We start from the raw sequence: 72089 nt of genomic DNA on the forward strand, positions 1-72089 counted from the left end.
GGGCTCTGTCATGAGGCAGAGAAAGGAGGAACTGAGGGAAAGAGCTTTTATTATAGTTTCCATGGGAAGGAATGAATGAAGCAGGATAAGCAATCTTAGTATTAACTGGCTTGAGTAATTTCGTTAGGCTCTGGAGCACTGGGGCAGTCCCTAGTTGTTCTGACCCTGGCATGGGGTGATGAAGGCAGGTGGATTCTGGCCAGAGAGGGAAAGCCTGATACAGGGGGTGATTGGGGTCTGGGCTCTGGGTTGGTTGGTTTGTATTTTGAAAATTGCATCCTCAGGGAAATTATTTATTATATCTAAGAATTGGCTTTCCCTGGAAAGGTCAGTTCCTCCAAGCTAAGCAAAACCCCACAATGTCAAAGTATCAGAATACAGTTGTACCTTGACACACGAGTTTAATTTGTTTCATGGTTGAGCTTGTGACTCAATTTGCTGGTGTGTTAAATCGAATTTCCCCATTTAAATGAATGGGAATGCAATTAATCCATTCTAGCCCCCAAAAACCACACAAATTTTTTGTTTTATATGCTTTTAAATAAGAAAATGTACTTTATAAATAACACACACACACACACACACACACACACACATATATATATATACATACATAATAAGAGACAATGTAAAGAAATAAACTGGTTTATGAAATGTATTTACCTTCAAGGTCAGGCGAAGATGCTGGTGGAGGGGGAGGAGACATTAGCATAACAATGGACCTTCCCAAGCAGGAAAATAATTAGCAATTTCACAGACAGCTGCCCAGTGCCATTTTTTTAACAATAAAAGTAAGCAAACTCAAAAAACACAAATTTTACAAACTCATTTGCCCAACATCCACCCCTTTTGCTTGCTCACTTTGTAATTCATACCACAGGCATTCCTGTGCAAGGAATTAGGCACATCACACAAACTATAGCAACAACATAAGTCATACAATTTCAACCAGACCTGCTCCCCCCTCCATCAGGATCTCTCATACGGTCCAAAAGCCACATGTCCATCCAACAAGGGAGCTGGTGCCCCCTCTGGTAACAGTCCAAGAGTCAGTCCACTCACATGGGGCCTCAGGCCTGCTCCCTCATCCCTGTCATCCTGGCAGCTTTTACGACTCTGCCCCAAGGGGGAGCACATGACAACATTGGCCAACATTTCCACCTCTGCTCCAGAGATCATGCTGCCATCTACCCCTATGTTCCATAATCACAGCAAACCTACCAGGGGTTTAGAAGGCACTCTTTGATGCTGGGCTTTTACCTTCTGGAGTCTTTGGATGACAACTTCAGCTCCAGTCTCCTCATCCTCAGAAAAGGAGCTGGAAACGCCTGCTCCCGCAGACTTAGAGCCACTCCGCCAGCATGGCTCCAGCTCAGACTCCTGCAGCTGCTGGCTCTCCACAACTTCCAGAACAAACTGCAACTCACAAACCTGTAATTCCTTCTCCAGAGACTGCTCTATTTGCAGGTGCAACTCGTGAACCTGGTTGGCCTCCTTCTCGAGCACTTGCTCCAGTTCCAGGATCTGCATCTCTTTCTCCCATGGCCATTCCAACTCCTTCTAATCCTCGGTTTGCAAGCCTCAGGCAGCCTATTGTACAGAGTTCTCAGTTTCCTCTTACAAGGCTGTAAAAATCAGCCTGCCCATGGTCCCCAAAAGGACAGCTGTTGGTCAAATAGGTTTATAAATATGATATATAGGTTTGCTCGCTTATAGTTTGCATTGGGTGTGGGGGACAGGCTGTAAGCAGGCAGGGTCTTTATAGCCTAAGGCTTAGTTTTAAGACTAAGCCTTTCCCACCCTAAGTGACTTTGTATCAGAGACTTCCTTGTTTGTATATTGGATTAAAGGTTTTGATTTCTAAAAAGGAGACAGAAAAAGGCCACACTGAGGAAAGGAGAAGCAGCCAAGATGGCAGAGTGCTGAAGGAGAAGCCAATTTGTGCAGAGTTTGTGCAGAGAGAAGGAGATGGGAAACAGAGGTGAATAAGGGTGGTGAAGTTAGAAACCTTTGATTCTAGGAAACTCTGATAAGTCAGAGGCTTCGGGAGCCCTGAATGGAAAAGGAAGTGTTTTCCCACTGTGTGTATTTCTTGCCCGCCAGGTGCAAGCTAGGATTAAAGCTAATGGCTTACCAGTTCTTGGCTCTGTTGTTTCACTACCATCTGTCTGAATCAAATACAAACCTACACGGGCCAGGCAGCTGTGTTGGTGGCCATGGCTACTGGCTTTACAACAGCTATGGGGAACCATAACAACAGCCAGTCCTCTACCCCACCCCTCAACGGTGGTGGTGGCTCTATGCCAATTAGATCTGAATCCTGCCACAAACTATGCCAAATGTATGGCCAGTGTGTATAGTCATGGCCATTGTGGCTACACACATGCAGGTTCCCATTAGATTCAGGCAGACGGTAAAGAAACAGTGGAGCCAAAAAATGGTGGGCCATTCCTTTATTCAAGACTTGTACCAGCCAATCAGAAAATACAACCAGGGCTCCCAAAGCCACTTACATATTCTCCGGTTCCACAATCAGGATAATCTTCTCTAGTTCTTCCTAGAATCTAAGGCCCCACCAGTCTTAGTCACCTCTGGTTCCCCATCTGCACACCTTCCCCCTTCTCTCTGCACAAACTGGCTTCTCCTTCAGCACCCTGCCATCTTGGCTTCCCTTTCTCTCCCTGCCACCTTGGCTTCCCTCTCTTTCCCTGCCACCTTGGCTTCCCTCTCTTTCCCTGCCACCTTGGCTTCCCTCTCTTTCCCTGCCACCTTGGCTTCCCTCTCTCTCCCTGCCACCTTGGCTTCCCTCTCTTTCCCTGCCACCTTGGCTTCCCTCTCTTTCCCTGCCACCTTGGCTTCCCTCTCTCTCCCTGCCACCTTGGCTTCCCTCTCTCTCCCTGCCACCTTGGCTTCCCTCTCTTTCCCTGCCACCTTGGCTTCTCTCTCTTTCCCTGCCACCTTGGCTTCCCTCTCTTTCCCTGCCACCTTGGCTTCTCTCTCTTTCCCTGCCATCTTGGCTTCCCTCTCTCTCCCTGCCACCTTGGCTTCCCTCTCTTTCCCTGCCACCTTGCCTTCTCTCTCTTTCCCTGCCATCTTGGCTTCCCTCTCTCTCCCTGCCACCTTGGCTTCCCTCTCTTTCCCTGCCATCTTGGCTTCCCTCTCTCTCCCTGCCACCTTGGCTTCCCTCTCTTTCCCTGCCACCTTGCCTTCCCTCTCTTTCCCTGCCATCTTGGCTTCCCTCTCTCTCCCTGCCACCTTGGCTTCCCTCTCTTTCCCTGCCACCTTGGCTTCCCTCTCTTTCCCTGCCACCTTGGCTTCCCTCTCTTTCCCTGCCACCTTGGCTTCTCTCTCTTTCCCTGCCACCTTGGCTTCCCTCTCTTTCCCTGCCACCTTGGCTTCTCTCTCTTTCCCTGCCACCTTGGCTTCTCTCTCTTTCCCTGCCATCTTGGCTTCCCTCTCTTTCCCTGCCACCTTGCCTTCCCTCTCTTTCCCTGCCACCTTGGCCTCCCCCTCTTTCCCTGCCATCTTGGCTCCTCCAGCACTCTGCATCCTCTCTGCTCTCACTCTGCCATCATGGCTTCTTCTTTTCCTCCGTCTTCTATCCTTTTTAAAACTTTTCTTGTGCCAAAATCTCCCCTCCAGCCAACATTAGCATAACAAAGACCCCTCCCAAGCAAGAAGGTAACCCATTATTTGCCATCAACTGCCCTGCTCTGAGGGCAAGCACACACACCGATGCCCAGTGCCATTTTTAACAATAAAGGTGAGCAAACTCAAAAAACACAAATTTTACAAACTCATTTGCCCAACACTTGTGATTCAAATATCCACTCTTGACTTAAAGCAAAAAATCCCATGAGTGATTGTCTCTCAAATTGCTCATGATTTAAAGAGCTCATGTGTCAAGGTATAGAGAAAAAAAATGACATGATAAACTCAGTAGGCTTTTTCCTTGTGAATAATTCTTTTGCTGTATTTCACAATGGTTTCTTGTTTCTTCTGCCGATAGAACTAAAAGGAAATCTTTTTTGGCTCTTCACTATGAGAATTTGGTGGAGTTTCTGAACATAAAACCCACAAAAGTATAAAGGTATCTTTGAGATGGTGTCCCAAAGATTTTTCTCACTCTCATGGTGGTCCACACTTAGCCTCCAGCAGTTTGTCTAAACTATCATTTCAGTGTTCCTACTGCTTGTAGCTCTAGCAGCTTTTACTCTATAGCTGTGACTCTGTCCTCTTGTCTATGTCTCCAGATTAAATTGTGAAGGTTGTTCCTGCAACTTCTATTCTCTGATGGGCCCAAGAAAAGTCATTACTTTTCAGTGAGTTTTTGTTATAGAAATGGGAATGCCAACCTCAGAGCTCTTTACATGTTGTAGCTGACACTGGAAGGGTTGCATCTGACACCAGAAATACAGTTATTCAAAACTATAACCTCACTTGTTACACCAGAATAGCCATTTTTCCTGCCCATAAATAGTCATTGATATGGACAAAGTCATGATAAGCTACTGTAATCCACAAAAGTAAAAATTATGTTACCTGTATTTGCTAAAATTCATATGAAACCTGTACTTTCAAACCATGACAGTTAAAAAGATAACTACAACATTTTAATACCTGGGTCCATAACACAATATAAACCATTATAAGATGCCAAGCTCAAGAACTATTGTATCATGGTTTATACTTGTGAAAGCCCAAGGTATAAAGTCCCATATCCTGGCTTCATCACATGACAAGCCTCAACCATTCAGTATTATTTTGCCTTCTCTGATTCTACTCCTTATTTATTTCTTTATATTCCTGGCCAATGGACTGAATAGTGGATTTTTTATTTTATTTTATTTATTCATTTTAGAAAGGAGAAAGAGAGGGAGAGAGAGAAGAGAGAGAGAGAGACAGAGAGAGAGAAGGGGGAGGAGCAGGAAGCATCAACTCTTATATGTGCCTTGAACAGGCAAGCCCAGGGTTTTGAACCGGCAACCTCAGCATTTCCAGGTCGACGCTTTATCCACTGCTCCACCACAGGTCTGACTGAATAGTGGATTTTGATAGGGTCAAACCAACAGTACCAGCTAAAATTTAGAAACAAATGAGAGATTAGTGAAGGAGTTAGATAGATAGAGATGTAAATATTACCTATGTGATTGATACAGCTATACTGGAGAACCTGGGGGAAAGTCTGATAGATAAGTGGGGTTAAAATTTCTACCTGATCCTCAATTTAGACGTTAGTAGAGTCTACCTATGGGATATAGCAGATGTAGTTGCCCTGAATCACTACCTGGTATAAGTTCTTTCCTATCATTCTAGAAATCAAACAAATGCTATTCTTTTATCATACATAAGACCAAAAACTGCATGAGCTTTTAGTTATGCACTTGAAATACATTGTTTACAAAAACCTTAAAGGCATATGTTACTTTTTTAACCTAAATGATTCTTCAATAATTTATTAACATATGTACCCCAATAATCTTTGGCTCATAATATTCTGTATTCAATTGTCTTCATACATGTGCCCAATTATATTTAGGAATTAAAGTCCTTTAAAATTATTTTTGTATAATGACATTTTAAAAAATTAAGTATCCTGAATGTGACCAATTCAAAACTGAGAAAAAAAATTTTATGTTGCTGTCTGTAAAAGTAAATTTCATAGTCTTTATCTAGTTCCTGCATTGCTAGAGCTTGTATTTTAGTAGCAGTAAGAATGATAATAAATGTACAGAAGTCATTAAGTAAGTAGATAGGTAGATATGCAAATCGTGGTTATTGCTTTGGGATGATAATAGAAAGTAACTGGAGGATATGTGAAATTGTTGGACACAAAAGGCCTCTCCAGGGAGATGACATTTAAAATGAGACCAGATGGCAAGAAGGAGGCATAAACATGCCAGGAAGATAGCAGTGCCATTTACAGTGACTGGTAGAGGAGCCAGTTGGTATCTGAGAATCAAGGTGTCTGTTTTCACATGTTAAATTTCAAACATGTAGTAAATATGCAGGCTGGTCGGAGAAAGTCAAATAGGTAATTTGGTATATGAATCTAGAGTTCAGGAAAGAGGTCTGGGTTGGAGAAATAAATCTGTTAGCAGTAGATGGGTGGCCCTTAAAGCCATGAATGGAATGAAATTTTTAGGAAGAAATTATCCTGAAAACAAAGAGAGTCCCACGTTCTGGGTCACAGTTTGAGGTTCAGCAGAATAGGGACCCAAAGTAAGAAATTCACTGCTTGGTTCTTTTCCTTCTAGTTTTTTCTACAATGTTATTACTATCTTATTTTCTTTGGGAGGGATCTACAAGAGCACAAGTAAGATTTAAATTAATAACAACTTGTTTCCTATTTCCAGCGTTGTAGCACTAACTACAAAGAAATGATTGGCACATTAAGTAGCCAGTGAAAGGCAAAAGATACAGGTTAATCAATTGACTCCAAGTTGGCCCCATCATAGTAGATTTAAAAAATAGGTTTGTTTCTGCCCAGAGATTCCCCTCTCCCTTATCAAGTCTTCATTACTAAACTAACAATGTTTTTGTCATTCCTTGTGTCCAAATTTAATCAGCTATTCCTTGTAGGATTGTGACCAAAATCTTTTTTCTTTTAACTACTGGTCTTGATATTCCAGACAGCCGACAATAACCTTGGGTCAAATTTACTTCCACAGATTTTGGGATCTCAGGTATCTCTTGCTTCTTAGACAGATTTTAGTTTCCTGTGAGGCATAATAGCCAACTCATGCCAGTCTTCTTGTGTCCTTTGAAAGGCTGCACTACACATCATCCTTGCAAAATTACTGGCATCTGTCGTTTTGCACAAGTCTTTCCAGACTAAGTTGTTACAAGGGAAGTGCTTAAGCTCCTCTAGAGTTACATTAGAGGACAAAGATGGAATGAAAAGCAACAGATGTCATCTCACTTTTATGTTCAATGCATCCTCTGCTGAACAGCATGCAGCACAAAACTCAGGTTCATTGTTACCTCCTTGCTGGGAGCAGTTTGTTCATTCCCTTCACAGGAAGTCCTTAGGATATTGGAAACAGCAATCAACATAGAGTAGAGGCCAAGAGATAGCTAAGACCCTGCTCTGCAACTTCTCCTGTAAGTACTATGTAAATGGGGTTTCTTTATTCTCCATGATATGCTTTCCAGCATGTAGAAAGTATCAGAGGCCATGTATAAATCTATGTTCTTGAATTTGGGGTTCACATAAATAGGACTACATTTGATGTTCCCAGACTTTCTGGAAAGTTTCCTGATACCCTTAATGTCACGATAATTTCTTTTCATGGTATTCCTAGCCCATATGAAATAACCTGATCATTCTATTTTTTAAATAAATGGGTTTAAGCAATTATTAAATTATAATAGTAGTAGTTTTTGTGGTGTTGGAGAGCTGGGTTTTCCCTTTAAAACTTAAAATATCTTGCAGCATCAAAGTTTGCGCCAGATGCTCCAGGTGTCTTGGTACTCAGCTGGGAACCATGGGGCCATGTGACTAGCTACAACAGTGTCAAATCTAGCATCCCCAAAGTATCCCTCATGGAAGAGGATGTCCTATCCATAAGTCTCCTGCATTTCTTAACAGGAATCTGGGCTTTGAATATTTGAGAAATTGTACATGATGACCTTAGGAGTTCCCAATTTCCAGAAAATATAAAACAAATGGCAAGAACGTTAATCTTTTCCAGAAGGAGAGGAAGAATTAGTCCAACCATTTACTGTTTATTATTAGTAGCAGTAGTGTGCAAAATAAGGCATACTTGTGCGAATGTGAGTTCTCTTCCAACTCAATGTGAATCTGAAAGTTTATAAAATTTAACAAAAAGCCGTTCCCTGGCTGGTGGTGGAAGACACGTGTTTGGCATTTGTTGCCTTCCTCTTATCCATTCTAAATGTGAAAGTTGGCCTGTAGTTGATCAAGTTCTCTCATCATTAACAGCCTATAAAAAGGCACAGATGATAGAAAAAAAATATTTGTGCATATTTAAAGAAAAAAGTGATGAATGATGCATTTCCCCCAGAATTCAGGTGTTCTTCCTCCACAGTCTGCCTGTGAACACTTTACTGCTGGGTTTAACAGCCAAGTTTCAGCAAGCAAAACAAGATGTCTCTGTTCTTCCTATCAGAGAAGATAAAATGTTTGCACTTTTTGGACTGCATTTATTATTACTCTTAAGCCTATAAAGTGGGTATAGATATAAGGGTCAGGATCTATGGCAAAAAGCAAAATTATCCTTTATTGCTGGCATATTGTTAAATTCTGTTTTGTTCCTTTTATGCGACCATTTTACACTTTCCCAGAGTTGTGTGAAATGTATTCTACATGTGGTAATGCTGAACTGTTCAGCCATGGTGATTAAAAGAATGTATTAGTGTGATTAGTTAATTGGCTGCTTGGCACTTTGAAAAGTATGAGCTGGGTGTTTTCTGCCCTGGAGTCTAACCTCAGAATGACCACCCACAGTCTGCTCCACACAGGAGTTTGGGGACAGACATACTTATTTATTTATTATTTATTTGAGAATTGGTTAAAATATGTGTGCCAGATGAGCTTCCTGCCAGAAAATACATTTAAATTAAAAATAATGGATGAAGCATTTGTTGAGAAACAAGAGAAAGAGAGAGGGAAGCAAGGGAACTGGCTCAGATTGTGTGTTTCAACCCAAGGTTGCACAAGACAAAGTACATCTGTATATATCCTAGAGTTTGCCTTTCTGCATTTCATTTTGACTCTGTACAAGACTACAGGGGAATAGAGCCAAATCTATTGTTTCTTTTATGTCTAGGACATAGGCGTGCATGTACGCCATATTGCCTGAGAACACAACTCAACATGTGTTGGACATTCAGGAAGGTTTACTGACTCCAACCATGAAAGCCTTTCTACTTGCTTCCTCTCTGAAGCAGGGCTTGCCAGACAGGCAAGTGGCTAATGATGGAGGCTGGGTTCTGCGAGGGCTGTGTATTACTTCCAAGTAATTAGAAATAGTGAGAACCAAAGATCAAAACCAAAGGACCATGGAGAAAAACACAGGGTGAAAACCACATCTAAATGACGGAACCTGGATTCCATACTCTGGTTGGCAGTGTTTCAAGAAAACAACCCATGAAAATCAAGGCAGATGGAGATGATCTTAAGTAGTTTTTACTGTATTTTCTTCTTTGTTTGGTTGTGGGGGAGGCAATAGGAAAAAAATGTAACTTTTAGATGACAGCTACCATTTACCCATCTTTTCTAAGTCCCATCACTGTCTATAGGCAACTTTTTTTCTTATTTTCTATTTGCTTCAGTCAAATATTATAAACTAACATGATTTACTTGAATTTAAGTATTTAAAGTGTGAGAATTATATACTCTATTAAACACAAAGGCATAATAATACTACATCTAATAATAATTATTTATTTAGTCATATACAGTTTGACAGTTTCACAACAATCAGCATTATTATTATCCTCTTTTCAGAAATGAGAAAACTGAGTTGAGATATTTTAGGGACCTTGTCAATGCTATAAAATTAGTCAGAGGCAAAAGTCAAGATTCTAACCAAGGCTGTCAGCCATCAGAACCAAAACTCAACCAGCCTCCCTTGTCAATCACCCTTTCAGATTTATGATCCAAATACAGACGGCATTATCATGTGCAAAGCGCTGAAGGACATTTCAGTTACCGCAAAAGAAATGGACATGGTTTAGAGACAGGAACAGAGAGATGAGATTCCTTGAAGATTTTGAAAGCCATGACAAATACACAAGGAGAATAAATGCAAAACAAATGGCTTCCCTGTCAGGGGTAGTGAATAAAAAGTGACACTGAATCCTAATTTAGACATTTCATTTCAATGATTTTGAATAAGCAAAGCACCTGATTCAAAATCTAAAATGTATAACAGTATATGGGTAAGTGTCCCGTGATCCTGCTGCAAGCCCTTCAGTTTCCCTGCACGGGACAGCCATGTCACCAGGTTCACAGGGGTCCTTGTATTTTTTCCAGATTGGGATAATCAGAGGAACCCTTAGACACTGATTTTAGGGTAGAGAAGTAGTGCTTGTTTACCAACCCTTTCCCAGATATGCCTTAGTTTCTACAAAAATCTGGTTAATCGGGTTTCCTATGTTTGAAGTTTGTGATGAACCACTTTAGACCCAGTGACTTTTATACATTACATTTAAAATGTTCTAAAGAGAACAAGAGTGCATTCAAGATCAAAAGGGTGGGATTTCTCACATGCCATTGGAGAGAAATGACTTTCAAGCACTTCAGAAGAACTAAGTTATATAAATCATTCTTAGTTTATTATCAAAATTGCCTAATCAAAAAATCTCAAGTTCTCAACTACTTACTTTCCCATGCTTTCTTTACTTACACACATCCAAAATGTGTGTGTGCATGTGTTAAATTCTTTGAAGTAGTAATTTTTTGAAGACTATAGAATTTGAACTTCTCACTAGCTCAGATTCTCCTGGTCTTCCACATGTCTGACTTGCTGAGATTAATGATAGCTCTACTGTCATCTCTGCATTATGATTTAGATAGGAGAGACAGCTCTGTCCCTGAGAGCAGTGCAGTGTTTGTCTCTGCCTCGTGGAGAGAGTTGAAAATGAAAACAAAGAGATAGCTCCTCTTTCTTTTTTTGGATGGCCAGGGCCACACAGCTGCACACTGTGCAAACCAGCACCCTACTATGCAGTTACCTGTATTGAAGTAACAGATACAACTTTTGCATATCAGTTGGCAAGATATATTGCACACTTCTAAGGAGTGACTGTAGACTTAGGACAAAATAAAGCAGTAAAATTCTGTAACTGGTCTTGATCCTACTGAGTCTTTCCAGGCCACGGCAACTTATAAGTCGAAGTTTTGGGGTTTGAGAGCATGTGACAACGATACTTCTGGAGAGAACGCCAGTCCCTGTCCACTTAGGGTTCCTCTATGGAGCAAAGAGAATGGGAAGGATTCTCTCCTGAAACCTTGACTCTGAAGGAAGAGGGCTCCCACCACAGGAAATAGTGGCATTAGCAAGCATTTTGGAACCAAAGAGAGTTAAATTCCAATCTCTTCTTTGCTTCTACTAAATCTATTGCTTTCATCAGTGTCCTTGGGTTGAACCTAAATTCCCTCATCCATGAAATAAGGTTGATCATCATATAGTAACATCCGCTTTGAAGCATTATGACAATTATATGAAATGATGTGTTCATAGTACTAATACAAGTTGGCAATCAGTCAGTGTTAATTTTTAAGCACCTGCATTGAAAATCCAGGCCTGCCCTGTCTTCCTCCTCACCACAAGAGCAGCTTTAGATTCTCAGGATGCTGTTGTAGGAAGCAGAGACTTGAGATGGTTTGGAATTTGTTTCCCTGAATTCCCTCTCATGTTGCTTCTCTTTTTTTCCTCTGAGAGAGAAGGATTGCAGGGAATGGAGCCCCAGGCTGAGCTGTATTAACTGTTCAGACTTCTGTGCTCAGATTCATGGTCTGGTCACCTAAATTTTCCTCAACTTCTCAAATTATTTTCTTATCAAAATAGTTATTTGCATTGCAGGATCTTATCCCAACGTAAAAAAATGGGTAAGGATGTATTATTTATTAGAATAAATAAACCTACTCTAATCCCTATAAGGGTCCATCCCAGTTTCTCATATCCTCTATGAAATAAGGGACTGAATGCAGGCAGCATTGGGTCAAAAGAACTCAATTCACTGACATCTCTTAGAACTTACCAGCAGCATATTCCTATTGAACTACTAAAAAATTCTCATATAATTGATTTTTCTTGTTTGTTATTTTTAATTTCCTGTGCAGTTATTAATTATTTAAAATTGGTACCTTGTGCATGTCACTGTGTGATAGAACATGCACACCTTTCATTCAAACTCAAACACACAGTGAGAAATGTTCTCTTATAAAATTTAGACTCTTTCTGAGACTCTGAGGTTTAGTGTCTGCAATCACTTGGTGATTGAGTTTTTATGTTCTTGACATTTTTCTAAATGAATTCTACTCTGATGTCAATGCTGGAATGGGAGCTTGTCTTTCAGTGTATTGGGTTAAATGTTAAGGGGAGAACATCATCCAGGAAATCCCTTTGGTGTTGTAGCAAATCCTAGGTAATAATATGGAGGCAATCGTGAGTGGGCTGTTAGACATGGTCAGGACCCTGTGGATAATCTGATCACTGCGAACTGTTCAAAGCGCCCAATATGTGAAATTCAGGCTGATTCAATCATTCTCCATGGCCACCCAAGCTGCTTTCTTGGGTATATTTTTTAAAAGTGATTCAGACAGCAGCTGCAGAAAATTTGGGGACCCCTTTCCCTTTGAGTGTTTCCAGAAAACAAAATAAATAAAATGTCAGAGTTTGTTCATCTGGTTGGCAAGGCAAGCTATCCCTCTTCTATGGAGGAGGCTGAGCTGAGGAATGTTGTGGTTTCTGGGATTCAAAGCTGGAGACACAGCACAACACTCACCTTATTTGAGAGCAATTCACATCATACATTTTCATAAGGCACAGACCAGAAAGCAAGCTTTGTTTTCAAAATGTATTTCCTTGGCACTAGTTACAGCAATTTGGTGTGTGGTTCATTGTCAAAATGCTGTGGGTGGCAAAGCAATTGACTAAAGGTGCATGAAATATTTAGTTTGGGGTGGTTTACTCAGGCCATTTACTCTGCTCCCAACACCTGTATTCCAATGACAACGGTTAAGTCTCTTGTGGGGCGATAATCAGTGTACAGGATGTCATAGATGGCAAAAACTTAAACAAACTTTCTCTGTATAGGCTAGAGAGAAAATATTTTAGGCTGTATAGAACATACAGTTTCTGTCCCAACTACTCAACGGTATTCAACTCTGCCATTTGGAATAGAGCTAGCCATAGGAAATACATAAACAAGCGGGTATGGCTATGCTCCAATAAAATGTTATTTGTGGATATAGCCCATTGATTGCTATTTGATCACCCCCAGCTTAGATAGCTTATTTGTTTGTTTAACATATGACGAAACCAAAATTCAACTAGGCTAAAAAAGTTTGTCATTGTCACATTTCAGTGAGTGGCAGGACAAAGCATATCAAAATTCTGTTAGGTTCTGCTACTTGTTTTTTTTTTTTACATGTAGTTTTCTCTGAATTAAAAAAATATTCCTCCTGTTACCTCAGAAACCTCAAGAAGAAAAGACAATTCTTCTGTTTTGACATTTCCTTAGCTAAAGAAAATGTCTGAACATGCGAATCTACTGTCCTTTGAACATTTAATATAGAAAAAATCTATAATGGAATAGATAGATATGCATATGTTTGTGGAAAACAAAAGTATGCATATTAAATACAAAATCTGTTACTAAAGCCATAGGGGGAAGTTATATATAAGAGGGGAAGAGAAAAAGACTTAGATGCCGATGGCCTGTTTTTTCTGCTCAGAATGTGGCATCCTGTTTTCTAGAACCTCTGTTCCTATTCTGTTTGTTTTAGTGTTACCAACGCTTCAAGCATCCCTCTGAGGTTTCTGTGTTTTGCAAACCCCCAGGTGCCAATGACCTCACCTGCCACAGAATTTATTTCACACTTTTCCTTTGTACTGTGCTATTGCTTTGGTGATTTCATAACCAGTTTTATTTTATAATTTACATTTTTGTATTAATTTTTTGGTAATGGTTAATGAAAGAAAATTTGGCTGTGAGAGGAAAAATAAGGAGAAATGTAGATTATTTTAAATGCTGGAGAGAGGTTTTGAGAAGTTTTTGCTTCTTCCCTCCCTTCTTTCCTTCTTTCCTTCCTTCCTTCTTCCCCTCCCCTCTCTTCCCCTCCCCTCCCCTCCCCTCCGCTCCCTGTCCCTCCCCTCCCCTCCCCTCCCCTCCCCTTCCTTCCCCTTCCCTCCCCTCCCCTCCCCTCTTCTCCCCTCCCCTCCCCCCTCCCCTCCCCTCCCCTCCCCTCCTTTCCTTCCTTCCTTCCTTCCTTCCTTCCTTCCTTCCTTCCTTCCTTCCTTCCTTCCTTCCTTCCTTCCTTCCTTCCTTCCCTCCCTCCCTTTCTTCCTTCCTTTCTGTATTTTTGATGGATACATCACTGATAGTTCTCCCGTTTGTTAGGGGAAAGAGTGTTAAGAAGCAGATGAGGGAACAGAAGGGCCCAAGTCATAGTGTTAAGCTCGTTTGGATGAGTTCTAGTTTGGGATTATTATTTTAAGCAGGCTGATGTTTTATGAAACCTTAAGTGTGCTGGGGTGCATGGGGGTCCGGAAGGACAGCACACGGGCGCTCTTGTGGTTCTCCCTTAGCCATGCCAGAGTTAGTATGCTCAGCAAGTTCATCCAGGGTTATTTCCCCACAGCAGACTCTATGGCTCATTAATTCTGGTACATATGCGCATGTTACATGAATAAAAAGATTCCTTAGCCAAGTAAATTTGGGAAATGGTGAATTAAACAAAGTTCTCTAGGTTTTTTTACCTCAGGACTTCCCAAAGTCTTGAATGTGTAGCATAGTTAGGAATCTCTAAGACAAGGATATACTTTGCAGTGTTTTCCTAACATATTAGGTCACTGGACATTGTTATCACAAAACATGTAAAAGGGGCAACATCCCCAGAACGCATTTTAGAAATACTGATTTCAGTTATTGCATCATTCTATATTGGTGGAGTCGCACTTTCCCAGTGGCAGAGCCAGAGTATATGTCTCAGTGGGTGTCCAATGGATAACCAACGGGCCAGCAGGCCAACGTGCACTGTGCAGTTTAAATGTATGTACCTTATTTACTTTCGTATTTCTTTCTCCCAATAGTCTTTTATTCCTTCCAAATATTGCTTCTTCTGCGTAATGTCTCCTTACTCCTTGTTGCATCCTGCTGTTGCACACAATGCACAAAAGAGGTCCCTGATTACCTGGAGGACCCACAGAGGGCTGCTGCTTCCCTCTGGCCTTTTTGATTGTGAAAAATTAACTATTGGATAAAATTTCAACCACTTTGAGTGTCTTGTTCTGTCCCTGCATGAGTTCTTTTGTCTGCTTCCCCTCCTGACCCTCTTACTTTTTCCACACCTGTCACTCCTGGTCCCACTTATCCCGCAGTAATATTTTTCTTTTTTCTTTCCACTTATTAGCAATAGAAGATACCATTCACTGCCCTGTGCTAATCAACCTATTTAATAAATTTCATATTTTGGTAATGACTTGTATACATTTTCTCAATCCTCTAATTAATTTCCTTTTCATGTTAGCCTGCTTTTGTTCTATGAACATAACATCTTTTGAAATCCCCTATTTGTCTCTGATTTACTTTCCTTATAGACCAGTTGCTTTTTCTGCCTTTTTATATGAACCTTTCTCTGAAGCACTACACCCTCAATCCTCAAGCCCTGGGTACTTACTGCCTATCTCCCAAGAGGGTAAGTCCAGCTCAGGGTGCATTTATTTGAAAATTCTTATGTAGGCACTAATGATGCAGTGACCCGCCATCTCTGGTGGGGGCACTAGGTACATTCTGTAGCTGCAAAGTTAGATGATGGAAGCCATGTCAGTTAAGAACATATCTGGTTCAACCCTTCACCTCTGCTTCAGGTTTCACATGCATCCTCTTAAAATGGACTTCGCCATTCAAGAAATTTATGTGTGCTTCAAGACAGCCCTGTGCTTGGGTATTCATAGACTATTCACGAGTAGAACTCAGAACTCATTTTGCTTTCCCAGAACTTCACAATTCCACGAAGCCAATTACCTCTAATTGGACTTCAGCAGCATTAAAGCAGGTGGTTTTGTCAAAGCATACTTTATTTGCTACTCTCCCCTCTGCTCTGTCCAGCGAGGCCTCCCTGCTGTTCTTCCAGCAGGCCAAGTCTCAGTCTCGCAGCCTATACATTAGCTGTCTTTTCTGCCTGGAACTCTCTTCCCCCAATATCGTGTGGGTCCCTCACTCCCCTGTTTCATGTGTGGCTTTCCTACACATTAGTCTATTTAAAATAAAATTAATCCACTCTGCTCTGGCATTCTTTAACCATCGTTTGTTTTATTTTTTACTGTACCACTTTAAATCTAATACACCATATATCGGGGTTTTTTGTTTTTACTTTCTTTATAGACTGTTTCCACTAAAATATAAACCCTATGTCACATAATTTTTATTGCCTCTTCTTTTTCCTTCTTTTACGACTGTATTCCTAGCACTTAGAATAATGCCTGGCACATGGTAGCTTCTCCAAGAATATTTTTGAACCTGTGACTTTGGGAAGCAGGATTTAGAACAACAGACCGTAAGTCAATTGTGCTGGGAAATCTTAATCAATGTGATGATTTACCTGGGACCTAGGAGACAAGGCGAGAAAGTAAGTGATAATTTCTGTAGAGAGTAAACAGTAGTCGCCTGTAGAAGAAGCATTTGTGTTTGTCACCTTAGCTGGGGCTTCATTGGAGGGGAGTGAAGATAGCAATTCCAGTGATTCTTTCAAAATCTGTCAGATCATGTCATTTTTACAATAAAACCTTCCAATACCTTTCCATCCGAATCAAGTACAATCTAAAGTCCTTCCCATAGTCCTCAAGACTGCACGGCTTTCTTTCTCCACTAGCCATTTTCCTTCTCACCGGGCACTGTCCAATAATCTTATCATGTGAGCCCTGTAAGTAAGTTTGAAGTTTTAGTAGAAACATTAACAAATAAAAAGAAGTAAAATTAATTTAAAGAATATATTTTAACCTAATATACTTTCAATATTTTCTATTCAAAATGTAACCATGAAAAAATTATCAATGACGGACTTCACCTTTAATTTTATGCAAAGTCTTTGCCATTCAGGGTGTCCTTCAGACTCATGGTGCATCTCTTTGTTGATCGGCCACATTCCAGTGCTCTGGGAAAACATGTGGCTCACGACTACCATCCTGATCTCCTTGAGATCACTCCGTGTTTGCTACCTTGGCCCTCTTATTCCTCCTTGCTGTTCCTGTGATAAAGCAAACACATTTTTACCTGAAAAGGGTTGCCAGATTGAGAAATCAAAAATTCAAGACACTCATTTAAATTTGCATTTCAGATAAATATTAAATATTTTTTCATAGTAAGTATGTTCCAAGTATTACAAGGGGCATACTGGCAACACACAGGGACATAATGGAACATGCTGGTGTTTCATCTGGCTGTCCTGCACCTCTGGCTGTTTGCATTTCCCCTTCCCTCTGCCTGGAATGCTCTTCCCCAGTTACCACACCTCCTTCGATTCATGCAGGTCTGTGTTCAATGCTGTTAGAGAGGCCTTTGCTCATGACCCTTTATTAAATATGTCTGTGTCTACACATCATTTCTTATCACTTCCTTGTCCTACATTATTTTTATTACTACTTTAGAGTTTTTAAAATTTATTTTAACTTGTCTATTCCCTCCCCCAAGAGAGCAGAACATTTTTGTTCCTTGTTTTCTACTCAGTGTTAAGAAAAATGCCTGATGTACAGTAGACATTTAGTAAACAGTACTCAATAAAAAAAGAGAAGAAAGAGTTAGTGGAAAATCTTACAAAAATGGATTTTAGATTGGAAATTTATAGAATAGAATCTTTACAAGTATGATATCTGACTCAGTTTCTAAAAATGGGTTTTAATTGTGTATATAAAATATTATTGTGACAACTTAGACAGTGTTTAATAAACCACTTATGATGTGTCTGTCACATAATAAGCAGTAAATGCAGTGGTATAGACAATACTAATAGTCATAATAGTAAACAATAGGAATAATTTTTGTTTTTCAGGTTGGAAATTGTTTTTTTATCCACAATAAGCCATAACTTTATTAATTATAGAAACAATACAAATTCAAACCAAAAAAAAAATAATAAGTCCTCCTTTTTAGATGGTTATATTGCTAATTCCATAACAGCATTTACAATATCATTACTGTTGTTCTTCAGGGCTCACACTACCTTTCTCTTGACATATTTGCATATGACATGACCAGTTCTATGTCTATAACTTCCACATCTGTTTCCTCAACCTTTTCCCCTTCACTTTCCTCTTGTGCAGTTGAAGTCTATGTATTTTCTTACATGTTTGAGACGGCTTCTCCTTGAACTTTGAATTTCTCAGCAGCTGCTAGCTGTGCTAGCTGAGATAAATCCTTGATCTTGGCTTCTTCATAAACTATGTAGGTATCTGAACTGGGCTCTTGTAGACATCTGGTTTTGTAATGACAAAGAGAATATTCTTAGATTTCTGGATAGTGACCCTAGCAACCACTGAAACCTGTTGAAGACCCAGTTTGGACATAGCCTTCTTTTCACTCCAGCTTCATTTTGCTTTACTGACTGGTTCTTCATCAATTTCAGCTGCTGCCATCAGCTGGACTTGTTGTGTGGTTGCCTGTATAGAATATTGTTCCTGGAGCTCTACTCCTGATTCATCACTGTCAGATTCTATTCAAGCCCTGTCTCAGCCTGGGGTTGTGGCGACTCCTGCTCTGTCGTAGGGATGGTTCCTGTGGCTTCACTGGGCATTTTGTGTGGGGAATGTGGAACCAAGATGGTAGCAGAAAGAGAGTGAGTGAGAGCATGACCCATGCCTGTTGCAGAAGGTCAGGTTGACAATCTTTAGCTGTCATTCCAAAATCCATAAATCTGTAAAATTCAGTCTTTTTATTTGGATTCAATACCTGTCTTGAGGTCATATGAGGCTACTCAGACTTTATTAATAATAACTTAGTGTGACTTTACTGCAGAAATGTTTGTGTGTTTAGTTATAGGATGTTACTTCAGACCTATTTGTGGGAAGTTATATATTATGCAACAATTATGCCATAAACTTTTTATTGATTGATTGATTGATTGATTGATTTTTAGAGAGAGCAGAAGGGAAGGATAGAGAGAGAGAGAGAAACATTGATTTGTTGTTTTATTTACTTATGCATTTATTGGTTGAGTCTTGTATGTTCCCTGACCAAGGATCAAACCCACAACCTTGGCATATAGGGACAACACACTAACCAACTAAGGTAGCTGACTAAGATTTGCCATAAACATTTTTGTATTTGAAAAATTATCTAAATCCTGAAACATATCTGACTCCAAGATATTAGTAAAGTAGAGTAGACCTGTATTAGCTAGATTCCAGTCTCAAAGCTTTGCCAAATACAACTTCAAAGAACTGCGTACTGTTAAGCCTGTTAGGTCTTGCTGTCCAATAGTTTACTAAGTTTCCCAGAAGATATGAGTCTACATTTTTCTGTTCCCTAATAATCTGAACAAATATAGAAAAAAAATTTTTTTTAATTGTTTGGGAGAACTCTGCTTTAATATGTCTATCACTTCCTCAATCTGTTAGAAATAGAGCCAGATAATGCCAATTAAAGCAGTTCAGTTAATGCATTTTTAAAGCAGCGGTCTTCTGTGTGGAGGCAGAGCTCTGAAATTACGAGCCCTTCACTTTGAGAAATGCTTTCTTTCTCAGAAAAAAATATACACCCATGTCTGAAATAAGGAATCTATAGAGAAGAGTTTCTCATACCCTTATCATATACTCTTGAGGGTCAAACCTCCATGCTGCCAGAAAGGAGCTGAGTGCACCGAGGAGAGCAGTAGTAAGGCAGACGATGTGTTTATGGTGAAGATAGAACTGGTGAAGAATACAACAGAGAACGTGTGGATTTTGCCTGCTTTTATCCACAAATGTTTTCCCATATGGCTTCAGTCTTGTGTTCTGCACAGGTTTTAAAAATGCCTCTGCAGTTCCTCATTCTCTGTAATGATTTCTAGTGTGCCATTTTTTTTTTCTTCTTCTCTACCACACCTGTGTGACTAAATAACTTTCAGCCCCAAACAGATTCCTCCTGCCCTTGTCATGATTTGTTTATTTATTTTTAAATATTTTACTTTTTGGTTTTACAGAGAAACAAGAGAGAGGAGGGAGGAGCAAGAAGCAGCAACTCATAGTTTCTTCACTTTAGCTGTTCATTGATTGCCTGTCCTATGTACCTTGACTGGGCAAGCTCAGGGGTTTTGAACTGGCAACCCCAGCATTCCAGATCAACGCTATATTCACTGTGCCACCACAGGTCAGGCTCTAACTATATTGATTTGATAGTGTTCTGTTCTCCAGTAAAATATAACAAACAAAATAATCCCAGGCATATGCAACTACACAATTTTACCTTTTATGTAACAAATCACTTACAAGATATATGTAATTTACATATTACCTCACCTATTTTCTATATTTTCATACAATATACTATCATTTATATGAATACTTTAATCACTGTTGTTTGCAGACCACCATATTGGTATTACTTTATTACAGCCTGAATAAACTAAGTCATTATTCTAAATCTATCTTCTGTAGCCCATTCTATATTTTGTAATACATGACTTAAGTGTGGATTATAATTATAGCTTAGAATGTACTTAACTTAAAAAAATACTTTATATTAATAAATATGTAAAATTTTCTTGTAAACATGAATGAAAACTCATGTATATATTTAATACTACTTACCCCCCCCCTTTTTTTATAGATCCTTGGCTTATGGCTCTTTTAAATTACTGTGTTCCAATGGACAACAACATTACATATTTGTTTAAGTATGACTAGGCTTTGAAGTGGAGTGTGAGGTGAACTCTTTGATGGTTGTATTTGAAAGTATCCTAACTTTGACCACAAGAAGTTCAAGGTCCATTTTGCTTTTATCTCGTCTCATGGTATGGTTCTAGTTATGAATAAAAGCAGTAACTCCTGACCCTGACTGGTTGGCTCAGTGGTAGAGTGTCGGCCTAACGTGCAGGAGTCCCAGGTTCAATTCCCGGCCAGGGCACACAGGAGAAGCGCCCATCTGCTTCGCTACCCCTCCCCCTCTCCTTCCTCTCTGTCTCTCTCTTCCCCATCCCGCAGCCAAGGCTCCATTGGAGCAAAGTTGGCCTGGGCGCTGAGGATGGCTCCATGGCCTCTGCCTCAGGCACTAGAATGGCTCTGGTTGCAACAGAGTGACACCCCAGATGGGCAGAGCATCGCCCCCTTGTGGGCGTGCCGGGTGGATCCCGGTTGGGCGCGCATGCGGGAGTCTGTCTGACTGCCTCCCCATTTCCAACTTCAGAAAAATAGAAAAATAAAAAATTAAAAAAAAGCAGTAACTCCTTCCAATGGACTGAAGTCCAAAGGTGCGGTGCCTGGTTCCTTCATTCCTTGACAATTTTATGCAAGGTTACTACAGAAGCAATATGTGCTGTTTTAATGACATGTCACAAGACATCATAGTTATGACAGGTAGATATTTTTAAACTAATTATATCTTTATTACATAGTTTGATATCTTGTTTCATTATTAAAAAGTCCCAAATTATAAGCATTTTAAGAAAAATTAAGCTCCTAAGTGTATCTTTACTTGTAATAGGTACCCATCCACTAATATTATGCATTTTAGATCAAACTGTGTAATCTATAATTACTGAATTATCAAAATTTTAAAATATGTGTCTCCTTTGATAAGTTATATGTAAGTCAGATATCTTTCAAGAATACTAAAAGTCAGAACTCATGGTACAGTCATTGTCTATCACATTTTGTATCTAGACAAGAACTAAAAAATAGAGTAGACGTAGCTGTGAGCTGGTGCTTTTTTCTCTTCCTGATTCCTGTCCTGAATGAGCAGTTTTATCAGTGCTCTTCAAACTCTGGCAAGTATTAATCACCTGAAAGGACCCGGTTAATCTAACTCTGAACTCCACCACAGAACTTCTGATTTCCTCGTATTTCTGACAGGTACCCTAGAGAAGTGAATGCCATTGGCCTGGGGACCTAACTTTAATCACCTCCACTTCCTGTGTTTCTCCAGGTCAGTGTCCTTCTCAACCAATCCTGTCTACATCAAAAGAGAATAATCACCTCCTCTCCCGTGTGTGTGTGTGTGTGTGTGTGTGTGTGTGTGTGTGTGTGTGTGTGTGTGTGTAAGGCCCTGAAAAATTTGAAGCCTTTTCTTTACCACAGAGCAACCTTATTCTTAGTGGACAAGAACAATAGAAGACAGAGCCCAGACAGGTACAATTTTTGACTTAAAACTCTCCATTTTTTTTGTTTCTGTCTCTGGCCAAAATAAAGATATTTCTCAAGCTGAATTGTGTCATAGATCTTTCCTTATTATGGTTATTTTCTTTTCTTGGTGATGTTAATTCTCCCCCCCACCACCACCTCTGACAAGTTTAATTTTGAACCTTCGCAGAGCCCAGGGCTATAGTCCCCAAATTATTTTTTATAATTATTTCATTCCTCTCCCTCCTAGTTATAAAGGCCAGTTAAAAAAGACAAAATATACAAATTATTATAAAAATATATAGGAACATATGCTAAATGCAGTAAATTTCAAACACCATAGAATTTCTAATACTATCACAAACAATTTTTAAAATTCCTCACTAGTCCAATTATTTAAAAATAAAAATAAATATAGCTTATAAGCTTTAATTTTACATTTTTAGATAATTGCATTATCACTGGAAAAAATAAACACCTAGTCTCCACTATAAATAATCTACTTCAACAAAATAATTCTCTCTCCATGTAATTACAAGCATCACATAGTGAATTTCCTGCAATGATAATAATGAAGTCCCCCAGGCTTTTGTTCCACACGTAGGATTCCTTCCTTTCCCACCACAGGCAATTTCCTTTGCTTTAATTCTGGGACTGTTGATACAAGAGATGGTCCAGGAAGCAGAGAAAAACCTGTACTTGTACTGCAGGGCTGGTTAAGGAAGGATAACTAGTAGAAGCACTTTTCGATGAGATGGCAATCGATAGAAGATTCTTTGAGAGCAAGGAACAGGAATTTAAGAAGATTCTGGTAAGAGCTTGATAAGTCTCCACAAGTGGACGGGAATTGAACTTGTTCCAGCATAGTGGATTTTTTGTTCCTGTTTCCACAACTCTTACCATTCCTATTTCCCTTTCGGCCAAATGTAATTGATTAATTTTTTTTGTTCCCAGTCTTATTGTAATGCCTATCAGGAGAATGAATATATAATGATTTTCTTTTCTCATTACCATCCTAATATTGTCACTAGAAATAATTAACATGCCATTCTGTATTATTAAGAGCTTTATAACATGAGCGATAAAGAAGTAACATTTCTTATCTTATGGTATAGTCCTATTTTGCTTGCAAAGAGGCTACCTCAGATAAAAATTAACTTTGTGCTCAGGTTGAATTCATTCTGTGAAGTGATACTATTCCAATTGCATTATAGGAGGATTCCCCTATCCTAAATTCTGATTTGGGAGGATTTGTCTAATGTAAAAAAAAAAAAAAAAGCCAAGAAAATACAAATGGTAATTTCAATGCATTTAAAAGAATGAAATAGGTTTTCTAACACAAGGCCTCTTTTGTATAAAATAGGAAATGAGAAAAGTGGAACAAAAATCTCTACCATAACTTAAATATAAAATCATTGGGAAGTTCGATCTGTGAATATGTGTATGCATGCATGTTTGCACATGTATTTTGTATTCTTTACAAAATAGTGGCTCTACTAGATTTAGGTAACCATGAGAAGGCCATGTTTAAAGCATATATTAGTACATATTATGGGATTTACTGTTTACATGAAATGTAAGCATAGAAATGTAAGGATTGTAGGAAATAACCTCTAATTTAAAAAATATATATCTTGTTCACCTGAAGAATCCCAATTGACTTCAGAAAAGAAGATTCATATTTAGATATGCAAGCAGATCTGTGCAAATATTTATTAAATACATTTGTGTGTACTACATACAGTACAGTCCAAGCAAGGTCAGTGGAGAGCTGCTGTATGTCTAGGCAATTTCAGAGGGGTTGCCAGACATACCTTTTTTAAAGGATTTGTATCTTGTTGTATAATGTTAATTGGTACTTTAAAAGAATAGCAAAGGCAACCATATATTGACTGTTCACTTCAGACCATGATCAATTTGAGTCATGATGCACATATGGTCTTCTTTTTCCTTATAAACAATGTGGTGGGATTTTTATATCACTATTTTATAGATCACAGAAAGGACTCAGCAGAGTTCAGAAACTTTCCTCAGTGTCGCAGTCACTAAATGGCAGAAGCATACTTGAAAACTAGCTCTATTTAGCTCCAAAGTCAATACATTTTCTCTCCTATTCCCCAATGCCCCAGATTCAGTGGTGGGATTCAGCCAGTTTGCACCAGTTCAGCAGAACCGGTACCTAATTTTTTCTTGAGTTCAGAGAACCAGTTGTTAAAATGGTGTTTGTAATCAGGGTTCTCTCTCAGGTGGGCACCTGGGTAGCCACCTAATATGGAAATCACAAATTTACATTCCTTACTCTTTTTTAACATTCAACAGTGTATTCTAAGTGCCCATAGTAATATTCATTCCATCCATAGGTGAAAAAAATTGCAAGTGAGGACACCAATCAAGAAGCAATATGGAAATATCTTAAAGAACAGTTTTATTGTTTTTTATTAGGTATTATTTAAGGAAAAGAACTGGTTGTTAAATTATTTGAATCCCACAACTGCCCAGGTTGCAGTCTCTTCTAAAGTACTAAATGCAGAATGGCTTCCAAGTGGGAATTATGTTGTACTAAATGCTATATGGAGTACCGCTCTAGAGTAGACAAATAAAAATTTGCATTTTCTTAGCTAACAATGCACAAGGTATATTTCCATAGGTTATAAATTGCTACAATTTTGCAATTATAATTACTGCATATCAAATATCCCAAGTGTATGGCACCTAATACAATATACATGAATAAATGCTTTGAAGGTGTTGCTATTAATGTTAATAAATTATGCTCATTCACATAAAGGCCCATTCACTTTTGTGAGCTTTTAGTGAAATAGCTTCAGTGTGTAAAAAATAAAAATATAAAAACCTACCCATAGCAGGTAACTATACCCCATAAAACTCAATGTAACAAGAATCTGAAATCTAGGATCATTGTGCAGGTTCTTAATAATTACTGAAAGATTTGTGTAGACACTGGATATAGACTTTAATGACCCTATGATGATAAATAATACTTTTTAAAATATGTAGATAACTCTGTTCATTCAAGAGCCATTAAAAGAAACTAAAATTTCAAGACAAATGTGCATCCATTGGTATCGGGTCATCTGGATAGTTAAGACACCAAAATTTAGGGCCACCAGCCTTGATTTTTAGTTAGTTCTAGAAACTGGTGCTCAATTAAAATGTTCCTTGGCAAGCAACCTTCTTGAGCAAGGCAGACTAATTACTGTAGGGAACAAGGTGAGAGACACGCTTTAAATCATGCCGATTGACCTCAGAAGGTGGAACAAATCAGTGTTAAGAATACAGCTGTGGCCCTGGACAGTTGGCTCAGCGGTAGAGCGTTGGCCTGGCGTGCGGGGGACCCAGGTTCGATTCCCGACCAGGGCACATAGGAGAAGCGCCCATTTGCTTCTCCACCCCCCCTCTCCTTCCTCTCTGTTTCTCTCTTCCCCTCCCGCAGCCAAGGCTCCATTGGAGCAAAGATGGCCCGGGCGCTAGGGATGGCTCCTTGGCCGCTGCCCCAGGCGCTAGAGTGGCTCTGGTCGCGGCAGAGCGACGCCCCGGAGGGGCAGAGCATCGCCCCCTGGTGGGCAGAGCGTCACCCCTGGTGGGCGTGCCGGGTGGATCCCGGTCAGGCGCATGCGGGAGTCTGTCTGACTGTCTCTCCCCGTTTCCAGCTTCAGAAAAATACAAAAAAAAAAAAAAAAAAAAAGAATACAGCGGCAAAAGGTTGTGAATAAAAACGAATAAAGTTTGCATTGATATTAAATCTTACCTACCTGAAAGGACAGCAAATGACACTCAACTTCATTCTTGGGTTTACTCTGTGATTGTCAGAAAGTTGAATGTACATGAAATGTTTTACAAATTTGTTCTTATCCTATACATACTTTGAAGTTACTTTTGTATTGAAATTGATGTTTCTATTATCCTATATGATAAATATATGCATCAAGTGATTTTTCAACTGAGAGAAGTGAGTGTGGTTTGCCTGCTTTGACGTTCTTGTTCTACTTTATTTGCTGTATATCACTGTGGTGTGGTCACATGCAAGAAATGAGCAGGGGGATCTCAACATTTTCTTGAGCATAATAAGAGATGACATTATCCGACAGACCTTGTAAATGCTTTACATCTTGAGAAAGAACATGTGTGTGATGGTAATTTTATTGCTGTTAAAAATAAAATCTCAGTAGGCCTATAGTCTAAAAGTTTGACCTGCTCTCTAGTCCCACCAAAGCAAGGTTAGGTGATGTCTTCATAATCTATAGAGACATTTCTGTAGTTGTAGCTTATATTACACACACACATAAGCACATGTGTGCATACAACATGCACATACACAAACACAGAACTATACCTCCTCAGAATTCTATAAAGGGAGGAAAGGAAAGACTTTGACTTCGCTCTTCTGTAGAAACAAAAATTTTGACTCTTATAGAGAAGAAGATTGTATTCAATTTGGTCTTTTTTAGATGATAATAACTAGATATTTCATGACAAAGAAGTGTTTGAATATTTATAAAAGAGGAGTGGTCATCCCCCTTTATCTATGGGGAATATGTTCTAAGAACCCCCCCCCCATGGATGTCTGAAATCATGCATAGTACCAAACCCTATATGATGTTTTCTCCTATACATATATACCTGTGATAAAGTTTAATTTATAAATTAGGTACAATAAAAGATGAACAATAACTAATAATAATAAATTATAATAATACACTGTAATAAGGGTTATGTGAATATGATCTCTATCAAAATATTGTCTTCTATTCACTTTTTCTCTTAAAGAAAGCACTTCAAGGCTTCCTTGGGCATATCCAAACTGCATCACTACTCTTGAACTTTGGGATCATTATTAAGTACGATAAGGATTACTTGAACAAGCACTCTGATACTACAACAGTCGATTTGATAACTGAGAAGGCTATTAAGTGACTAATAGTTGAATGAACTGTATAGCATAGAAACAGTGGACTAAACAGTGATTCACACCTTGGGCAGGACCAAGTAAGATAGCTTGAGATTTAATTATCCTACTTAGATCAGCAAGCAATTTAAAACTTATGAGTTGTTTATTTCTGGATTTTTCATTTTATATTTTTGAAGCATGGTTGACTATGAGGAACTGAAATCATAAAAAGTGAAACTTTCTATAATTTGAAAATTATAAAACCCAATCTACAAAACTAGAGCTTTAAAAATTAAAAAGTATAACACATACATGCACATGCACATGCATGCGTGCACACTCGCACACATATTTTTTTTTAATATCAACTTGCTGGCTATGCTTTAAAAGAAAAAGGTGATAAACTTGAAGACATATAGCTTAAAAAATACTGCTAGACCTTATAATTGTATTCTCTGTGCTATTTGTTCCTAGAAATGTCATTTTCTGTGACCACTTCTATTTTTTAGGACTTTATTACTAAATTGTGTGTATGTATGTATTACTTATGTACCTGCTAAAATTCTTCTTTTCAACTAATGAGTCACAATTAATTTATAGTTATGCATGGCTTTCCTTCTTTCCAATAAGCTCTGCATATGCTGATTATAGTTGAGTGATGCTTCAGTTCTTGTTCTTTGGCAACTGCATTATTTCTGCTCAATAAGTATTCTCCTTGCTCTTGTGATTGTATATAACTTTGAACTCTTTTTCAGATGAAGAGTTGTTGCCTATTTGAGATGCAAACAAAATATTGATCTTCCAATTTTCAGTACCATAAATTTTCCACCTTAGCCTCATTAAACATTCCTTTGGGAATCAATCAGGAGTGGCTCAAGGGCATTATTACTTTTACACATCTCATCTAATATTGCAAAATTTCACTATCCTGTGGCTGAAGGTCCTCCGTATAGAGTAAGACTTGAGTCTTCATAGTCAAGGCTGTGTGAGGAATTTGAAAAGTTGTAACACTTTCATAGAATTTCTTTTTGTTAGGGGATAAACAGAGAGGGCTCTTGTAACCCTTAGTGCAGTACTACTTAATAGAACTTTCTGGGATGATGGAAGCATTCTATATCTGTGCTGCTGAGTATGTTAACCACTAGTTACATGTGTGATGAACATTTGACATGAGGCTAATGTAAATAAGAAAACTTCATTTTACCTTAAATAATTTGAATGGCCATTTGTGGCTAGTAGGTACAACATTGGGTAGTATAGGCTTAAAGGACAACTAGAAAACTTGTCCAGAGATTTGTTTTAGAATATGTGTAGATCTGTTTTATGTGTGGAGTTTTATCATTGATTTTTTAACCATATTATTATTAGGAAAAAAAATGCATGTTGTATGATATATATATATATATATATGTACATCTGTATGTATTTTTATATCTGTATTTATATTAATATCTACCTATACATATAGATATAGGTATATATCTGTATGACTGCTTATTAGGGAGCTAACAATCTTGATAAGAAATGAGCATGTGCATGTGGTACAATTACAGAATGCCTGTATATTAAAATGTGTTCACATGCCCAATTCTTTTGATCTTCCTTGAGTCACCTGTCACTTGAAGGAAGACAAAATTAATGAAGTATTATCATTTACTCAGTTTTTCAGTATCATGAAGACTTATTGCTGCTATATAAAGGGTCTCTCTATTTGATGAATATTTAGAAGACGAGATCTGCAGATTCCTTTGCTATGTAGGAAGTTGTACCTGAGTGTCCCTAACCCATTGAGCTTCTGGCATCCTGCAGATACACTTATATTTGTGTTCTAAGAATCTACCACTTAATCTTTTAGATGAATTAGCTGCCACATAGAAATACATTGTCTACATTACAAACAAGAATTTAAAATGGGTTTGATAGATTATGTTTTAGACTCAGTGTACTTTGCTAAAATGATCACATCAACTTTTGAATTTGGGTCTCAAACAGATTGCAGCAATATGATGTCACCATTTGAACATTGGGCAAAATTCTACCTTTTAGGTACTTGACATACGGAAGATAATTTTAGTCATTATGAAACGTAAAAATTCTCTAGCCCTTTTAGGTAGTTAGTAAAAATATGTTGAATGTTATTATTGTTTGAATTCTCTACTGGAAAAAATGTTCAAATTACATACCATTCTATTCACAGGTAAATATGATTTCTTTTCATTGAGTTAAAGAAGGTTTATTTTACTTGTCCTTAATAATTTTTGTTCTCTTAAGTTTTGAGTGAGAATTATAATGCTATATGTGATTATAATAGGTTTAAAAAACAGAGATAAGAGAAATAATAAAATACACTTATTTGTTACTGTTAAAAACCTTAATAAATTGATTATAAGGGCCTAAAAAACATACACTTTAAAAAGAAAAGACATTTATTTTTACTATGTTTTTATTTTTCTGAAACTACTGGTAAGTGCAATAAGATATGAAACAAAAATATTAGCTAGTTAATGAGTAAGAGGAAATGAACAAGTTGCCATTTGACGATTAACTTAATTTGATAGGAAATTTTAGAAAACAAAAAACACTACCAAAATTTAAAATTTAAAAAGTTTCCTATGTGCCAGTAAATGTAATGTATTGATTGAGATTGCAAACTTTGGAATTAGACTTGTTGATTTTGATCATCTAAGTATGTGTAATTTTGGGTAAGTCACTTTTTCTATGCAACAATTCCTTGAGCTATCAAATAGCGATAATAACAGTATTTTTATGTAAATTAGCAAAGTATCTGACACACAGTTAATGTTTATTAAATGCTTATTTGTTAGTAAATTAATTATCATTGTTTTACTTAAGAAATACAATAGAGGGAAGTGATTCCACTCATGGTAGCAAAAACAGGAAAAAATGTGAAAGTGTGAAAAGTTTAGTTTATAAGATTATAGTGAAAATATAAGAATTCTAAGCGTTTTTTTACTAGACATGAAGAAAGACTGTATAGTTGATGTATATTATAAATCCTATAGCAACTATTGACTTAAAAGAAGTATAAATAATGAGCCAAGAGTGGATATAAAATAAAATAATAAAAAATATTTGCAAGCAACACTCTGTGGCAGATGCAAAACTGTCTGACAAAATTTGAGCTTGCTATACTAACAAAGTCTAACCTAATTCAGGTACTCTCTCCTCCATGAGACAAACCTTTATATAGACTTAGACAATGTTCCAGAAAAAAATATATATATTCAATTAATAAAAAGGAAGGCAGAGAAAGAAGAATGAAAGGAACAAAGGACAACTGGAACCAAAAGAAAATTATTTTTAAAATGGTAGATCTGCATCCAACCATATCAATAAATGTAAGTTATCTAACCAGACTATTAAGAGGCTAAGCTTTTCAAATTGGATAAAATGCAGGGCCCAATCTCTTAAATATGAAAGCATAAACATATTAAAATTAAATATTTAATAAAAGATGAACTATGTAGAGATTAATAAAAAAAAAGATGCAGTAATTATATTAATGTAATAACAAATGCAATTCATAACAAGGAATTTTACCAGGGATTAAAAAAAAAGACATTAAATACTGATAAGGTGGTCAAATAACTAAGAAAATTTGACAGTATAAATGAGTTTATACCTACCAAGAGGGCTTCTTTACAAAACAAAAACTGATCAAACTGAAAAGGAAAATAGACAAGTCCACAACTATGAAGACTTTAAAATTCCTCCCTCAGTAATCTATAAGATAGAAAATAATCAGTGAGAATGTGGAAGACCTTAACATAACATACAACCTAAACAATCACCCAACCTGACCTAGTTGATATTTCAAGAACATTGGAAACAACATTAACAAAATGCACATTTATTTTGAGTGTACTGAAACAGTCATCAAGATACACTATATTCTAAGCCATAAAAATATCTCAATACATTTATAGAAATTGAACTCCTACATAGTATGATTTCAGTTTTGATTAGGTTGAATCAAGATCAAGATGGGAAGACCTGACATTTTAGCAGTGTTTATTTATTTATTTATTTATTTATTTATTTATTTAGACAGGGAAAGTGAGAGACAGGAACATAGAGCTCCTTTCTGTATGTGTCCTGACGCGGGAGTTGAACCAACAACCGGAACAATGCTCCAATCAACCGAACTATCAGGCCAGGGCTTAATTTTTATTGATTTTTAGAAAGACAGAGAGAGGGAGGGAGAAAAAAGAGACTGGAAAAGAAACATTTGTTGTTCCACTCAGTCATGCATTTTTTGGTTGCTTCCCATATGTGCTCTGACCGGGGATCGAACCCTCAACCTTGTTTTGGATGATGCTCTTAACTGACTGCACTAACCAGCCAGAGCCAAACTTAGCAGTTTTCAGTCTTCATATTCACCCATGCGTGTTGAATATCTTGATATACACCCATGCATGAGAAATTTTTTACTTTCTTGATTTCTTTCATCAGTTTTGTAATATTCCCTCTGTTAATCTTATACATGTTTTGTAAAATTTTTACTTAAATTAAGTACTCTATTTTTGAAAGTGCTAATGTAAATAGACTAGACTATACAATACTACAGTTTAAAAGAAAAACACAAAGCTTTTCATTTTAAAATCCAATTATTCATTGCTGGTATATAGGAGAGCAATTGTCTTTTGTATGTTATTTTTGCTTCTTACAGTCTTATTATAGTCACTAATCAATTCCAAGAGCTCTTTTGTTGATTCTTTAGGATTTTTACATAGACAGTTACATCATCCACAAATAAAACCAGTTCAATTTCTTCCTTATCTGTGTACTTTTCATTTTCTTTTCCTATTGCTTTATCTAGGACTTCCAGAATATATTGAACATGAGGGATGAGAGAGGACATCCTTATCTTGTTTCTTATCTGATAGGAAAAGATTCTAGTTTATCAACAACATCGAATGTGATATTAACTGTACATTTTTTTTTGATTTTTTATTTTTTTTTTAAATTTTATTTATTTATTTTTAGAGAGGAGAGAGAGACAGAGAGAGAGAAGGGGGGAGGAGCAGGAGAAGCAGGAAGCATCAACTCCCATATGTGCCCTGACCAGGCAAGCCCAGGGTTTCAAACTGGCAACCGCAGCATTTCCAGGTCAACGCTTTATCCACTGCGCCAACACAGGTCAGGCAACTGTAAATTTTTTGTAGATGTTCTCTATCGAGTTAAAGAAGATACCTGCTCTTCCTGGTTTCCTGACAGTTGTATTTTTTTTATTAATGTTAATGGGGTGACATCAATAAATCAGGGTACGTATATTCAAAGAAAAACATGTCCAGATTATCTTGTCACTCAATTATGATGCATACCCATCACCCAAAGTCAGATTGTCCTCCATCACCTTCTCTCTAGTTTTCTTTGTGCCTCTCCCCCTCCCCTTTGCCTCTTCTCCTTCCCTCCTGCACCTCCCCCTGCCCCAAACCCCCAGTAACCACCACACTCCTGTCCATGTCTTTTAGTCTCATTTTTATGTCCCACCAATGTATGGAATCATGTAGTTCTTGTTTTTTTCTGATTTACTAATTTCACTTCGTATAAATTGTTTGTTATCAAGATCCCACCATTTTGTTGTAAATGATCCGATGTCATCATTTCTTATGGCTGAGTAGTATTCTATAGTGTATATGTGCCACATCTTCTTTATCCAGTCTTCTACTGAAAGGCTTTTTGGTTGTTTCCATGTCCTGGCCACTGTGAACAATGCTGCAATGAACATGGGCTGCATGTGTCTTTACGTATCAATGTTTCTGAGTTTTTGGGGTATATACCCAGTAGAGGGATTGCTGGGTCATAAGGTAGTTCTATTTTCAGTTTTTTGTGGAACCACTATGCTTTCTTCCATAATGGTTGTACTACTTTACATTCCCACCAACAGTGAATGAGGGTTCCTTTTTCTCCACAGCCTCTCCAGCATTTGCTATTACCAGTATTGTTGATAATAACTAATCTAACAGGTATGAGGTGGTATGACATTGTAGTTTTGATTTGCATTTCTCTAATAACTAATGAATCTGAGCATCTTTTCATATATCTGTTGGCCATTTGTATTTCTTCCTGGGAGAAGTGTCTGTTCATGTCCTCTTCCCATTTTTTTATTGGGTTGTTTGTTTGTTTGTTGTTGAGTTATATGAGTTCTTTGTAAATTTTGGATATTAGGCCCTTATCTGAGCTGTTGTTTGAAAATATCACTTCCCATTTCGTTGGCTGTCTGTTTATTTTGTTGTCAGTATCTCTTGCTGAGCAAAAACTTTTTAGTCTGATGTAGTCCCATTCATTTATCTTTGCCTTCACTTCTCTTGCCTTTGGAGTCAAATTCATAAAATGCTCTTTAAAACCCAGGTCCATGAATTTAGTACCTAGGTCTTCTTCTATGTACTTTATTGTTTCAGGTCTTATATTTAGGTCTTTGATCCATTTTGAATAAATTTTCATACAAGGGGACAAGCTGTAGTCGAGTTTCATTCTTTTGCATGTGGCTTTCCAGTTTTCCCAGCACCATTTGTTGAAGAGGCTTTTCTTTTCTCCATTGTGTGTTGTTGGCCCCTTTACAAAAAATTATTTGACCATATATATGTGGTTTTATTTCTGGACTTTCTATTCTGTTCCATTGGTCTGAGTGTCTATTTTTCTGCCAATACCATGCTGTTTTGATCATCGTGGCCCTATAATATAGTTTGAAGTCAGGTATTGTAATGCCCCCAGCTTCATTCTTTTTCCTTAGGTTTGCTTTGGCTAATCAGGGTATTTTATAGTTCCATATAAATCTGATAATTTTTTGTTCCATTTCTTTAAAAAATCTCATAGGAATGTTGATGGTACTTGCATTAAATTTATATATTGCTTTGGGTAATATGGCCATTTTGATTATATTTATTCTTCCTATCCAAGAACAAGGAATATTTTTCCATCTCATTGTGTCTTTTTCTATTTCTCTTTACAATGCCTTGTAGTTTTCATTATATAGGTCCTTTACATTCTTTGTTATGTTTATTCCTAGGTATTTTATTTTTTTTGTTGCAATCGTGAAGGGGATTATATTTTTTAGTTCATTTTCTAATATTTCATTGTTGGCATATAGAAAGGCTATGGACTTTTGTATGTTAATTTTGTATCCTGCGACCTTACTGTATTGGTTTATTGTTTCTAGTAATCTTTTTGTGGAGTCTTTGGGGTTTTCGATATATAGGATCATATCATCTGCAAAAAGTGATACCTTTACTTCTTCTTTTCCGATATGGATGCCTTTTATTTCTTTCTCTTGTCTGATTGCTCTGGCCAGAACTTCTAGCACCACGTTAAATAAGAGTGAAGAGAGTGGACAACCCTGTCTTATTCCTGATTTAAGGTGGAAAGTCCTCAGTTTTATGCCATTTAATATGATGTTGGCTGATGGTTTATCGCAGGGGTCCCCAAACCACGGCCCGCGGGCCACATGCAGCCCCCTGAGGCCATTTATCTGCCCCCACTGCACTTCGGAAGGGGCACCTCTTTCATTGGTGTTCAGTGAGAGGAGCACAGGATGCGGGTGCTGGAGTACTGTATGTGGCAGCGCCGCAAAGCGTGGTGTCGCTCATATACAGGACTACTTCCGGTGACGTGGGACGCACACGTCACGGCTCCGGAAGTGTATCATATCACTTGTTACCGCTAGCAGTGAGAAATATGGCACTGGACATTGACCATCTCATTAGCCAAAAGCAGGCCCATAGTTCCCATTGAAATACTGGTCAGTTTGTTGATTTAAATTTACTTGTTCTTTATTTTAAATATTGTATTTGTTCCCGTTTTGTTTTTTTACTTTAAAATAAGATATGTGCAGTGTGCATAGGGATTTGTTCATAGTTTTTTTTATAGTCCGGCCCTTCAACGGTCTGAGGGATAGTGAACTGGCCCCCTGTGTAAAAAGTTTGGGGACCCCTGGTTTATCATATATGGCCTTTATCATGTTGAGATATTTTCCTTCTATACCCATTTTGTTGAGTGTTTTAAACATAAAGTTGTGTTGTATTTTATCAAATGCCTTTTCTGCATCTACTGATAAGATCATGTGGTTTTTGTTCTTTGTTTTGTTGATATGGTGTAGTATGTTAACCGTTTTACGTATGTTGAACCATCCTTGAGATTCTGGGATGAATCCCACTTGATCATGATGTATTATTTTTTTAATATGTTGTTTTATTCGATTTGCCAGTATTTTGTTTAGTATTTTAGCATCTGTATTCATTAGAGATATTGGTCTGTAGTTTTCTTTTTTTGTGCCATCCTTGCCAGGTTTTGGTATGAGGGTTATGTTGGTTTCATAAAATGTGTTTGGAAGTATTGCTTCTTCTTCAATTTTTTGGAAGACTTTCAGTAGAATAAGAACCAAATCTTCTTTGAATGTTTGATAGAATTCACCAGTATAACAGTCTGGGCCTGGACTTTTATTTTTGGGAAGGTTTTAAATAACTTTTTCTATTTCTTCCCTGCTAACCATTCTGTTTAGGCTTTCTGCTTCTTCATGACTCAGTCTAGGAAGGTTCTATTGTTCTAGGAATTTATCCATTTCTTCTAGATTGTTGAATTTGGTGGCATATAGTTTTTCGTAGTATTCTACAATAATTCTTTCTATAATATATCTGTGATGTCTGTGGTGATTTCTCCTCTTTCATTTTGGATTTTGTTTATATGAGTTTTTTCTCTTTTCTCTTGGTGAGTCTTGCCAGGGGTTTATCAATTTTGTTGATCTTTTTAAAGAACCAGCTCCTTGTTCTATTAATTTTTTCTATAGGTTTTCTGTTCTCTATTTCATTTATTTCTGCTCTGATTTTTATTATTTCCTTTCTTCTGCTGATTTTGGGTTGTCTTTGTTCTTCTTTTTCTAGTTCCTTAAGGTGTGAAGTTAAGTGGTTCACTTGGCCTTTCTCTTGTTTGTTCATGTGGGCCTGAAGTAATATGAACTTCCCTCTTATCACTGCTTTTGCTGCATCCCAGAGATTCTGATATGTCATATTGTCATTTTCATTTGTCTGTATATATCTTTTGATCTCTGTGCTTATTTCTTCTTTGACCCATTCATTTTTTTAAAGTATGTTGTTTAGTTTCCACATTTTTGTGGGGTTTTTTCCCTCTTTTTTGCAGTTGAATTCTAGTTTCAAGGCTTTCTGATCAGAAAATATGCTTGGTACAATTTCAATTTTTCTGAATTTGCTGATGTTATTTTTGTGGCCCAACATATGGTCAATTCTTGAGAATGTTCCATGTACACTAGAGAAAAATGTATACTCTGTTGCTTTGGGATGTAGACATCCTGTAGATGTCTATTATATCCAGGTTCTCTAGTGTTTGGTTTAAGGCCAATATATCTTTATTGATTCTCTGTTTGGATGACCGATCTAGAGCCATCAGCGGTGTATTGAGGTTTCCAAGTATGATTGTATTTTTGTCAGTTTTTCTTTTTAGGTCAGTAAGTAGCTGTCTTATATATTTTGGTGCTCCTTGGTTTAGTGCATATATATTAAGGATTGTTATGTCTTCTTGACATGTTATGTCTTCAGCATCCTCTTAATCATTATGAAATGACCATTTTTGTCTCTGAGTACTTTTGCTGTCTTGTAGTCAGCATTATTAGATATGAGTATTGCTATGCCTGCTTTTTTTTGGATGTTATTTGCTTGGAGTATTGTTTTCCAGTCTTTCACTTTGAATTTGTTTTTATCCTTGTTGCTTAGATATGTTTCTTGCAGGCAGCATACAGTTGGATTTTCTTTTTTAATTCATTCTGCTACTCTGTGTCTTTTTATTGGTAAGTTTAATCTATTTACATTTAGTGTAATTATTGACACTTGTGGGTTCCCTACTGCCATTTTATAAATTGCTTTCTGTTAGTTTTGTATCTTGTTTGATTCTTCTCTTTTGTTTTTCTATCATTTGTTTTTGTTTATTTGTATTCCATACTTCTTTCCTCTGTTGCAACCTTTTTTAAGTTATGTGCTTCTGCGGTGGTTTTTTCAAGGGTGGTTACCATTAAGTAATGAAAAGGGAACCTACCATATTCATTGTAGTACCCTATCTTATGAGTGTTTCTGCACTTCATCATCTTTTGCTACTGTTAATCTCTTGTTCTCACCCCTTTTTTTTTGCTTTTGTTGTCACAGTTTAAATTTGGTTTATTGTGTTCTTGGTGGATCTTTTACTTGTGGTTTTGTTTTGTTCTTTGTATCTGGTTGGAAAACCCCATTTAGTATTTGCTGCAGTGAGGGTTTTCTGATGATAAATTCCCTCATCTTTTCTGTATTTGTGAATGTGTTTATTTCTCCTTCATACTTGAAGAATAACTTTGATGGGTATAGTATTCTTGGCTGAAAGTTCATCTCTTTCAGGGCTTTAAATATTGGGGCCCACTCTCTTCTAGCTTGTAGAGTTTCTGCTGAAAAATCTCATGATAATCTAATAGGCCTTCCTTTATATGTTGTATTCTTCTTTTCCCTGGCTGCCTTGAGAATTTTTTCTTTGTCATTGGTTTGTGCCATTTTAATTATGATGTTCCTTGGAGTAGGTTTGTTGTGGTTAAGAAAACTCGATGTTCTGTTTGCTTCTGGAATATGAGGCTTTAGTTCTTTCCACAGACTTGGGAAGTTCTCATCTATTATTTGTTTCAATAAATTCTCCATTCCATTTTCTCTCTCTTCTCCCTCTGATATACCTATTATTCTTATGTTATTCTCTTTGATGGAGTCAGACAATTCTTATAGGGCTTACTCATTTTTTTTTAATTTTTTAGTCTCTCTCTTCTTCTCTCTGTTGTGCCTGAAGTTGCTTGTCTTCTATGTCACTAATCCTACCTTCTATCTGGCCTATTCTATTAGCTAAGCTTGTTACCTCGTTTTTCAGTTCATGAATTGAGTTTTTCATCTCTGTTTGATTTGTTTTTATAGTTTCAATTTCCTTGGTAATATATTCTTTGTGTTTGTTGAGTTGTTTTCTGAGCTCCCTAAATTGCCTTTCTGTGTCTTCTTGTATATCTCTGAGTATTTTTAGAATTTCTATTTTAAATTCTCTGTCATTTAGCTCCAAGTTCTCCAATACATTAAATTTTTTCTCCATAGATTTTTCCACATCTATCTGTGTTACTTCTCTTTCTTTTGTATCCACGATATTTGATTTCCTTTTTCTTAATGACATCTGAGGGTAGTCTTGTTGATAGCACTAATGAGAATTAATAAAGAATAAAAAGTAAAAGAAAAAGTTTAAAAAAAAGAAAAAAAAGAAAAAAAATTGGAATGAAAAATTAACACAAAAAACCCCCAATAATAATTTATTATTTCCTTCCCCTTTTCTTTCTTTTCTTCCCCTCTCTTCTCTCCTCCTTAGGAAAATATCGTGATAAACTGTGAATTATATTATGCTAAATGGAACAAAAACTGCCTATAGCGGAGGGCCTGAGTTGGGGGGAACTGTTCGAGTGGCAAAAAAGGAAGTAGGGACCTACAAAATGTAAAAAAGGAAAAAAATTGAGTCAAGTATAAAATGATTTGCTTGTAAGAGATGGTCGACTAAGAGATATAATGAGAGGGATAAGAGAGAAACCAGAAAAAGGGGGAAAAAAACAAACTATTGTATTAAGTGGAGCAAAGACTGAATAGAATGGAGATCCTGGGTTGGGAGGAATGCTAATGAGTTAAAAGGCAAATTAAAAAGCAACTTAAATGCCACAAAAAAACCCCATAAACTTGAGTCCCAAATTAAATAATTTGTTCATGATTGAGGATTGAATGAGAGGAAAATTAAAAGGAGAAAAGAAGAAACTAATAGAAAGGGAGAAACAAGAAAAAGGGGAAAAGGAAGGGAAGAAAAAAGAAAAAAAAAGAGAGAGAGAGAGAGAGAAATTAAGGGTTTTAGAGTGTAACCCTCATGGAGAGTAAGGAAGAAGAAAAGAAATAAAATGAAACACTGATTGGTAGTGTAGCTCAAGAAAAGTAAAGAGTAAGATGGGCAGAGAATAAAAGGACCAAGGTGGAGGAAATAGAAATAATACTAATAAAGGCAAGAAGATGAAACAAACAAACAAACAAAAAAATAGTGGAACAAATTATGAAGTCTGTGGATTTTTCTTGAATTTGAGAGTTTAACTTCTTCTTCCCTTTTCTTTCCTCTCCCTCTTCCTGGTCGGTGACTCTGTACCCCAGGCTCTGCTCCTGTGGCACGCTTAGGTAGGGATTTGCAGTTGATGAGACTCTACAGCAATGTCATATATTTGGCTTCAGTCTCATTGGTAGTCAAGGCTTGTTAGCGTATACAGGCTCCAACAATGAGAGAGTCCGTTTTCCCGGAGCCTCTCTCCTAGTCTCTCCTTCCTGAATTAGCAGCCTGATGATCCAGCTATGAGGCTGCCGCTGCCTCTGCCTGGGGAGTAAGAGGCTCAGAGAGCTGGCAAATCCCCACTTTGTCCCCATTCAATGCAGGGCTCTGGGTAAGGCTCTGGCAGTCAGAGCAGCCAGTGTAATCCGGCAGGGCTGGGAGTCAATTGCTCTCAAGGTGACTTTCTCTGAGCTTCCAGGCCTGTTCAGCACACCTAGCACTCTGTGGGACCACTGTCCCCAGGCTTTCTGCACTTTGTAGCCTGTTTTGGCTGGGAAGAAGATGCACTAGTCACTGCCTACAGAACAGGAGGTCTTAACACTGCCAAGTCCCTCTTTTGAGCATATATCCCTGAGTATGAGAGCTCTGCCAATCAGAGGTTGCCCCACCCCTTTAGCAAGAGGCACTAAAAAATATCACACCTCTTGTCTTGGATAGCTGGACTGAGAGAGATCTTGTCAGTTAGAGCCGTGTAGGTCAGTTGGGAGGTGAGCAGCCTGTGGGTTAAGCTAATTTCAGCAATTGGATCCACGGAATTTCTCCAGAATGAACTGCAAGCTGCGTGCGTGCCCATCCCCCAATGCTTGATTGTTAGCTTCAATGGCTGGGTGAGGCGCCCTGCCCACCTAGAGAAGCTCGAGTTCGCTTTGGCGCACTCACCGGGTGCTGCTGGCAGCTGCCGCTCGTGGTGTGGGCGATTACTCGCACGCTGTGGTTGCTCTCGGCGTGTGCAGGCTGTTGGGCCGCTCGTGGCATGGTGCGTGGGAGGCTGGGCTGCCCGCGTCGCGGGGATGCGGGCGGTCACTCGCGGTGTGGGCAGGTGGCCTGGCGCACGGGGGTTTGCTCAAGTGGGCTGATTCACCACAGGCACGCTCTTTCCTCAGCTTGAATGAACATCCGTGCCGCAGCCTCGCTATCTCCACACCCCTAGCTTCTCCCGACTCTCAGTTCCAAGTGAAAGCAGCCTTTGCTCAGGTTAGTGGGGAAGGCAGAGAGTTTCTTTGTCCAACTTATTTCCCTCAGGGTTGATCATATATTTATTCAATTTTTCGCTCAATCCTACCTTCACCTTCAGGGTGTGGAACTCTCGGATGCTCCAAGGATAGATTTTTCTGTCTCTGGCTGATGAACTTGTTGAAATTTTGGGGAGATTTTTCAGTCGAGCTCCTCATGGCGCCATTTCTATGACGTCACTGGACAGTTATATTTTGTTGTTCTTTTTTTTTCAAAAATGAGTGTAAGACTTTGTTAAATGTTTTTTTCACATCTCTTGATATTTTCAGATAAATTTTCTTCTTTGGCCTACTAATACACTGAATTATGTAAGTTGATTTTCAAAAGGTAAATAAGCTTTGCATATCTGGAATTATTCCTATTTGGCTACCGTGTATATAGTTCTTTTCATACTTTGCTGTACTTGATTAGCTAAAATTAGTTGAGGATTTTTGTATCTATGTTCACGAAGGTTATCTCTATGTTGTGTTCCTTTCTTGTAATGTTTGTATAGTTTTGGTATTAAGATATTGCTGGCCTTAAAGAATGAGTTAGAAAACATTCCCTCAGCTTCTTTATCTGGAAGAGATTGCAGAGAATTGGTAAAGTTTCTTTCTTAAATCTTTGGTAGAATTCACTAGTTCACTAGTGAGCCCATCTGGGCTTGGTGTGTTTTGCTTTTTATTTTCTGGTTTTAATTATTAATAATTGATTCAATGTTTAAATAAACATAGGCCTATTCATATGATCTATTTCCCTTTATTGAAGTTTTATTAATTACATCTTTAAATAACTGATCCATTTTATCTAAGTTATCAAATTTGTGTACAACATGTTCATTCTTTTTTGAACTGTTAATTGTACATGAAATCAGTAGTGATGTCCTCTTTCTGTTCTAGAAAATTGTGTCTTCTTTCTTTTTTTCTTAGTCTAGTAGATGTTTTTCAATTTTGTTGTTTTGGAAAAACTAGCTTTTGGTTTTATTTTTCTCCAATTTCAATTTCATTGATTATTGCTCTAATTTTTCTTTTTCTTCTGAATACTGCAGACTTAATTTTATCTTCTTTACTTAAGATGGAAGCTTAGTTCATTGATTTTAGATTTTTTTTCTTTTTCAGTATATATATTCAATGCTGTAAATTTTTCTATAAATACTGATTTTGATTCATTCCACAAATTTTGATAAGTTGTTATCTTCATTTTCATGCAGTTTAGTTTTTTCTCTTGAGATTTCTGCTTTGAACCATTGTCCCATATGAGCATGTTATTTAATCTCTAAATGTTTGGGGATTTTTTTTTCAGGGTTTTTTTTTCTTTCTGTATTTTAGTTTAATTCTACTCTGATTTGAGAGCAGATAATATATGTTTTGTATTCTTTTAAATTTATTAAGATATATTTGATGGCTCTGAATGTCATTTATCATGGTGAATGTTCTATGTGAGCTTGGAGAAATGTGTGTATTCTGCTGTTGTTGGGTGAAGTATTCTATAAACGTCAATTATATCCAATTGATTAATGGTGCTGTTGATCAACTATGTCCTTACTACTTTTTTGCCTGCTGGATCTGTCAGTTACTGATAGAGCAGTGTTGATGCTTCCAGTTATAATAGTGAATTCACCTATTTTTCCATCCTCTTCTATTAATTTTTTCTCACATATTTCAGTATTCTGTTGCTAGATAAATACACATTATGAAAACAGACAGGAAAAAGAAAACTCCACTTGGTCACAAGCCCCACAAATCCTCTGAATAAAGACAAAAAACTTTTGTAATCCAAAGCAACTTTAAGTATCAGACAAATGTAATTATCACTTAGTCTGAGAAAATACATTTGCAGTTTTTAATTTGTTTAAAGCAGACTCTCTTTAAAATGTAATCAAAACAAAACAAAACACTAAAAAATTCTATATAACAGATCTAAAAGGTATAATAAAGAACAGGAAAAATGTAAAAAAAAAGAATTGTTATTTTAGACTTGATGTCTTCATCCTTTTGTATAAAATCTCTTTATCTTTGATAATTTTCTTTGTTTAGAATTTGGCTTTGTCAGAAATTTTAGCTTGCTTCTGATTAATGTTTATAAACATGATATATCTTTATCTTTTTACTTTGAATATATATGTTTCTTTATCTTTAAAGTAGGTTTCTTGTAGAGCACATATAGCTGTGCCTCATTTTTCTGTTCACTCTGTATTGTTTTATTTAGCCATTGACATTTAAAAGTGATTATTGATATATTGAATTTATATGTACCATAATTCTATTTTCTCTTTATTGCCTTTGTTCTTTGTTTATAATTGTCTTCTATTTGGAGGTAGGCTTTGTGATTTTAACTGAATACTTTGTATGATTTCACTTTCTCTTTGTTTTCAGAATATGAATTATATTTCTCTTTTTTCTTTTTTTTTGTGGTTACTCTCAAGTTTGCATTATATCTATTTATAACCAATTCCATTTGAATTAATTCAAGAAGGAAGTTCTAAAATAAACCAGAGTTAATTAATGACTTCTAGTTTAAGCTCTCAACAAAATACCTACTACACGCAAGGCATTGTGCCATGTGATAAGGATTTATACAGTTTATCACGTGCCATGTGATAAGGATTTGGTTCAGTTTATCATGTGTTTGGGAGTGTATTCTTTGCCAGGTGCTAAGTGCCAGAGATTCAAGACTAAATTCAAGGGTAAATGCAATATTGGTTTAGCTTTGGGAATTTTTAGTTTGGTGAGAGAGAAAGATACATAAAAGTATGTTATTGGTATAAATGCAAAGATTGACTTTGATAAAGGTGTTGAGGAAACACAGAAGAGTCCAGAATGTTATCCCCAAAATGCTAATAATCCAAATGGAAAATAACAAAAACACCAAAAAAATGTAATGTTGTTGATGATAATAATAAATTTTATTTCATTCAAGCTTAATTTATTACTTTTATCAGTTCCCCTACATGAAAAATAAAGTGTTTTGCTTTGCATTTTACTAACAAGAGAGTCAAGATTCGAAAATTTAAGTGACTTGCTGAATAGAAAAGATTTACTATTTGGCAAATTAAAGGCTAGAAACAAAGTCACCAGACTTTACTATAGGTCCTTTCACATACCAATGAGGAAATTGTTAGGAAGAAGTTAATAAATTTGCAACAACATAAGATGTATATAAATGCCAAATGTAAACATTTGATGTGTGATTGTAGAGCAAGGAAAAATCAAGAGGTCTGAAACATTCTGGGAAGGCTTCATTGAGAATTGAAATGGGAGTAATTGAGGTCAACAAAGAAATAATCAAGGGCATTCCATGAATGAAGAATGACTTAAACAATAGGGTTGCTGGCCCTGGCCAGTTGGCTCAGCGGTAGAGCGTCGGCTTGGTGTGCGGGGGACCCGGGTTCGATTCCCGGCCAGGGTACATAGGAGAAGCGCCCATTTGCTTCTCCACCCCCCTCCTCCTTTCTCTCTGTCTCTCTCTTCCCCTCCCACAGCCAAAGCTCCATTGGAGCAAAGATGGCCTGGGCGCTGGGGATGGCTCCTTGGCCTCTGCCCCAGGCAGTGGCTCTGGTCGCGGCAGAGCAATGCCCCAGAGGGGCAGAGCATCGCCCCCTGGTGGGCAGAACTTCGCCCCTGGTGGGCGTGCCGGGTGGATCCCGGTCGGGTGCATGTGGGAGTCTGTCTGACTGTCTCTCCCCGATTCCAGCTTCAGAAAAATACAAAAAACAAAACAAAAACAATAGGGTTGCTGTCACTCCAGAAGTCTTCAGGAGGCAACAAATATACATCATTGATGAAATGGAAGTTTTGCAAGAATAAAGGTGGAACATGTAATAAAGAATGTGGCCATTAATTGGAATAAGAATGTATTACCTTTGAAGAATGAGCCTAATTATTGCAGAGTGGCTTAAATATTCAATTTCACTCTAATAATTCAAACATACCTGCTGTAATTTACTCATGCTGCCATTAACAGACAAGCTAACCTGATACAGTCAGTACCAAGAGATACATTTCTGTCCATTTGTACTATGTTAGTAACTTTTGGTCTTTCTGGGACTACTTGCTTTATAAATAAAATATTCCCATATTGAAGGGAAGCTTACTCCAACCAACTACACAAAAGTAGACATACTTGTCTTCAGTTGCAAGGAGATTGTCTTTAACCAACGAAACACATTTTGCCATTTCTAAGATTAAGATATAATAAAGAATGTCCAGCTGTCAAGAATATAACAATGAAGTCTGCCTTTCATTTCTGCAGCCTCTTTCAAGCAGATTGACAAATAAACAGCATCTCTGCCTCTATTCGAGGTGTCTTTTTTTCCTTGATCAAACAACAGGTGAACCTCTGATTTATCGCTGCCCTTTTTATTCTTCCCTACTTCTAATATTGATCATAGAAATTAGCAACCTTATTCTCTCTACTGTTTATGTTCTAGCCCTTTATCTTAAAGTCAAGAAATATTGGTTTGTGTGCTTCTCAGTAAGTAAAAGATTTCAGCAATTTAAATGGGGCATATTCTTAGAAATGAAAAGCTGGCCCCATGCCTTTGGAGCAAAATAACATGGTTCATAAGATTCAAAAAGAAGCCTTTCTTTGATCATCTTTACATTTATCAATTGATTTTGATACTGAATTTCAAGTTTTTGTTTAAGCTAATAACTACCTCTGCATACCCTACTACTCAAGAAAAGGAGAGCAAAGTGATTGTTTTCATTTTAATAAACTTTTTTTTTTTTTGCATTTTAATAAACTTTTAATGGGACAAAAGTGACATACCATTTTGGGTAAAAGGAAATAACCCTCTTATCTGTCAACTGTAAGCCAGTGTCTGTGCCAAGTACTTCTGCTCCTCTGGGAGTATTATGCTTTCGTCATGAGCTGGGGACAGGAGTAAACATTAATCCCCCAGCAGCAACAAATAAACCCTGTACTCCACTGAACAAGAACAAGAACAAGAACGTCCTGCCTCACATTTCTGATGTAGTGTAGTGGATAAGCTGTGTATATGTAAGCAGAGACCCACTCTACCCTTCCCCTGGGAACCTGAACAAGCTTCCTTATGATGTCCATCATAACACTTTCTATGTTTGGAGAAGAAACATATTAAAGATCTCTGATACATAAGCTAATGTGGGGACTCTATGGATTCCAGGTTGTTGACGTGTAAATCATTTAGTCCCGAAATTATGCGTACATCTGAGAAGTCCTTGGAAGGACTTAAATGTGATTCCTATGCTAGATCGAGCACAGCTGAATGCTAGTGAGTTTCTCACTTTGAATAACATGACAAGGCTTTTATACTATTTAAAATAGACCTGAAAGATTATGTCTGTGAAGAGGTCATTGAACAGCCTATTTTAATGAGTTGATTGAATGATTCAATTTAATCTACATTTGGAGGCACTGTGTTGTATTGGTACAACCTTATTTAAAGGTATATGAAGATTTCAGGTAAAGTCTGCACCTTTTTTATTTTCAATGGAGCAGTAGTAAATATAGTCAGTTTAGAACCAAATCCAAATTGCTTACATGCACACATGAATATCAATATTTAAATTGCTTCTAACTTGTACTTTCTAGCATTAAAAATACAACTATAGACTGACATTTCTACTCTGAAAATTAGATAAAATGAATTTAATGTTTTATTATGTTCTAATTAGAGCATTGGTGTATGTGTGTGTGTATGTGTGTGTGGAGGGGTGCACATGCAAAATTTCCAAAAGGTAAAATGGGGAAAGAGCAAATTCAGTTTTGTTTTCATAAGTAAAAACCAGCTGGAAAAAAATGTTGCTTCCTACTTGGAACAATTTTAGTTCAAAAATGAATTTTTTACTACATACTAAAAGTTATAAATCAGAAATGATAATTAACTGTTTAAGTATAGCATTTGCCTATGTGAATTCCCTGATGTGATAAGAATAAATGTCAAGGCATGTGAAAGTTAACTAGGGATTCAAATACCCCATCATCTAAGTTGCTGTCTCCAAAGTTATTTACTAAGCTACATTAATTTTTTCCAACTACTAACATACCACTTAGAAACTATAGCTGAACCTTAAATTTATTATGGAAATAAATATGATCCCTTTTTAGAGAAGAAGAGGGTTAGTCAATAAGGTAGAATTTAATATGTTTTATGTCATGACCCCTTTTGATAATATGATCCTCCCCTCAGGGAAGAAAAACATATATATATAGATGACATTTTGCATTTAATTTCAAGATGTTCACAGGTCTCTGAAGCTCTTGGCTCCAGGTTAAGAACTCTTAATCAAATGAATAGAACGTGTGATTATAAATCAGCAAACTTAGATTCTTATCTGACTTTAATGCTGATGAAATGTGTGACCTTGGATAAATTATGTATTTTTTGTGCATTAAAATCTTCATCTATAAACATGATTGCTAATATTAGTAATAATTTATTCCTCAATATAGAAAACTTCTGGCTCTCTGGAGGCATATCACCATATAAATCTAAGATGATTTTATTATTAAAAGTAACAGGCAGCCCAGCTACTGTGTACAATAAATGCCAACTTCACGTATTGACATATATTTATTTGTTTTCTTCCTTTGCACATAGAGGGATAAGCTTCAAACTAACTTTGTTCTAGGAATTTACATCTTACTGAGGCCTTCCTCGGACTATCAAATATTTTTAAGAACCTATTTTGATATTGAATCGATACACCAGTGATTAATAGCATCCACACTTGATTATCATTAATTGCATCCTAAGTCCTGGTTTTAGAAAAAAATAATGCTGTAAGACTTTCACTAAATTGCCCTGTGGCACTTCAATCAAAGGTTTCTTTTGGATCATTAAAAGTGATAGATCTTGTTTAAAACTGAAATCATGTGGTTTCATTTAAGGAATTTCAAATTGATGCCAGACATTAGCATGACTTGAAATCATTTCATTTGAAATACAGCCTGTGTTTGGTCTCAATTTTCCCATCTATCTGATTTCAGACAAGAGATGGCTATGGCCCTTTGTGGTCTTGCCTGTAATTTAAATATCCCTGGGATCTTTCTATGTTGCCCAGATCCTAGAACACAGCTCTCTTGCCAAATGTACCGCCTAGGTTATGCGCCTTTATTGACTAAATCAGGGCAGCTAAAGATGAAAATTGGACCTGTTAATGCAACAGTCAATCACTAAGAGTAATGCAAACCAGCTACACTTAGTGGGAATGGAGATACTTTGTGGTAGGACGTGAATCAAAATTTGGCTGGGCTAACTGATCATTTTGGGGCAGTGAAATATAAACGATTGTAAATGGGAGGTTCGAATGTTGAAATCATCTTAATGAGCTATTAACAAATCCCAAGTGCTATAAAAATCATTGGTAGATATGAAACTGTGGTGTAAGGGTGTATGGGAATGATTCATTTTTCCTTTGTGGTTCTTGAAATGCTGCAGGCTCAATGGCAAACTGCCTGATTATTGTTGGAACTTTCTATATTTCATTTCAAATAAAGATAATAAACCACAAAGTAAAGGCCATGTTCTATAAACTTCCTCTGAAAGAAAAAAATACCAACATGTGCTTTCTACTACCCTAACTACCTTGGAGTATATGAATAATGTTATTCTTTTTATTGGGGAAACAAATGATAAAAGATATTCTCTTATATTTTTTCCTGAGCTTTAATATGTTTCTTAAATTTCAAACTGCTTACTGTTTGAAACATAACATCTTCAGAAAAAAAGAGGTGTATTTGTCTAGTAGAATCATTATTTGAAAACTCAGCATTTATTAAATAAATTATTTTGTTAGAAACCTCACTATATGAGAATAGGCCTGTAGTCACATATGAAGTACAGGCAGTCTCCAGGTTATGGACGAGATAGATTCTGTAAGTTTGCTCTTAAGTTGAATTTGTATGTAAATTGGAGAAGTATATTTACCTATTAAATGCACCCTAGACAGATGTTTGTCTTAACATAATATTTATTTTTACGTTTCTGTTTATATAAATGCTTAAACATTTTCTAATATAACCTTAAACAATCTTGGATGATACAGAAGATGGTGGACTTGTTGGAGAGGATGAGACTGGTGTTAGAGAGTCAGGGTTTGATTCTACTGCTCAATTCAGTTTCTTATAGTAGGTATCAAGGGAGGTTTGTATAGAGTTTTTCTTTTTCTCATCCTACATGGTTCTCTAGCATCTCAGGCCTTCAGTAACTGTACAGTAAGTATTGGTGAAACTCTCTGTATCAGGATCTTGGTTCTCAAACTTTGCCATTCCTGCTTCAATGAGATCAAAAGCATCACCTAACTCTTTTGTAGAAAACTTTTTCAGTTTTGTAGTTTGTAGGTCCCTGTTTTCTTCCCTAAATGCTATTGTCTGCTGCTGTAGTTCCATGATGTCTTCATTGGTTAGTTCTTTGCCATGGGAATCAAGTAACTCTATGATATCATTTTTACTAATATCTAACTGCAGTTGACTACCAATGACCCTTATGTTGCTCTGTTCATAAGTACGAGTTGTACATAATTTGGATGTTTTTAACTCGGGGACTTATTGTACTGCATGCTTATAATTCTAAGTGAGGTAAAGTACACTGTGATTTTTTTTCTCTCATGATATCGGTTATATAATATAACAATTATCTGTGTAACTATTTGTTCAATATGTTTCTGTCACTTGTAAGATGAAGACATAATCATGTCCAATTTATTTTTATATTTTCTAGAATTTTACAACGTTGATCAAAGAGAAAATCATATATTTGTTGATTGTTAAATAGATAAATGTTGAATTTTTAAAAATTTTTAGGCAAAATTCCCTAGTACTAAGATTAAATACAATCTTAAAAGTTATATTACACAAATTTGTAAAGATCAAGTTAGCTTTATTCAACAGTGTGTTCTGCCTACACAATCATAACATGATATTTAAGATATCTACTCCTATGAAATTTTTCTATTGGATCTTGAAACTTTTAAGACTGTGTTTCTTGATGTAAAGGGAAGTATGTAAGGGACCTGCTGAAAAAAGCTTTAATTAGCTATAGTTCACAAAAACCCCACTTTTCCTGATGACTAGTTTGCTTTTGCAGCTGTTTTTGATGCTCGTACTTCAACATTTTTAGCATTCAAGACTCCTTAAATGGTCAATGTTTCTTACACATTAATACCCATTTCACAGTGAATTGTCTTGTAATTTTGGACTTTTTCCTCCATTCTATCAACTTAGTTTGAACTGCCCACTGACATGGCTTATAGGTTTCCTCATAGAACTGAGCTTAACCCTGATGTAACCAAAATTGAATGGTTTTTTCAACTGATATTACTTCCACTTTTTGTTCCAGGGGTCCCCAAACTTTTTACACAGGGAACCAGTTCACTATCCCTCAGACCATTGGAGGGCCGCCACATACAGTGCTCCTCTCACTGACCACCAATGAAAGAGGTGCCCCTTCCGGAAGTGCGGCGGAGGGCCAGATAAATGGCCTCAGGGGGCCACATGCGGCCCACAGGCCATATTTTGGGATGCCTGCTTATGCCCTTTGATTCTTCTCACATGAATTGGTCCCTTCAACACCTCAGTAAGGTCATGTTGTAGCATCACTGTATTGCATCTGGGCATAGACCTCTGGCGGCATTAACTTTAATTCAGGAACTTTTTAATTTTTTACTTATTTTTATATTTTAATTTTTAATTGAATTTATAGGGTGGCACTAGGTAATACAGTTATACAGGTTTGAGGTGCCCAACTCTACAACACATCTTGTAGATTGTATTGTGTGTTCACCCCCAAATCCCTAAGTCAAGTCTTTGTCCATCACCATTTTTGCTCCCATAAACTTCATTTTGCAACATGGGCAGTTATCTCAATGTTTTTTGATACCCTTAGAATGTACTTTCCCCATTTAATCCTTTGAGAATAGATTTCTTTATTTCTCCCCTTTTTCCAAAAAAAGCATGCAAATCCACCTTAATTTTAAAACATGTTAAAGTATAATAAGTACAATAAAAATAAAAATGTTCACAAGTGTGGCTTGATAAAGAAAGATAATTATTCTTTTCCTGTGGTTTTTACACAACTATAAGATCAATGTTGTTTTATGAGTTTAAATTCTTAAGAGTATAAAGACTGGAGATAAAGTAGTAATTGCCAACTAGTAAGTAATAGATTGAAAGCATATGAGAGGTTCTAAAGTGCTTCAATTGTATAAAATAATGAACTCTGGTATTAGTGTAAAAAAAGTAAATTGCTGAAATTATGCTATTTTAATTCTTTCTTACAAAAAGCTATCACATTGAATCAGTGATGTTATGTTTCTTTTCCTTTCTTTGGATGAATATGACGTTGGTTTTTTTTCAGAACCCTTCAGATAGTATAACAAAGAGGTTCATCTAACAAATAATCTGTGGCTTTTTATCTGCAAAAGCAACCAAAAAATCATGGTCTTTGGTGGTAAAGAAATGCAGGCAAACTCCTTTTGGCATATCAAAAAAGGGCACATATTTCTACAGAACATAATCAGAAGACAGAGGTTTAGAGAGGAGGAAAACTATAAGTGGGTTCATCTTTCTTTCTTCCTTAACTACTTTTAAGACAGGTTTTTGAAGGTCTTATATTTCTTTTAGCTGAGAAACTCCTTTTGAATGTCAGGGCAGGCCTGAACTTGAATGAGAACATCTCATGCCCTTTAGCATTTCTGTCAACAGTGATTCTATTTTTTTGGTACTGAAGTTAATATGAGGGCTACAATTTTAAATAACACTCCTATTTCTGACATTCTGTGTAGCCAATACAAGTAATGTGTACCAGTTACTTCATGCCATGAATAGTTTATTCTTAAAATTAGGCTAAAAACATTGAGAACTACACATCTACCTTAAGCTTATCATCTTCTCTATTATGGTGCATAATGGGAAGACAACTTTAGAAATATAGGGATATTAGAGTCCCTAATACAGTCTCCTATCTCTAAGGCAAAAATAAAAAGAGACTTAAGAATTTTTTATTTCCTATAATTTAAAATGGCATTGTCTCAGAATATTTGTGAGAAATTTCCTAAGTGCCAATTTGCAAGCTATCTACTGTCATTTCATTCCTGTCCTTCATTCAAAGATCATTTCTGTACTATAGAATGATACTAGCTCTTAACCTAATTACCTCTTTGAGGAAATAACACTTGTGATAAATTATTTTCTGCAATGATTTAGGGTTCTTTAAAAATTTGTCTGCTATAAAAAGACAATATGTGATAATGAAGCAATTGGATCAAATCTAGTTCATTTATTAATATCATAGCTCTACCTGAAATGTCTATAATTAATTTGCTCTAATAAGCATTTATTAAGAAATAACTATATATCTAGTAGTATGATAAGGGAATAATACAAAACTGATCAAAATACTCTGGTTTAGAAGTTAGCATATCAACTATATCCAGTCATGTTTCATTATAACTGTTATTAACATGTTGCTTTACAATATATGAAGTTTGGGTCTCACATTTTAAACATTTACTTTTTATTCTTCTTTCATTAGGAAGTAATATTCCATTTGTTAGTGCATAATAATTGTCATATACTAATTTATATACATATTTTTTTAAAATGTTGCACAAAAAAGAGTATTGGTAATGCTATGTACCAGCAAAAGGAAGAGATGGGGAAGACTCTAGTAGTGAATTATTTCAGCAAACAATTCTTGCTTATATCCTCAGACATGGTTAAAAGATAAACACATGAATTAAAAAATACAAATTTGCATTGCCCTTCCCATGCACAAACCACCCCCTTTAGCAAGCTTTAATAAGATACCTTTAACCACCAATTATATACCATTGTAAAAGTATGTGTTGTAGAACTGGGCACCTGAAACCTATATGATTGTGTTAACTAGTGTCACCCTAATAAATTCAGTTAAAAGAAAGTATGTGTTTTCATAATTTTGGTAGATGTAGTGAATGAGCCAATGTTACCAGTTATATTGGACATGAAAGAATTGTTTGTTACTTTACTATATTGTTATTTGGATGAATCCTCTGTCAGTTTGTGTTTCTAACAATGGAAAGATATTGAATTGTCATTCCCAGTTGGCTTGATAAAAGCTGCATCTAAATGTTATCACAACTACCTACAAGCCTGAGGATACTGTATCACCCACCTGTACTTGGCACTTATTAGCCAGACTAAAAAATTTTGGTTTGTTTTAAGGGACAGAATATGATACTGCAGTATATGATGCACATAAGCAAACAGAAAACATGGCAAATTAAGCTGCAACTAGAAATATGTCATTTAGTGTGAAGTTATTCCATTAAATTTAGATAGTATGGTGCAGGGCAGGACTTGACTCATCTTTTAGAGTATTTCACGCCTAAGACACTTGGCAAATCCAGATACAGTTCTCCCTAACCATATTTCAGTTCCCTTTTCATGGTCTCACTGTTTTTGCGGATTTTTATATTATATATATCTAAATTTATATCGTGGATTTTTTGCTATATTGCGGGATTCTGGACCCTAACCCTCACCATAGACGAGGGACCACTGTCTTGCAATTATCATTTTTAGAGCAATATTATTCTATTCTACTATATTTTCAGCCTGTCTTTCATGAGGATTAGGAAGAAGAAGATCCATACCTTACAAATTTCTTAAAGGAAATTTAGATTTGTTATCACAAATAAGAGCTGGAAATCAGTGTGATGCAAATAATTTTGATGTAGAATATCAAAGTATTTTCGGTGAGGTTGCTTTCAAGTAAACTCATTCTCTGGAAGTAAAATTTCTTCTAACAAATTTATTCCCTTTGGTTGCATTAATTAGACATCTAATATTATATCTGGTCAGTTTGTGTTTCTAACAATGGAAAGCATGATGTCTAAGAAAAAAACTGCTTTATAATTATGATTATTAGCGGCTCTTTACTCAAACAAAGAATAGATAGTGAGTTGATAAGCTTGATCCAGGTCAGGAAACACATATTCTCTATAGGAACAGCAAAGAGTTGAGAGATTCTAAGCACTAAATATGATTATTGATGTCATCTTGTGATTTATTTATCTCATTTGAGTTTAAGGAATTTGTGGTCAGGGACTGCATTTTAAAAGAGCAAACCAACAAAATCCTAATTATTGAAGGTACCTCCTGACTTCATGCAATTTAAGTAAATAGCAGTCACGTTTATTCACTTCTTGATTGCATTCTCCATAACAATTTTCACAAAACCCATTAATCCCTGTTACTATGTATAACTGATTAAAGACAATATTGTACAAAGGGTTAAACTTTTTTGCATTTCCATTATTATTTTAGAGCAAAATATTAGTTTCTTGCTTTAGAGTTAATTGAGTCAGTGACTGGATCTGGATAAGCTCTAGATCCTTGGAGAACATTTCAACAATTTAGTCAACATGGTCCTCTGATTGGAGGAGTCTAGTGGTAGATGTAATTTTGACATTAATTTCAAAATATCTTACCCTAAATCTTTCATATTCCACTCTGCAAAGGTGAATATTGAAAGCTTTTCTGTGAAGAAGGAAACACATCTCCCAGAAGGTGTTGTGCCATTAGTGGTCAGCCCTTTCCCTTTAAGTGTTTTCTTTTCTTCCTTTTGTTATTTCTGCTCCTTCCTTCCTTCCTTCCTTCCTTCCTTCCTTCCTTCCTTCCTTCCTTCCTTCCTTCCTTCCTTCCTTCCTTCCTTCCTCCCTCCCTCCCTCCCTCCCTCCCTGCCTCTCTTTCAATTTTTGTGGAGAAATATCAAGTTGAAGCTTATAAGATTGGATGTTGAAAGAGAACCATCGAGACAGGCAGAGATAGCACTCTTTTACTTCAAAATCTGAGCATCTTTGAAAAGATGACTTGTATTTACATGAAACAAACTAATGGTTCTAAATTAGATAAGATAAAGTGGTGTGCAACATAGTAATTTGCCTGATTTTATTTGGTTTTTCAACATTAGTGTATAATGAAAACACAAAAAAATTTATATATATATATTTCAAACATTATTTTATTCCAGGAAAATTATCTTTCTATGAATAACTGCTCTATTTATGGTGGCCTTATATTTAAAATTACTTACACTGGAAGAATGCAAATAGAACAAAGTTCCACCAATTTGTAGCTATAGGTTCTAAATAGCTCAATGTTTTAAATAACCTAAGTTTTTGATATATTTAGGTTGTATTATATGAGTACTCTGATGCATAAATATTTTTAATTAGGCATTCAACTTTGCCTAAATTAAACAAAAACTATTCTTATCTAATGCTTTATATAGGGATGTTCTTGAAGCATTTTAAAGAATTTCAAGTTTGTCACAATTTATTTTGCAAGAATCCAAAATTGCACTGGAGTTGTATCATAATTTTAAAAGTGTTAAATGAAGTACTCAAAATGCTGTCTCATTACGTTTACAATCTGTCATCATCAGATTAATAGAGAATTAAATGACTCTGCTTTGTGCTCCATTTAAATTTTATGAACGTTGTAAATATCTTATTAGAATTGGGGAGGATAATCTTTTAACAGAGAAGACAGAGAAGAGATGTAATTATTTTATGGTGAACATTCATTCAAACATAGCTTTATTAAGCTACTCCAATGGGCAAGGCAGTGTGCATGGTATCCTGGTATAGTATCAAAATAAATGTGTAAAGTCAAAAGAGAAATATATCAAAATGTTTATTGTATAAGCTACTCTGTCATATGGTTCTTTTTCTTAATCTTAACATTTTCTTTTTGAGGAAACTAGACAAAGACACACAAAGAATTTATAACCATATAAAATCAAATGAGAAACTCCAAGGCATGATTTTGATTGCTTTAGAATTCCTAATGAATTCATTGTTCTTGGAGAAGAGACCACTGTGAACCAAAGGAGCTTTCTAATAAGGAAATAAAAATAGATTAGATTGGAATGGGCCTAGACTGTGAAGGCAATCCAAAGAGCGACTTAGACTGATGTGAGTAAAACAGGATTGTGAAAACTCACTTGGAAACTTGCTGTAGATGTAGGAACAGGAGTAGGAATTAGAGGACAAACCATTAATGAATGAATCTTGTTGGAAGTAAATAATAGATAGTATTAACTTCAGGAAGCTGACTGTTTTTAGAGAGAATGAGCCCAAGTTCCAAGAAAAGAAAAATGTGAACTCCATTTTGATGTCTACCATCTTTAAAATAAGTAAATTATTTTGCACTTGAAAAATGCAAAATTTTTTCCATTTCCTTTTTAATGTGATGGTTATAAATTTATCATTTTCTCTTTGATTCTCCTATTTGAAGTATTGTCTACTGAATATATCCTACCCCCTCGACATAACTTCTTGGTGGCTAAATAAATTGGGATTAGAAGAACTCAAAGGATATTCTAGCTCCACAATTCTCTGTTCTATCATTCTGTGAATTCACATACAAATGACATGCCGTGTTTTAAGGTGAGTTTATTAAGCTCCTCTTTTAGAAATGATTTCATTTTTTCCTATTTACTTTCTTAATTGGTTCTTAATCTTGATTGTTAGCCTCCTCTGTGGGTTCTTTCACATAGTATTTATATCTTTTCCTATATTCTAAAACCTTATCAAACCACAGGTGTCTATTTGATAGTAAGTAGATTATCTTTACTTTTTATAAATATTGCACTCTCAACTTTGTCTCTTATATTTGTTCAGAGCTCCCTTTACTTACCGGAGATACTGACATTATGGACAATCTTAAATTTTATTCTCTTCAGTGTAATAAGTAAGAGCAAAATTATAAACAATTTAAGAGAACAGGTTTACTGGTCTTTAGAACTTTCAAAAATTATAAAGCACAAGATAAACCAGCAAAAATCACTAGAGAACCTGGAAAAATCAAACATTAGTTGATGCTACTCTTGGTGAGGACAAGAAGCCCAGAGTGGAGCAAATATATCAAGTGAACTAAAGAGATGGACAGTTCACATGCTACAGAATTTCTCTAGCACTGTGTGAGTAAATGCCACTATTGTTCATGATGAAACCTTGTGGGCGAAGAGTCAGCTAAATCTCTTTTCAAAATGGCTGTCTTTTTCAGATAGTTGATTTGAGCTGGGCATAGCCACAGTCCTGAGAGAGAGCGTTTTGAAAGTCAAAGCTAGTGGCTTTCCCCATTACTCCTTCTTTCTAAAATCAGGTGCAGCACTAGAGTAGAAACAAGTTGGCCCATGTAGCACTGCTTATGCTCTACATCAGTGGTCCCCAACCCCCGGGCTGTGGACCGATACCGGTCCATGGGCCATTTGGAACCGGTCCTCAGAGAAAGAATAAATAACTTACATTATTTCCGTTTTATTTATATTTAAGTCTGAATGATGTTTTATTTTTAAAAAATGACCAGATTCCCTCTGTTACATCCATCTAAGACTCACTCTTGACGCTTGTCTCGATCACGTGATACATGATCCATCCCACCCTAAAGGCCAGTCCGTGAAAATATTTTCTGACATTAAAGCAGTCCATGGCCCAAAAAAGGTTGGGGACCACTGCTCTAGATAGTATTGTAAATGATGAGAAGCTCTTAAGCAGAATTTAAAAAAGTATATATTTCTATTATACTTTTTCTTCCTAAAGCTATTTTTTTAAAGAATTTTATGTACAGATAGATTCTCTTTTCTGATGTATTTGCCTACTGAGTACATTCTTTTAATATTGAATCAATGAAGCATTCTAAAATTTAGTTAAATGAAAAAAATATGATTGAGAATGTATAATGGTTAAAGGCAGAATTAATGAGACTATATTAAAATAACTTTAGAAGTTAAAAATATCTGAACATCCTGAAATTCATAGACTCAGTATTTTTTCTTTTTTTGTCAGTTTAATAAGTCTTATAGATATTTGCCTCTAATTTGTATTAAATGCTAAGTCTGCTATTTTTTATAACTATATCTTCTTAGTCTTGTATTTAATTTCACTCTTCTATCAATGCATTATCTGTACTGCTACAGTTTTTGACAAATTCTAAATTATTCACTTCTTTAATTTTCTCCTATTTTCCTTTTTAGTTTTTTATGTATAAAGTTTCTGTTAAACTTTTTCTCATAATTTTACTTGCAATTTTAAGTGTTTATTCCTTGTGACTTTTCTTCCCATGGGGGAGTAAATTAAGTAGCTGTCTATAAAAAGAAGGTTTTGATTTGGTGTAAAAAATATTGTTTTCTATAATATACAAATACATTTTAAATTATAAGTATTATTCCACACATCCTCTTGGTACTAAAAGCATGAGCGTTATAATGATCTGAGTTACACACAATCACATCTCATGTAACTATTCTGGCAAATGCATATTTCTGACAAGCTATTCCCTTCTTAAGCTCTTTGTACCACAGGCAAGGCCTATTACAAACAAGTATTCTCTTTTTAATAAATTAATGTTAAACCCCTTAGCTCTTTGGGGATGTAGTTTTATCAAAAAGGAAATTGGCCTTGTTTATTGCCTTTCTTCCTTTGCTCTTCTGAGTGGATTTTTATGCTTGTGAAAATGAGATACTGGCAGGAACCGGAATGAAAAGGAGGAAGATATTGGGCCGATTTCCTCCTCTGACTCTGCCAAGCCAATTGCACTCTCATAAGTAACCCTCCTGCTCCTCCACACTTGAACCTCTCCTGTGCAGAAAATTAGGACATCTGAGGAGGTCTAAGGCAGGGACAACTGTCCACTAGGGACCAAGCTAAGATTGGTAAACCAATTTTCACTTGTGAACAATGCCAGAATCAACCCATATGTCTCCCATGGTGAAGCACTGTAGTGCATCATTAACCTACTGTGCCACTTAGCAGCTTCTCTCTGCTTGCTGTCTTGTGAATTAACATCTCAGCTGCCACCACACCAGACCCTGTGTTTATTTCTGCTAGGAGTGCTGCTGAATGAATAGCAGTTCTCTGTAACAAGTGATCAGGGCACAGCACTTTCAAATTTTCAACTGAAAGCAATAGCAATTTGCCATTCAGTCCTGTCTTACCATTATCATTAGGTTGGGAAATCACAATTTGAAAGCTCATTGTAATATGCTGTCAACCTGATATCTTGTAATTTTAATATGTCTGTGGTTAATAATTAATTGCTCTAACTCAGTAGGTGGGATCTGAATTTGGCTCCAAAAAAGAAATCCCTCTGAGCGGAAATGTTCTTTGAGACTCCAACATCTTATGAAGTTCCCTCTCAATCAACCGCCTTGTCTTCTTATTTAAATGATCTGCCATATAATGAAATCTGGATCAAAAGCTCCAAGCTTAAAATATACAACAAAAAGCTATTTCTGGGTGAAGAGTTTGGATCCAAATCAAAACGTTTCTGTGCTCTGGTCATTATCACATGCAGTTAACTACTGGGAAATACTGATGTTCAAAAGATTTGGGAAAAAAGGCACCTGCTTTCTCACGCTGGTTTATGTTTGTTGTCTTGATAAAAATGCAAGGCAGCATATGCAGAAATTGTGCAGGAACACCATTCACATGGTAATTCCTTTGTATTTGAATAATTTCTTTTCAGGTGCTGCACTGAATGCCAGACTAGGCAGATTTGAACATCTCCTTGCCTTAAATTCTTCCAATGACCATATTTTAGAGTGTGGTTCATGTTTTTGATCAAAGAAAACCACTTTGTCAAGTCTTAGAAGGAAGGAGCTGCTGTTTGTTTTTCCTGGATCGCAAGGCATAATGTGGAGAGCTTTCTCATATTTTGTCTGATGACTATTGCTAACAATATAGTCAGGGTATGAAATGTCTAATTCTTTCTCTCAACCAAAATTTTCGGTTTGATATGTTTAACCAGTGGAAGAATATTTGAGTGGACTCACGGATGCCTACCCTAAGTCAAGACAATGATAAATTTAAATGATACTTCCCATTGCAACATCCAGTTATACTCTGCATTTTTATAATATTATGTGGACTGGTTGTTGCTTCTCACAATCTCTACCTACCTGATGCTAAAATTTAGAAATGCTAAGCATTATTCTATATCTAGCAACCAAAATTTAAGATCTTTCAAAAGTTATTCTAAAAGTATATAGAATTCTTTAGAAAATCGGAATTATGTTAAAAACAAGGAAAATGTATATGCAAATAATCTGTGAGATATATTTCATCAGGGATGGTTTGAAGGCTTAATCTCATATTCAGTTATAATCAAGTACTAGTAATTTATTTGGCACTCCATATTGCGAAGGATGGAGAGAGGCTATGACCAGTCTCTGAACTCGTAAGTTCTTTGATAAATCATAAATATTTGTCATTGGTTATAAGATGGGAATATTATACTTATGCTCTACTAGCCTCCACTCTGATCCTAGGAAACCACTCACGACTCTGCCTGTGGTGATTTGCCGGATAACCAGCAGGTAAAGACAGCATTCCAACGTTTAAATACATGTTGTTTTTTCTTAAATTTATTAAAACTTTCAAACAAGTCTTCTCAAGTCCCAAAGATTCTTTAGATGTAACCAAATTGTTCTTTTTTTCTGCAAGAGGCATCTTTATGACTATATTTATAGTCTTAAAATGTAATTATACTGAAGTATTTATTTTAAAAAATCTTTCTGAGTAAGGCTTAATATTAGAGTCTATTAATTCATAGGTAACTTGCCAGCCAATAAAATATACTAACAGTTGGGCAGTGGATTTGTCTCTACTAGGGGTTCAAAATCAAACCTTGTATGCTTTAATTAAAGAGATGATTATTGGAATATAAAAGTGAATCGGAGCTGACTTACACTAACTCGTGAGAGCTGATTGTTAAATTCTCAGTACTCTTCAGAGTATGTTTTAAACAAAGCTATTATTAAAAATTAAATTGTATAACCTTATGGCTAACTAAATAATTTTAATAATAAAAATATATATTTTTAAAATTCAGCAATTTCTAATAATTTTACTAGTTTGCTATTGTCTACTATTGAAGTTATTTATCTATATGGTGAAAATAGTATAAGTAGTCTGTTAATGTGCAGTTATTCCCAACCCTGCCTCCAATAATATCATGTTGATTGTTTGGAATTTGCATAGTGGGGGCGTTTACATAACAGAAACTGGCAAATACTAAAATAAGGGCATATTTTATTATGTTGATTGTCTAGGACTATGGATCAACAAACTTTTCTGTAAAAGATCAGATAATAAATATTTAAGGCTTATTGGATAAAGAGTCTGTCTTTATTGCAACTACTCTAGCTTGTTATTGTGTCAAAGCTCATAAACAATGCAGTAATGAATGGGTGTTGCTGTGTTCCAATAACGCTGTATTTGTAAAAGTAGGCAGTATGTGCTGCCAGTAGGGCAGTGGATTTGTCTTTACTGAAGGTTCAAAATGAAAACCCTGGTTATAGTTTGGTCTAGACTAAAGAAAGAAATAGAAAAGTGTTAATTATGCAGATTAAACATAAAAGTATGGCATATTTGTAGTCATTACATAGCAAAAAAAAATTGAGAAATTCTTGCAGTATTTGAAAACCATTTCATTCAATAAAGACAGGTCAAAATGATTCTGAAACAAACTACAATAGCCTGGTGCTAGACAAAGAGAGGAAATTTGAGAATCATTAACAATAATGCAATTAATTAAAATGCATCACATTCACTTATATTCATGAGTTTACAATCATACTAAAATAAGCATTGATAGGTTACCTATGAGGATGCTAGGGAATCAACTGGTTATTTTGAAAACTTGCATATAACGCCCAATAATCAAGATTTCTTTTCTTTTTCTAATCTTTTCTTTATGAACTATACTTCAAGGTGGGAATATAAATTATAAGATGAAATCTTAATCTATGTAATTATTTGTTAATCAATTAAGAAGAAATGGTAGAGCCCTGGTCAGATAGTTCGGTTGGTTAGAGTATCATCTGGAAGTGCAGAGGTTGCCAGTTTAATCCCCGGTCAGGACCCATACAGGAATAGATAAATATTCCTGTCTTTCTCTCTCTCTCCCATCTTCTCTCTCTAAAATCAACAAAAAAATAAAAAATAAAAAGGAAGTGGTAGAATGTCAAGATGTTTTAACATCTATTAAATTAACAAATCTGGGCAATTTTAAAATTAAATGTATTGGGGTAACAATGGTTAACATAATTATACAAGATTCAGGTGCTCACTTCTACAACATATCTCTGATTACCACATTGTTTGCTCACCTTCCAAGTCAAATCTTCATTCATCATCATTTCTTCCCCCTATACCCACCCCAGCAATGATCTAAGCAATAATCAGAAATGTCTGAAAACATGAAAGAGAGACAACAGATATTATGTAACTTCTAATTTAATTATATACTTACCCTTATAAAAACAAATCACCCAAATAATCAGCCTGAACATGATCAAACCACTAGATCTATCTCTATAAAAATAAAAGGAAAGAAGAAAATATAAAACACACCATTATTATACAATCAGCAAAATCTGGAGCTTGACAAATTTTGTAAAATGGATAATCCAATTTCTTCAACAATAGAAAAACAAAAAAGTGCAAAGAAATATGATCAGATGGATGGAAACCTATAGAATTAAAGATATTTGAAAAATAAATCATCCAACTGGAAAATTATAATTGTAATTGGGTCTCAATTCAAGCAAATAAGCCGGGAAGTATGAACAATGAGTGGCTATTTAATGATTAAAATTACTGTTTTATATTTTAGGTGTTTTAATGAAATATTTATAAAAATAGGTGCCTGTCATCTAGAGATACATACAAATGCTACAGATTAAATAAACTATTATAGAATATGTAAAGTTTTATGTATATATATATATGTTGTTTTAAAATAATCAAAGAAAAAATAAGAGTATACACAAATAATGAACATATGATTGTATGTTGGATGCTGTGTTTATTATTTCTTCTACTTTGTCTAGGTTTGAAGTGTTGTATAGTAAAACAGAAATAAACAGAATGCTGTCTTCTCTAACATTATAGTAGAGTTGGCCTCTTACCACTTGAAAATCAATTTTCTTAAACTAATGTGCTAATTTTTTCAATAATGTTCAAACCAGATTGTTACTAAGCTACAATATACATCTCTATTCATTCGTTCTTCTACTTTTTTCAAAAACTGTTCAGTACCTTATCCTCTTCCCTCAAAACTTCCTTCTCCACTCTTACTCGCAGCTTATAACATTTAAAGCAATCCAGACAGAATCTCTATTGCTATCCACAGTCTAATCCCCCAACCCACCAGAGCCTGTATCTCCATGCTCTTCCTTCCATGCTTCTATCTAAATATACTCCCTCAATTTGTGGACTAGGTACCAACCACTTCATGTCTATTCTGAGACATTTTCCCATTAATTCTCTCTTTTCTCCTGTATTACTATGTTCCCTCTCTTCTTAATTATTTTTGTGCTATTATTTATCTCATTTTAAACAAGAATTTCCCTTAACAGTACCACCCCTGCTGGCTACCATCACATTTCTTTTCTCCCTTTTAAAGTAAACTGTTCAGAAGAGATGTACTGTCTCCAATTTCTATTTTCCATAATCTCTTAAAGCTACTCAAATTGGGCTTTTGCCCCCAGTATGCCACCAAAAGTTGATATTGTTGAATTTAGTCATTAACCTTCATATAGTTAAGCTAATGGTGAGTTTTGGGTTCTCGTATTACTTGACCTCAAGGTAACATTTGACAGTGTTGATCGTTACATCTTTCTTGATCTGATGGCCTCATTTGACTTCTAAGTCATCACACAGTCCACTTTTTCCTTCTACCTCACTCGTTAACGCTTTTCTTTTCTCCTTTGCTGGTTTTCCTTGTCTTTTTGATTCTCATTGCTATGCTTCTGGGCTCAATCCTTGATGCTCTTATTCTTTACTTATACTCATTTCTTGACTGTCTCATCCAGCTATATGGTTTTGATACCATCTACATGCTGATAACACCCGAATTTATATCTTTAGTCCAATCTCTTTACAAAAGTCCAGGACACTTTATTCAGTTGTTTACATCAAACTGATTTTAGGTATCAAATAGATACATCAGGTGTGAAACATGTAAGAATGAGCTCCTGTTATCTGTGCCTTCCAAATTGCACTACCCACAGTTTTTTCGAACTGCCATTACTTTCTGTTGTAGTCATCTCATAGCCCAGATTCAATCCATCAGGAAATTCCTTAAGGGCTGCCTTTAACACATATCCTGGATATAATCACTTCCCACCAGTACAGGGCCACCTCTCTGGTTTGAGACACTGTTATCTCACACATAAATTGTTCCAATATACTCTTGGCTGGGCTTCCTGCTTCTACACTTGTTCCTCACTTGTCTCTTCTTAATAAAACAGCCCAGGTGCCCTTTTAAAAATGTGGGTCATAATATGTCACTACTCTGCTCTATACCCATCAATGGCTCCCCATTTTACTCAGAGAAAAGGTCAGAGTTCTTAAAGATGCTTAAAGGTCCTACATGTTATGTCCTGCAAACCCATCATAACCACTCTGACCTCATCTTCTAAATGTCTGGACTCTAAGCTCCTAATTGCAATTTCCTTCTCCTTTCTTCTACTACTCTTGCTATTTCCTTCACCTGAAAAGTTATTTCCTGAAATATGTTCATTTGGATAATTCCAACACTTCTTTAAATCTTTGCAAAAAGAATTTTTTTTTCCAGAGACAGAGAGAGAGTCAGAGAGAGAGATAGACAGGGACAGACAGACAGGAACAGAGAGATGAGAAGCATCAATCATTAGTTTTTGTTGGCATTGCGACACCTTAGTTCAGCGGTTCTCAACCTGTGGGTCGCGACCCCAGCGGGGTTGCCTAAAGCCATCAGAAAATACATAATGCATATCAGGTATTTACATTCCGAATCATAACTGTAGCAAAATTACAGTTATAAAGTATCCACCAAAATTATTTTTTGGTTTGAGGTCACCGCAACATGAGGAACTGTATTGCGGGGTCACCGCAACATGAAGAACTGTATTGCGGGGTCACGGCATTAGAAAGGTTGAGAACCACTGCCTTAGTTGTTCATTGATTGCTTTCTCATATGTGCCTTGATCGTGGACCTTCAGCAGACTGAGTAACCCCTTGCTCGAGCCAGCGACCTTGGGTCTAAGCTGGTGAACTTTTGCTCAAACCAGATGAGCCCGCGCTCAAGCTGGCGACTTCGGGGTCTCAAACCTGGGTCCTCCGCATCCCAGTTCGACGCTCTATCCACTGCGCCACAGCCTGGTCAGGCTCTTTGCAAAAATTATATTTTCTCAATAAAGTCTGGCCTGCTCCCTTGGTTTTGTACTGTTTATGTGCACCTTGCTTTTCTAAACTTATACTCTTGATCCCCGCTCTCCATCCCCTCCCCCTTTTTGGTACATCGCAGTTATCATTTTATTGCCTATGTTTTAGTTTCTTATTTATTGTTTTCTATCTTTCTGCTAAAATATGGCAAAAATCCCTTTTCATCTATTTTCTGCCTTTAAAAATATTTTTATTGCATGAGGAAAGAGAGAGAGAGAGAAGGAGGGAAGAAGCAGGAAACATCAACTCCCATATGTGCCTTGGGCAGGCAAGCCTTGGGGTTTCAAACTGGCGATCTCATCATGCTAGGTCGACGCTTTATCCACTGCATCACCATAGGTCAGGCAATTTTCTGCCTTATTTATCCAAAAAACATATAAAAGTACTCCACACAAGTAGATAATCAACAATCATCTGTTGGATTGTGATTTAAAAAAAATTTAATCAAAACTTAATAGTGTGTCCCTTTGCAAGTATTAAGCTTTATAGCAATTATGCAAATAAGCAGATAATTTGAAAAATAATCTAAATTTTATTGAAGAATTTATGTCTTTTCCCAATCATTTATTTAAAATCTGTATTTTTATGTATCTGGTGATTGGGAGTCAGCGAAGGAAGATCATGAAAATTATTGAGAAAAATTTGACCACAAAAAAATTATTTGTAACAGGTATTTGAGAAGCAGCAACCTATTGGAAATATCTTTATGATGGGTTTTAAGATAGGAGAGATAAAAAGTGAATTATAGAAACAAGGACAAAATGATTTCTTATGTCATTTCATCTGTCATCTTCATAATTTTTCTGGAGAAACCTCTATGATAATACCAATGACTAAAGGTTCAGAAGTTGTAACACTTTGCTTGTAACATAACATCACAATTATAAAGAGTCATTCACTTAATTTGAAAGCTCTGTGCAAATTCTTTACAATACATTATGCTGGAGAGCCTATATATTCCACAATTACCTATTGCAAAAAGAATAAGATCTCACAAGGAATTTTTTTTCAACTCTAAATAGATTGGTATTAAACTTAAAAGCAGGAATTATTTGATATTCTAAAGTCAGAGTGAAGTTAATTATTTCAAGGTATTAGCCTTCCATAACTGAAAATAGAAGCTGATAATAGCACTTTAACCATTATTCCATGTGTATTTTTTTAGTGGGATATTTTCCCCTTTACCATCTGGTAAAATACAGGACTATTATCTTTTGTTATCTCTTTGAAATATTGGCCAGACAAGTTCTAAACAGGATAACCACATTTAAACACATATAATTAGATCTTATGCACTCTAAAAGATTTGTTGGATACCAAGCTATTTAGCAAGCATGTTGTGAGCCAACTTGAATCATAAATGAAGATACCGCTTGGTGACCACTGGGGCATTGCTGTCTGGGGTGGTTGTTCTGGCTTTGGCTGTTCATTCCTAATCTCTTGGAGAACTGTTTACATTTATGATTAGACTATCATCTCTACTCCAAGTTGTGGCTTACATTTTAAATTTTAAGTTCTTCTGGAATACTGTTGGTTTATCTTTTTCAAGATTTGCCTTGAGAGCCTTACATTTTATTACAAATTAGATAGATTTCCTAAACCGAGATCTGAAGGGAAAGAAAAAAAAATCTTAAAACATTAACCATAATAAATAGGTTTCATAAAAGTTTTAAATCCCACTATAGGTAATCAGTTTGAATAAGACATTTAGGCTGTAAATAACATTTTAAAGTAAACAGAGCTTTACACAAAAGTGACCGTTACAATTACATTTTCTGCTTCTGAGTGTGAGAAACTTAATGTACCCCAAAAGTGCCTACTATTTATAGATGTCTTGCTCCGGACATTTAACAACTGAGATTTGCAGTGGGTAGACCACTGAAGTTTCTCGTCATTAAATTATGTACCGTGCATTAGAAACAGATGTACTCCTGGAAATCTTGCATGACAACATTGTTTTGCAATTTTCTAATTAAGACATTGCTAAAACTAAAAGTAGAACTGAAGTCATGTGTCAACTCTCTTACCTTAATCATGAAGAAAGAAAGCAGTAACATTTGAGAAGGCCTAGTGGTTTTCACTTGCAGTTTGATACAACCTTGAAATGCTAATCATTTACCTAGTTTTTCTCCAATAGCTATGGAATTCACAAAAGTATTAATTTTAAATATCACTCAAGCTTTAAAATATTTAGTTTTTAACACACAAATGCCATAAGCTACTTTAGCATATTGAGTCACAAGAGAAATTTTACAAGGCAAATAAAAAGAAAGATAGAAGTGAAATGAAGTAGTGCTCACTCTTTCTCCTCAATAGAAAAAATAACGATGTAATTCTCTGGAAATGAACTGTAGAAAACAATGTTTAAAGGAAGGTAAAATTTCAGTGAGGCATATTTATTGGGATGGGATGGAATGAAATAAATGTTTAAGAAGGAAGAAAGCTTATTGCCCTGGATATTACTGCTGTGGTTCACATTAGACCTATGCACTGTTAGTATAAATTCAAATTTATTAACCATAAATGTGATTTATTGGTATTTTGAAATAAAGAGTTGGAAATAAAATTTCAATTTACTATTAAGCTATTTCATCTCTGCAAATTCCTTATAAGGAGATTTTATATTCTGATTATTTCATAAAAAAATAGATTTGCAGTTTCTGACCAGGATGTAGAACATAACTAAGTAGTGTATGGAATTTAAAAACCCTAAAATCTGAAGTTTAAAATTCATTGACCACTTCTCTAGGAAGAAGTTTAAAATAGAAGGAATACCAACTCTATAAAAATTCATTGACTCATACTCCTTCATGAGATATATTCTCCATAGAAATTAATTAGGGAAAGAGTTTCAAATTCAGTTAATATGTGTGAAAAATCTTTTTTGAAGACATCCTCAGAAAATTTGGTAGTTACAACATAAAAAAAAAATCAGGCTTTACTGACAAAACAAAAAATTTTTGCAAATTTTATTTTATGACATATTATACATTAAAGACTTCCATATAGAATGAAATCTCAAATTAACAAAATAAACAAACATTATTCTGAGTAAAGGAGAATAAAATATGCAAATTTTCTTCATCTATGGTTGCCCTTCTCAAATACTAAAAATATTTTTTTTCCTATTTTTTAAACTGTGTGCCTTATTTTCTTTTGTCCACCATCTGTTTATTTCATATGAATTTCTTCACAAGAAATTTTCTGTTTAGGAAAAGACACAAATCTACAATTGCTCTATAGCCACAGTTAAGGTTCTTGTGCCAATATATATGCATTTTTATTCATGAGTGATCAACTCTCAAAGACATCACTTCTAAGTAAAAAGGTTGATAGATTTCAAAGTGGCCCCAGATGACTGATTTTTTCCTTAGCTACTGCTCAATTGTAAATTTTTGAGCAAAAACAAAAATTTCTTCATTAATTTATCTGAAATTTATTTATTTTTTATTTATTTATTTATTTATTAGCAAAAGAGAGAGAGGGACAGACAGAATGGGATAGGGCTGAGAAGCATCAACTCATAGTTGTGGCACCTTAATTGTTCATTGATTACTATTTCATGTGTCTTGACTGAGGGGCTCCAGCTGAGCCAGTGACCCCTTGTTCAAGCCAACAAACTTTGGACTCAAGCCAGAAACTATGGAGTCATATCTATAATACCACATTCAAGCTGGCAACCTTGCACTCAAACTGGTGAGCCCATGCTTAAGCTGGATGAGCCCATGCTCAAGCCAGAAACCTCAGGGTTACAATCCTGGGTCCTTAGCATCCCAGAACAACATTCTATCTACTGCACCACCACCCTTAATTTTTTTTTGATTTTTAGGGAGAAAAGAAGGGAGAGAGACACAGATACAAAGAGAAATATCAATTTGTTGTTCCACTTATTCATGCCATCATTGGTTGATTCTTGTATTTACCTTGACCAGATTGAACCCACAACCTCAACATGTCAGGACGAAGTTCTAAACCAAGTGAACCAAGTGGCCCAATTTCCAAGAGAAAGAATTTCTGCATTGATAGCTCTCCCCCTCTCTCTTACCAATTTCTTATTCTTTGCAAACACAGGTTAGAACAGTGTAAACCCAAGTAAAATAACTTCAGGTTATATATTTCCAATCTTAATTTTGAAATAATGTCAAATGAAAACATTTATTCATTCAGATAGTTATAATTTGTAGCTTGTTATTGTCCCAATTTGTTTGGATGGCTGCAATTTCATTAGTTAAAAATACTGTTATACATGATTTTAGGTTTTATGAGAGGGAAAACATTCATAATATTATGAAAGACAGACATGTTTAAAGTATTGCCATTTGTGTTACATGAAATAGAAAAGGATGACATAGCTCTATATTTTAAAGTCCTCAATCTTCATGAGTTATTTTATAAATAATATGGTTGAAATAAACCCTCAAACTTATTTTTCCAATACATTCTTTCCTGTGATCTTTAAATCTAAGCATGTATTAAGGGAAACTAAATCCTAAACTTTTAAGTAATGAACACTTCATGCACCAGAAAGGGATTTATAGAGCTTTTTTCTTATTTTTCTATTTTTCGGTCCCACAGATTTTTTGAGTACTTATTTATGTCTTTGTTTGTTTAGAGAGGGCTCTGTGTCCATATAGTTAGTAAAACAGGAACTTATGCTTTACTAAGTATAAACATATAAAAAACTAAAGTATCTTTGGGTTTGGATCAAATCCCAAACCCGTGAGATTGAGTAGCTTCTCACATTGGCAAACTGTGTACCCAAAGATTAAAAAATGGGCTAACAAATCGCTTTAGAATTTTTGTCAGAGATTTGCATTTGAATAAAATGTGATTTCTCTTTAAATTGTACTTATTGTCAGAAATATCGCCATGTTTAATTTCAAGCTTAATTGTTATTTGATGCAATCATTGGTTGTTCATGATTAAAATCTTACAAAAAGCCCACCTATGATGCACAATCTAATATTTGTGGTCTCAGTTGATAAATTATGCCAATTCCATGAAAATCCTGTTATCATAGTTAGAAACAGGACAATCACATAGAGTTTTTTTTTCTATCCATAATTGCATAATTAGATTATTTTTATCTTAAAGCATACTTTAAGAACATTTTCTCTATGGTATATTATTAAAGAATCATGCCTTCTTAAAGTCTCATTGTAAGCCAAGAAATCCATATGTTATGCATTATATTAAAAAGGTTTTCATGAGGAAATTTCTGCTCAGCTTTGAACCAAGGTCCAGGAACTGTATTACAGACTGCCAGTAATTTTTAGAGCAAAAGGAATACAGTTACAAAGCAAACTTTCCTAAGGTAATTGATGAGAAAATATTGGATGTTAAAAAGAAAGTTATTACTCTCAAGACAAAACCTGTCTCTCTCCAGAGGTGAAGAATTAGACATTTGAGATAAGATTAAAAATCCATGCCCTCTCTACAGGAACTCCATCTGCTATCATGGCTGAGTGGTGGAAACAGTCTTGACCTGTAATAAGTCTAGTTTAAATCTACAGTTGGTTATTAATATATATGTTATTTTTCATGCACATTCTCTATTTTATATATTCCAAAAAGATAGTGTAAATATACAAATAATAAACAAACTAGAAATACAGGGTTGGTAGCTATAACTGTGAATTCTGGAGAATTACTTGTATTTCTCTATCTTTAATTATACTAAAAATGTCAATATGCCTGCATCATGCTTGTTATAGCACTAATGAATAACAAAGATATGGCTCATGGTAAAGACAGAATGTCTAGGGAAATGGAAACGTGATATGACAATCCCACTCAGCCAAAGAGACAACATTAGTGAATGGCAAGTGGTAAATAGTTTCGATTATTTTATTATCTGTAAATGTTGTAGACAAAAAAATTTTTATCCTCATTCTCTATTTTATGTTTTCTTATAAAGAAAGCTATTCTTGAGGCTAAAGGATATAAAGAATCAAACATGAAAGAATGTTTATTTCCGGTCCTATCTGAATTTACCTGAATTTCATATATATATAATTTTTTTACTATAGAACATTGACTATGCAGAATCTGCAATGAATCCTTAAGATGAGAAGAGAGTCATTTGTCTTTTTATTCTTCCCAGTATCCATACCCAGTGACAATACAACTGAGGATGTTACTAAATTTATTCATAATAAATAAGGAATAAGTATGCCTTAACTCATTCTATGAGGTCAGCAATATTTGAATATCAAGGCCAGTCAAAGATATTACATGAAGTGAAAAAAAATATATTCCAATCTCTTATAAACATAGATGCAAAAATCCTTAGAAAATAACAAATCAGCCTGACCTGTGGTGGCGCAGTGGATAAAGCATCTACCTGGAAATGCTGAGGTCGCCGGTTCGAAACCCTGGGCTTGCCTGGTCAAGGCACATATGGGAGTTGATGCTTCCAGCTCCTCCCCCCTGTCTCTCTCTCCTCTCTGTCTCTCTCTCTCTGTCTCTCTCTCCTCTCTAAAAAAAAAGAAAATGAATAAAATCAATTATATGCAGTAACCAAAATAGCCACACACACACAAAAAAAGAAAATAACAAATCAAATTCAACAATAAATTAAAATAACTTTGAATAATGCTAGCTTTGGCAGCACATATACAAAAAATAATTAGGAACAAAACCAATTGGGAGTTGTTTCTGATATGCATGACTAATTCAACATTCAAAAATTAGTACAAGTCAACAGGTTAGAAAAGACTTCATATGATTCTATCAAGAAATGTGAAGAAGTAGTTAAAATCTAACACTCATTCTTGGAAAACCTCTCAAAAAATTAGTAGTAGTGGGAAATCTTATCTTTCTCAACTTGATTAAGGATGCCTACATAAAAACTATAGCCAAATTAGACTCAATAGTGAATAACTAGAATCATTCATGCTAATTTCAGAAACAAGACAAAGATATTCCTCCTCATGACTCATGTTTAGTATTGCACTGGAAGTCCTAACTAATGAAATAACATAACAAAAGAAAATAAATGGTATACAAATAGGGAGAAAAGAAATAAAACTATCTTTGTCTCCAATAACATGATTGCCTATGTAGAAAATCCAAAAGAATTAACAAATACTCCAGGAATTCAAAGGTGTAGGAATCAGGTTTAATATACAAAAGTCAATGGATTGCTTATTTAGCCAAAATGAAAAAAAATGTAATTTGAAATTATAAACACATTACCATTTAAATTATTTTCAAACCCACAAAATACTTAGGTATATATTTAACAAATAAGTGTCAGATCTATAGGAGGGAAACCAAAAACTCAAATAAGTAAAATTATGAAATGACTAAATAAATGGAGAGACATTTCATGTTCACAAGTAAGAAGGTTTAATATTGTCATGATATTATTCCTTTCCAACCTAAAATAATTCCAAACCTAGAATTAAAAACTTACCACAATGTTTTTCAAAGTTAAGAGCAAAATAAATTTTCAGACCAAAAATATTTATGAGAATTTAAGAAGATTCACACTATATATAACACTTAAAAAGTATTCAGACAGATATTATTTGGAATAAAATGTGTATTTGAACCTGAAAAAGAAGT

At 35.9% G+C, this 72089-nt stretch overlaps 1 non-coding gene and 1 pseudogene across 1 annotated transcript; one reads left to right on the forward strand and one right to left on the reverse strand.

Annotated features, from left to right (window-relative positions):
- Positions 1-17848: 17848 nt before the first annotated feature.
- On the reverse strand, positions 17849-18484 carry LOC136392990 (nascent polypeptide-associated complex subunit alpha pseudogene; annotated as a pseudogene).
- Positions 18485-30010: 11526 nt separating this feature from the next.
- On the forward strand, positions 30011-30135 carry LOC136396083 (small nucleolar RNA SNORA28). Its single transcript, XR_010749506.1, has one exon. It is a non-coding gene; the product is annotated as a small nucleolar RNA SNORA28 (small nucleolar RNA).
- Positions 30136-72089: the final 41954 nt, after the last annotated feature.

This window comes from Saccopteryx leptura, chromosome 2 (assembly GCF_036850995.1).
Source record: "Saccopteryx leptura isolate mSacLep1 chromosome 2, mSacLep1_pri_phased_curated, whole genome shotgun sequence".
Lineage (NCBI taxonomy): Eukaryota > Metazoa > Chordata > Mammalia > Chiroptera > Emballonuridae > Saccopteryx > Saccopteryx leptura.